This window comes from Cryptomeria japonica, chromosome 3, assembly GCF_030272615.1.
Source record: "Cryptomeria japonica chromosome 3, Sugi_1.0, whole genome shotgun sequence".
NCBI lineage: Eukaryota > Viridiplantae > Streptophyta > Pinopsida > Cupressales > Cupressaceae > Cryptomeria > Cryptomeria japonica.
Genome location: NC_081407.1, coordinates 120554137 through 120626225, shown reverse-complemented (window position 1 = coordinate 120626225; position 72089 = coordinate 120554137). Strand labels below are relative to the sequence as shown.

The 72089-nt window shown below is 37.2% G+C and overlaps 1 protein-coding gene across 1 annotated transcript; it reads right to left on the bottom strand.

Moving 5' to 3' along the window:
* Positions 1-32581: 32581 nt before the first annotated feature.
* On the bottom strand, positions 32582-55648 carry LOC131038767 (cytochrome P450 CYP72A616). Its single transcript, XM_057971310.2, has 5 exons — positions 55120-55648; positions 54667-54893; positions 54150-54391; positions 33534-33912; positions 32582-33302 (listed from the first exon to the last, which is right to left on the bottom strand). The coding sequence occupies exons 1-5, from the start codon at positions 55391-55393 to the stop codon at positions 32877-32879; spliced, it is 1548 nt and encodes a 515-aa protein (XP_057827293.1). The 5' UTR covers positions 55394-55648; the 3' UTR covers positions 32582-32876.
* Positions 55649-72089: the final 16441 nt, after the last annotated feature.

Here is a 72089-nt window from a genome sequence, read left to right as displayed (position 1 = left end):
ACTGATGTCTTTTTCAATACGGATCATAATACATTACCTGACATGGATGCCTATAGAAACATCCCAAATGTTGAGAACATGGACACTACAAACAACAATGATACACACAATGACAATATGGACAACTTTTCAGTACATTCAGCAGATGTGGAAGAATCCATTATGGACCCCTGCTTCAATCGACTGATTGAGGAAATAATGAGGAGAGATAGACAATACTTCTTACAAATGATGGCACAAAGTGGAGCCAAGATACCTCATGATTTTGACATGTCTCAAATAATGGAAAATCAACCTTTGCAACAAACTCACGCCAACATGGATCAAAGGAGGCCTAATAGTGGAGGAAATAGAGGACCACATCTTGTGCCTGAATCACCATCATCTTTGTTTCAAAAACCATAGGTCCCACATACACATGGTCAAGCATATGATACTCACCTTCGCAGACCATTATGGAAGTCTTATGCAGAAAGATATGCTCAATCACATACAAATGCTAAGGATCAACCACCAAAGCAATTGGATATTCAAAGGCATGCTCAAAATTTGGACACAAGGAAACCCCGTGTCAAATTTGGGGGCAACACATTAGAACATGACATGCCTGTAGAGTATGGTATACATGGACAAAATAGATATTTCGTTCCTCAACATGAATCTATACCAAGTGGTCCATATATGCAGCATCACTATAGACCTCCTCCATATGAACATGTGTATGATCAATATCATCCATATATGCAACATGCTCCTCCTCCAATTGGTGCCTCAAGCATGGGGTATGGTCCAAGAAGTCGATCTCCACCTAAGAGCAATTTGGAGCAACAAATCAGGGACTTACAAAAGAAAATGGAGGACATAAATACACCAAAGCCAACATACACAATGAGAGACATATGTCCTTATCCATTCGACAAGAGCATTCCAATGCCTCCATCTCCTACACACTTTGTGATGCCTAAATTTGATAAGTACAGAGGAAAAGGGGATCCTAAGGCACACATAAGACAATTTTTCATAGCTTGCATTGAAGTAGCTTCAAAAGAGACATATTTGATGAGATTATTCCCACAAAGCTTAGGTGATCAAGCTATGGAATGGTTCTCCCAACTCCCTCCTGGTATTAAGTCATGGGGTGACTTAGCAGAGGCATTTATTCAACATTTCTCCTACAATATAGAGACAGACATATCAGTCACTACTTTATGCAACACCAAGCAAAAAGAGGGAGAGTCTTTTGCATCATTTTTACAAAGATGGAGGAATCTAGCTAGCAGATGCTCTTGTGAAATTCCACAAAAACAAATGGTAGAGATGTTCAAACAAAACATTAACAAAGACATTGGCTATGATCTAAGGAAAGCTTGTTTGTCCACCTTCAAGGATGTTATTGAAAAAGGCTTAGCAATAGAAAAGGTCCTAATTGAGCAAGGAGTCATTAAGATATTTAAGGAGAACAAAGATGACTTTAAAGGAAAAGACAAGCCAAGATTTTGGAATAAAAACAAGAACACAGTCAATGATGGTGTTGTTGATGCCAATACAGTGCGACCCAAATTCATCTTTTTGGGATCAAGTTCTACAAACAATCAAGTGAATACTCAAACAACTTCTAGATCACGAAGGAAGTACACTCCATTGGGAGAACCACTTGAGTCAGTCTTCAAAAAGTTAGTGGCAAACAAGGTAATCACAGTTCCAGATTTTCCTCCATATGAACCAAAGGTTAAACCAAATTGGTGGAATGATGATGAGTATTGTGAATTTCATAAGAGCAAGGGTCATAAGACAGGAAATTGTCATCGACTGAAGAACATTGTGCAAGATCTCATTGATAGAGGTGACATTGAGATTGAGGGACACTCATCCAATCAAGAACATGAGATTTTTAAGGAGCCATTCCCAAAACATGACAAGGGAAAAGCGAAAGCCACAGATGATCAAACCAACTATACTAGAGCACCTTACAACTATGATTCAACTATCAATCACATCTCGATGGACAATTATGTCTCTAGTATTATCATCAAGGACAAAACTCCTGAGAATTCTACTCAGAGACCTAAGATTGTCCTAAAAGGTGTGGATCTTCTTCCGAACCTACCTCTGAATGTCATGTTACAACCCGTTGAGGTAAAATCACTTTGCAAGCTGCTCCAGCTAAAAACACCGCTTCTTCATCAACCAAACCTGAGTATGACCTTGTAGAACAGTTAGGGAAGACACCCACGCTCATCTCCATCCTTGAGCTCTTACGTATATCCCCTGCTCATAAAGCTATTCTTGACAAAATCTTGAGAGACACTGTCGTTCCTACTAATTTGAACGTGGACCAGTTTCAAGCCATGGTGGGATAGCTTTCCATTCCACATTCCCTTACCTTCACAAAAGTCGATGATGCCTCCGTAAGTCAGCCACATAATGCACCACTACATGTTGAAGCCTTCATACACAAACATAGAATAAAATGAGTCCTGATAGATGGAGGAGCAGGTCTAAACATTTGTACATTGAGCACTATTAAACAATTGGGATATTCAGATAAAGCTGTGAATTCTACAAACAAAATTACCATCAAGGCATATGATGATGAAGAGCGTTCATCCAAAGGCACAGTCACCTTGCCTCTCAGAGTTGGGCCAGTTACAAAAGATGTGGTTTGTCAAGTCCTAGACCTAGATCTCACATACAACATATTGCTAGGATGTCCTTGGATTCATGAGATGAACGCAGTACCATCTACATATCATCGATGTATCAAGTTTCTACACAATGGAGTTGAAGTGACTGTCAAAGGTGATCCAAATCCATTCATATATTGCAACAATCTGCGACCTAGATCAGAAATAACAATCCCAGTCAATCGAGAAGCTATTCCTTCATCAGCATATGTGGATCTAGAATCCTTGAAAGCTTCTACATCAAAACAAGCAGAGATAAAAGAAAAGTTCAAGATTAAAGATCTGGGCTGTGGTGAGTATATCTTTCATGTTGATCAACTCCCACTATCTCCTAAGGTATTCAGTCAACAAGAATAGTCTACAAGCAACTTCCAATACCAAGGAATTGGGTGTGAACCACCTAGTGTTGTGGCTACTAAGTCTGAATGCAAATCTCCTCTAGTGGTTCAAGCATCTCATGATATCAATAGTCCTAAGAGTGGTTCCAACGAAGAATCTATTGAGCGTATCATCAGCCCTCTTGATAACTCAAATAGCTTTACCATATCATCCACTCATTCCATTTCTACTCCACTCCTAGACTTGGATCAACAAGAATTACAAAAGCCCTCACTTATTGGGGATCAAAAATCAAGATTTGAAAAGAAAAATCTAAAAGTCAATAATAAAGAAAAGTCCTTTAGTCCAAATCAAAATCAAAAGCTACTGGACTCCACAAAAATCAAAGTCAAGGATAAAAATTCTATGAAAGAAAAAGACCAAGAGATGATCTCCCCTAATATCAAAATAACTGGGGGCAAAAGTTCTACAATTTTAAGTCATAAAGCATACTTGTTGATCCTAAGTCTCCATCATGCTATCCTACTTTCACTCCTTTTTGCAATCATAAGCCTTCATAACTCATCCTCATGTTCCACACATCCATCCCCTTCTGGCAATACATCATGGAGCTTTAATGGAACTTCCTTGAGGGACTTTGTTGTCAGGGATGCCCAAACTTCTTTAGGTGACACGCATATGGGCCTGTGTAGTCCACACACTAGTAATTCTATCTCAGTTCCTTCATCAAGGAAGACAGTCACTCAAGCTACACATCATTCAGTCAAGGAAAAATGCAGTTACAATCATAAAGTCAAGCCTTGCACATTTGAGGTAGGTGATTTGGTTCTCAGAGAAAACCCCAAAAATCAACAAGACAGAGAGAAGAAGGGCAAGTTCGAACCAAATTGGCTTGGTCCTTACATCATTACAGCAGTATATGGATTTGGGGCATATCAGCTCTCAACTACAGAAGGTGAACCTTTGGAGGATCCTATCAACAGCATGCACCTTCGCAGGTTCTACACATAGCTCTTTAGAATATCCTAATTCAAAAATACAAAAAAATCAAAAAATTTCAAAAATACAAAAAAAAATTATAAAAACAAAAAAAATCGTTACTTGGTGAAAACCTGGCAAACAGGCGCCTTGTGACATAGAAAACATTGAAAAATCAAAAAAAGTAAAGAAAAATAATTTCGTCCAACGGTGAAAACCACTTCGGTGGCACCCTGGGCAAGTACCATCGTGAAAACTGGGTCACCAGCGCCATGCGTAGAGACATTGCTCCTCCCTCCTTCAGGATTCACTTTCATCCTTTCACTTTGCACACACTCACAACCTATCCATCCATAATAAACTTACCCATTCCCATCATGGCTTGTTATTGATCTACCCAAGATTGGTTAGCCATTCATAATAAACCTCCCTTTTCACCTCCCTTTCCATCCATAATAAATCAGATCCTATATGTGGCTAAGGCAAATCCTACGTTTAGTGATGGGTGTGGAACTAAGAACATCACATGTTTCGAGGAGTACAGTTTCTTCTAGCTTCCTTCAGTATATTCGTGCAAAATCCGCAATAAAAGCAACATTTGCATCGCCAGTCTGCAATAAGGTCTCGTCTTCTTCGCAATAAAATATCAGTTTCATGGATTCAGTCAGTTTCAGATGAGACACAGCAGCAACAATGGGCTTCAACAAAATCAAATCTTTCAACAGACTCAGACAACATATGGTTCCGTGCTATCTATCCTTTTTGTGAAAGTAAACATTGTGACCACAATCAAATAAGACTTATACAAGTGACAAGAGACACTAAACTTGAGGACTACAGTGGATGTTGGTGTCGAGTCTTGGTTTTCTTTTGATTTTATCTTTTGGTGACATGTCTTTTAGCTTTTCTAGGATGTCTTTGACTAGAGATTCTATCTCCAGGATGTCTTTGACTAGAAAGGCGAGGATGGGGTATCGTCGCCTATTTGTATTTGTTGTCTATGGATTGTCTTTTAGTAATGCTATGACTTGTCCAAGGATATGAGGACACTGTGAGTCTAGTGTGAACTGGGGCAATCCATGTTTGTGACTGTCTTATCTCCTTGCAAACGGGTACAATGACTTTCTGGGTCGAACATATGCCTCGATTGTCATAACCTATTTTGCCATAATAAAGCTCAATGATGATAACGCACAAGAAGCTCTTTCACTTTCATATCTTCTATCTTCCATCCCCATTTCTTGATTGACTTTCATCATCCTTCTTGAGTCTGAGTAGCCTGCTATCACATGACTGAGTATAATGACACACCAAAAACATTTGCATTTCATGTAGTTGCACCTGCATTACCACATATAAACATTTCATACATACATATAGATATCACAACTACATCACATCCTGCACACAACACCTGTTAGCACAATTTACATTTGCATTATCATATTCATCTGCATTACATATGTATGGTGGAAAATTGGGCCTATAAAATTTAAAATGTGAAAATATTTCAAAATATACTAGTCCACACACACACACACAGGTCTTCTTGGTGCAAGCTATGGAGTAACGTAGTGTTACTCAGCTTCCCAAGGAGGGTCCCATGGTTCTCTATCTCACAATGTCCCTCAAACCAACGTTTTTGCTCTCAGATTACTAAACAAAATGGTTTAGGGATGGCAAATATGAGAACGAGAGATGCTTTGATAAATTTTAGTATGAAATGGAAGCTAAGCTATGTATGATCTTAGAAATGCAATAAAATAGATGATAAGATGACAAGGTTAGTATGAATACTATCCTAGCATACTATATTTAGTCTATGATTGAACTAAAAATGATAAAGAAAGTAATCTAAACATGCATATTTAGTCTACTTCCTAATTTAAAGAGAGGCTAAATGATGAGCATATATGAAATGAAAGCTTGAATATATTTGAACATAAGTGTGATGCTACAAATTTGAAGGATGATTGTTAAGAATGGAGGAATGAGAGCTCTATTTATAGCACAAACAGGGCAATGGATGGTCAAGATTGAAAGGTTTAATCAAGGGCCAAGTTTGAAAGTTGGGGATCCATGTACACAATTTGCACCAATGACATGGTGACAAATGTCAACATAAGATTGGGTTGAAAAAGGGGTTGGAGACATTGAATGCCTGAGAAGACCTCATGGTTATCTAGAGGCTAAGGGTCAAGTCTAAGTTAGGGTTGCCCATTGAATTAGGAGTTAATCCAAGGATAAACCTTTGTGCAAATGATTAAGAGATAATCATGGTCAAAGCATTAAAGCCCTGATGAGACCCTTGGGTTGGGTAGAGGTTGAGTCAAAACAAATGTTTTAACCATGTAGGAGGGTTTGGGTTAACCATTAATGGTTATTGGAGACTTTGTGGATTAAGTGGTTGAAGGTTGGAGCTTTCAAAGGTTATCCAAGACTTTGAGACTTTTAGTGGTTGAAGGTTGAAAGCCTTTAATGGTTATTGGAGACTTTGAGGTTTGAGAAGTGACTTCCCTTTGTTTAGGGATGTGACAAAGTTTAGAGGAAGGGTTAGGTTAATTAGAAGCGATTAGAAGATTCTAGAAGGGATTAGAAAGGGGTTTAGGATTTTGCAAGTGGACGGGGGGGATAATAGGATTTAATTGATTTAATGATTTAATTCAATTTGGTTGCAATTTGGAGAAATTAAATAAATTTGATTTATTCAATTTAGGATAACTATTTAATTAAATTTGAATTTAATTAAAAGTGGCTAGGGGGATTTAATTGAATAAAATGATTTATTCATTAAATGGTATAGTGAATTTTATTTAAATAAATTGAGTAATTTACTTAATAAAATAGAAGAATGTGAATAATATAATTAAATTGGATTTAATTAAATAGAGAAATGAACATAAAATATTCATTTAGGAATATGGTCATTTTTATACGTCTACAACATACATTCACATTTGCATCATGCATACACATATTAAACATAAAAGAAGAAAAAAAAATATTGCATTGCATCATATACATATTTGCATCCATATCATAAGCATCACATAAGAACATCTCATCACATAGGTACACATGCATATAGCTGCCGCAAAGATAAATCATCTCATATATATATATAAAGTGTCATGATACAATGATGTCAAAAAAATCATATGGCTACAATCACCCGAAGGTGTCTACATCATCATACAAAAATGGTACAATACTGATACATAGGGAACCCTCTAAGGCTATGATGAACTCCCTCCCTCGGAGCCGCCTAGCCTCGATGGAATCTGAGCCCCCAAAGGACCCACCCCAGGATCATCCCTCCTGTCCCCTCTATTTGGTGGTGGTGGAGGACCCATAACCCCACCACTAGATGCCTCTCTCCTCTAGCTCCCTCTCGTAGCTGTCACTGTCCGCGATGTTCTATGGAAGCTCCTCGCCCGCTAATCCACTGGCACTGCACCATAATAGAGATCCCGCCAGTAGGAAATCTCCTCCCCGACCTGGAGAACATAGGCATATCTGGCCCTTGTGTCCTCTGCTGCCTGTCTCCCAGCCCTCAGTGCTATCTCAGCCTCTGTGTAGCACTGAATGGCCTGGTTTTGCTCCCACTCAGTATCTCTGAGCCGCCTCCTGAGCCTCTCCCTCTCCCTCTCCAAGTCCTGGATCTCATCTGCCTATCCCTAGCAGATCTCTCTTAGCTCAATCAGCTCATCCTCCTCTGCATCAGCCCCCTGTGGCTTTGCATGTGGCTCCCCCTGTACTGGTACCTATCCCTATACCTATCCCTGTACTGGTACCTGTCCCTATACTTGTACCTATCCCTGTACCTATCCCTGCACCTGTCTGGGACCCTGTGCTGCTGGCACCTATAGCGGCAATCCACTGCGACCTCTCACCACCTGATCCTACCTCTCCTCTTCTCCCTCCCTCCATGGTGCAACCCTCCTCTCTCCAACTGCCCCTCTCCTCCTCTGTCGGCCTCTGCCCCCATCAGCTCCATCATCATCATCATCATCCCCACCACCATCTCCCTCAAATAACTCTCCTGGATCCGTCAGGCGTGGGAATGGATGCTCGGCCCAGTAGGCTGTATACCCGGCATCCATGCCGGCATCCTCGATCTCTGGCCACATGTCCCAGGGTAGGGGTACCATCTCTACTAGCTGCGTCAAAGCCTGATCATATGATAGCAAGGGTCCAAACTGCGCCTGATCCCTGACTGTCCGCGCATACATGTCTGAGCCCCGTGGTATCCTCTGGATCTTGCCAAACTACCTACAAACCCTGTCCACAAGCTGTCTCTCTAGTACATAAGGCATCCACCCAATCAGGTACCTACTCTGGAAGGTGTAGGGAAGCTCTACTGCATCATCCTCCCACTCCTCACATCCCAGGTATGGCCTCCAAATGACTACATCAATATCATCTATCACCCGTCGCTAGTGCTCTAACCTACCAATCCGTGGCTGCGACGTGATCATATCATACAAGTGCATGAAACTGCATCCGTGACCTCTGCCTCTGAAATGTATAGGTCTCGTCACTAGCAGATGCTCATAAGCCCACACCTGCAAAAATGTCACCCCGCAGCCCAATCCCACTGATCCATGGTATACAAACTGATGCGGCTCATAGTACAGGTGTGCCAGCACACACGGTCCCCAGGCATATCTGGTGTGTTGTGTCACCAGTGTCTCCAATGCTCCTCCCCAGCCCACAGCCAACCCCCGTGTCACTCTATCAGGACATAGGAACCCACTGATCGCTCCTCCTATCACTGCTGACAGCGCCAATCCTGTAGCATTCATAGTGTCCCAAGCCACATGCCCAGCCCTCATCTCCAATCCAGGGTCCTGGAACACTCATCTCAGGGCCTCCCTGTCTCCATCTCGATCATACAGAATCAGCTCCCCATCGATCGGTATCCTCAGAATCCTGTATACATCCTCCAGGGTGACTGTCATCTCCCCCATCGACAAATGAAAAGTACATGTCTCGGAGTGCCACCTCTCCGCCAGTGCAATCAGCAGTCCCATGTTTGCTCAAAACTCAAGCACATACAGAACATGTCTCAATCCCATAGCCTTAATCGCTGCTTGGTCCTTAAGTGTCAACTCAGGTCACAATCTCTGTGTCGATGAAAATCTCTCCCGTGACTCTAGCATCGGCAAATACTCCTGTAGTCAAGCAAATCAATCGTGTCAGTCATAGTGACATTCACTGTTTATCACAAAATGCTACTTTTTATCTAAATGCATATGGCATTCTATCCTAGTGACACTCCCTGTTCATCACAAAGTGTTGCTATCTATCCCAGTGACACTCACTATTCATCACAAAGTGTTGCTTCTATCCTAGTGGTACTCCCTGTTCATCACAAAGTACTACGTGTTTTGCACTCCCTATTCATCACAAAGTGCTGCTCACATTTGCACTCACTGTTCATCACAAAGTGCTGCTCATATTTTGGTACTCCCTGTTCATCACAAAGTACTCTATCTTGGTACTCACTATTCATCACAAAGTGCCTTGATCTATTCTAGTCTTCCCTAGAGGACCTGCTTGAGTGTATCCTCTTAGCAACTTATCCAATCGACAGCGTATGTTCCTCACAAAATTGCCGATTTGGCCTAGAAGACACAAATTCACATTTTTGGACACAAATGCGCTTTCCTAACATAAACGCACATTTATTACATTACCTAGTATGCATTAATGACAACAATAAATGCATCAAAGTACGAGGAGGTTTTGTGGTACTTACTGGCTCTCCTGCCTCTGCTGGCCTCTGGAATCGGCGAACGCGATCGAATCTGTGAACCAAAGCCATCGCTGCTGACTATTACTGCTCTTTTCTCGCTCTGCACTATGCTCTCGTAGATGTGTGGATGACAATGAGGATGTCTTTTGCCTGTGGTCTATCTTATAGACTACCCTAGCTCTCGCCCTCGTTTCTCGAGTCAGTCTTCTTTATCCTGTGACTTTGTCACTTTATCCGGTCAGTCCATTCTATCTCGTCTTTCTTATCAAGAGATTGTCTGCAATCTTTTTAGACATTTTCATCCAATCTCTCGAGGGGGCATATCATTCGCATCTTGGGGCAACTCTGTATCAATTCATCTTATCTTCTTTGAAACAACGCGACAAGCCGCATTGTCTCAAAGAGGGGCCAAATGTAGACACCCAAAATTGTCATGTCTAATTAAATAAATGTTTATTTATTTAATTATCTAAGCCTAATTCTTCTATTAATTAAATAAATCTTTATTTATTTAATTAATTCATTTATCCTCTTCTAGCCTTATTTCTCATTTGAATAAATACATTTATTTATTTAAATTATCCTTTTCCTAAATTAAATAAATATTTATTTATTTAATTGATCTCATTTCTTCTATTAATTAAATAAATCTTTATTTATTTAATTAATTCATTAACCTTTTATACCCATGACTCATGTCATTCATCTCTTAATTCCTACACTACCTACCTCTTTCATTATTTTATTATTTCTTCTACCTACCCTCTAATCATAGCCGACCTCCTTTTTACACCTCTCAATCTTATCCCTCCATTTCATATTGTGTCTTCTATATAAGGAGATGCCTCTTTCATTATCAAACCCTAATGAACTATTTTGATCACTTGACTACACTACGATCCTACTTGCAACCACATTCCATTCTTTGTTGAGCTCTTGTGCACATAAAATCTGAGAGCAAATATATCAAGCAAGATCAATGGAGATAGGAAGAATGGAGATCAAAACCCTATTGGACATGTAATGGTATAATCTTTGTGATTTCATTTTATTTGCATTGTCTTAGGTAATCTTCATATGTTATGGTGGATCTTTGTTGTTGTTAGGCTAGGGTTTGGTGGTTGAATTCATTTAGCCTTTCAATTTTGTTATTATTGTTATCCATTTTCACCATATACAGTGGGTTCGGATGTCCTTTTGGCTCTAGAGGAAGCTAGGAGAAATAGGTCTATCCTTAAAGAAATGAACACGACCTTAATTGTTATTTTACCTAAGAAGGAGGACCCTAAAAATTTTGCAAATTTTTGTCCTATAGCTTTATGTAACACCACTTATAAGATATTTTCCAAAGTAATTGCTATGAGGTTGGCCAAACTTCTACCAAGAATACTTTCCCCTAAGCAAGGAGGGTTTGTTCCATAAAAGGAAACTTCTGAAGGGGCTATAGTTTCTCATGAGGTCTTACATTCGATCTCATCCTAGAAATTCCTTGCCATGATCATTAAGTTAGATATGATGAAAGCTTATGACAGGGTTGAATGGATTGCTTTAAAAGTTGTCCTGTCAAGGTTGGGTTTCTCCTTGGCTTGGATAAAATGCAATATGTCTTGTATTTCCTCGGGAAGATTCTCGGTTCTTGTTAATGGGTCCCCTTGTGGTTTCTTTCACTCTTCTAGGGGTTTAAGGCAAGGGGATCCATTGTCTCCTTTTTTATTTATATTATTAGCTTAAGTTCTGAGTCAGGCAATTGGTTCAGATCGTGAGAATGGTTTATGGAAAGGTATCAAAATTTAGAACTTTGATCAGAGGATTTCTCATTGCCTTTTTGCGGATGACACCCTCTTGTTTGGTTGTGCAACCTTGAAGGAGGCTCAAGCTATAGATCTAGTGATTAGGAATTATGTAGCATTTTCGGGTCAGAAGGTCAACAAGGAAAAATATAAGATCTTCTTCTTAAACACTCACTCCCTGATCCAGGATAAGCTTCAAAAGTTTTGGGGTTTCCAACTTGGGGTTTTCCCTTGCAGCTACCTAGGAATTCCCTTTTTTGCTAAAAAGGATAAGGTTAGTTTTTGGGATAAAGTAGTTGCAGGGGTGTCAAAGAAAATTTTGGCATGGAACCACAAATGGCTCACCATGGCTGGGAAAATTGTGTTGATTAAGTATGTGTTGAATTCGGTGCCAATTTACTTAATCTCAATTCTAAAAGCTCCAAAGGTTGTTATTGTCAATTTAAAGGATACTCTGAGATCTTTTCCTTGGAATAATAATAAGGATGGGAAATCTAGGATCCCCTTGTTAGCTTGGGATAAGGTTTGTCTCCCTAAAGAGCTTGGGGGATCTGGAATTCGTAGTTTGGAAAATCAAAATTTGGCTCTAGGGGCCAAGCTTGTGTGGAAATTGTATGATAATCCAGATTCCCTTTGGGCTAGGATCATGTTCGCAAGTATCTGTATAATGGAACTAGGGAGTCTGTTTTTTAGGCCTCGAGTCTGCCTCAGGGGTCGGCTATTTGGAATTTCATGGGGAAATGTAGAAGTGTCTTGTTGCCTCATCTTTCTTGGGTTGTGCATAATGGTAGGAAAATTAGATTTTGGGATGATGCTTGGAATGGTCATTGTCCTTTGGTTTCTATTAGGGATTCGTCTCCTTTGAAATCAATTCTTCTGGACAAATGGGGGGTCTATTTATTGGATTATTTTAATGTAGTACATAATGGACATATGTTGGTAGCCAAGTGGAAATCGATTGATTTTCTCCCTGTTAGCCCTAGTCTGAAAGCAGATTTTTTTTCTATTCTCAAAGATAGAATTATCATCTTGTCTGAGAAGGAAGATGAGCTGATTTGGATTAAGAATTCATCTGGAAAATACTCAGTTAAAGATGGGTATAATTCTCTTATGTCGGCTAAGGATTTCTCTTCTCGGCCTTACAAATTATTCTGGCATCCAGCATGTCTCCCGAAGGCTGGAGCATTTACTTGGCTTGCTGTTCAAGATAGGGTTCTTACCGGGATGAGGTTGGATAGGATGGGTTTATCTGTTGTTTTCCCTTGTGTTTTGTGCAATCAAAAACTGGAATCGTCCTCTCATCTATTTCTTCATTGTGATTTTGCTTTAGGATGTTGGCAATGGCTTTTTGAGAAACTCGGTCTGTCTTTTGTTATTGGCAAGGACCTTCTCTCCCACTTTAGAGTTTGGCCCTTTTTGTTCTCCTCTTCCTTTTATGCCTGCCTTTGGATCATTTATCCTTTGATTATTATTTGGAACATATGGTTAGAAAGAAATAATAGGATCTTTAAAAAGTCATCCGCTTTGCTTTCTTATATCTTAGTCAAGATAGAGGCTTCTATTTCGGAGGTGGCCTTGTCATACATTCATAAGAATTTAGAAAACCTGACATATTTTTCTCATTGGGATGGCATGATTACAAGGACATGGAAATCTCTGTCTAGCATCCCTTCTCATGGTTCAGTTGCAAGGGGTCTGGCTAATCAGAATAAGAGATTTGCAGCTAGATGGGCTCCTCCTCCTCTGGGTCATTTCAAACTTCATTTTGATGGTGTTTCTAGAGGAAATCTGGGTTGGTTGGGGCTGGTATGGCTATTTTTTGACCATAATGTAGTCCTTATAGTTGCTCAATGTCATGCCCTTGGGTCTCAATCAAACAATTTTGTTGAATGTCAAGCTTTGTCACTAGGGATTGATTTGGCTATTTCCTTTGGGATCAAACACCTTTCGATCCAAGGGGATTCTTTGGTAGTTATTCAAAGTGTTTTGAACTACAAGAGTAATTGTTGGCACTTGAAGTTCATAATTGATCATATTTTGGAGAAATTAGCCTTCTTTGATACTTACGTATTATCTCATTGTTTTCGAGAGTTAAATAAACTGGCAGATTTTCTAGCTAATTTGGCTATTGACTCCACTGCTCATCATAAGAGTGTAGCAGTATGCGACATTCCTCAAGACATCCTCCTCGGGTATATGCCCCATCCCAAAGATTAAGCTACTTATCATGAGATATTATTTTCATTTCTTATTGAAGTATACATATTATCCTCTCCTTTGATCAGTTTGAATTTGTACTTCATGTGCTGATAGGAGGTTTCTATGTTTTTCTATTTGTATATGGTGTATTCTTTCAATTCTGCATCTGGGCTAGATGTTAATGTGTGTATTTCATGAGGTTTGGAGAGGTAAATTTCAAGTGGCAGTTCATCTTAAGCGCTTTTTATCTGATGTGGTTATCCTCTATGCTAAACGGTTAAATGTATGGGCATGGAATTTATGTTACAACATCCGTTTCTTTTACTACTTAAGGTATATATGTCATCCTCCTCTTGGTTCAAATTATTTTCACATCACATGTGTAAATTAGATGGCTTACGTTATTTATTTACATATGGTATGTTTTTAAAATTTTGGGTTGAGCAGAAGGATGGGGTGTATACCCTAGGTGCTATGGGTTAAAACGGTTTTTTTTGTAGATTATGGAAGCATGCATGTTAATCTAATGTTTCAATTGTTTCAAGGAGAGTTTTCCTTAAGATTATGCTTTCGGATATTGATATGACTTTGTGTCTTGTCAGCAATAACGACATTTATAAGATTTATTGGTTGTGGCATGTGTGAGCTGTGCAATCCTTACCTTCAGTCCTTCATTAATTTTTTGCATGATTTTAGTTTCTTAAGTAGTCGGTACATTCTTGAGATATTACTCCTTGTTGTAAATACCATAATGTTGGCCGCCTTGTGTTTGTCCGATCCTAACAAATTTGGCTTATGGGTTACTCATTTTTGTTATTGGTTTCCTTATTTGCAGGAGAGTCGCTTATGGGTTTTAGTGGTAGGCTTTTAATTCATGCGAATGGATTTTCATGCATGCTTGAAATGGATTTTTTGCAGTATCTTTATGGGAATTTTAGGACAGTTTCTCTTTCAAATACATTTCTTTATGTCATTATATTAACAATTTATGTTTCTGGTTGCTTCGGTGACCTTCTTGCTCCAAATGTCTTGCTCTATGCCAATTGGAGTTTACAGAGTGGTTTTAGAAGCCCGTTCATTGGGGGATGAAAATGCAAATGAGGGCAATACCGTTAAACTTGGTAAGGTTTTCAATCTGTTTACTCTTGCGGTGGATTTTGAATTTCGTAGGCTTTTGGGATGTCGGTGGTTATAGGTTGATCGTCAAGTTTCTTATGATGAGCTTCTCTTTCGCTTTGTTACCATTTGCTTTGATGTTTTACTGGATATGGATTTGGTCTGCCTCTTGGTGTCCACGTTTGTCTTTCTGACAGTGTGTAATTGGGATTTGGTTTCTCCTACATTGGCTGGTTATCATTTTGATATGGGTTCTTTCTATTACGAGGGTTTTCTTCCTCGCCATGAGCTTTTGGCTAATGGCTGGTCTGGTCATTTACTTCATCAATTACAAATGGGATTGATATGTGATTCCTTGGATAACACTAGGGCCTATATGGAATTTTTGTTGTATTTGGCCCTGATCAATATGTGGATAAAGCTTGGATTGTTTTCCAGGCATTACATTCATTAATCTCTTTGGCTTTTTTGTGTTATGCTCCTGCTTGCTTGGCGTTCCCTCTAAGGGTGATTCCACCTTCATCCTCTTCTCATGAATCTCCGGAAGCGAGTTCTAGCTCCTGGTTTTTGGATAACTAACAAAGTTCTTTTTTGCAAGCTGGTGTTATGGTTTTGCAGACTTAAAGGCTACACAGCAGTTTTGTAGACTTCTAGGCTACTCGGCTTTCTTTTTTGCTCGGTTGGTTAGCTATAATCCAGACAGAGAATTTTTTCTCATTCATCTACTTTGTGGTTCTTCATGTTCATCTATTCTTCTATTGGGATTATTCTGGTTGAAGTTGTCCTATGGGACTCTTGTACAAATGGTAGATATAGGAGGGTGGGGGGCTTATCAGCATATAAGTTGTAAGGGTAATATATATTTCTGTCAGTTTTAAATGGCTACAACTGGAGGTTTTCTTGCGGGTTCTTTCTTGCCAGTATGCCCTATCTAAACCCGATGTAAACTCTTTTATCATTAATATATAAGTTCAGTGGATATTCCACTTTTAATTAAAAAAAAAATGCAAAATGCAAACACACTAAGATAGGTGCTAACCTAAGTGTGGAATTGTACCACCCAACTAAGGGCATACAATTTACGATGCTACATCCATTAATCAACATTAAATAAAATTGAATTAAAAAATATAAATAAATAAGCAATAAATAATAATAATATTTATAATAAACAATAAATAATAATAATGTTTATAATAAACAATAAATAATAATCAAACTTCAATTAAGCAATAAATCAAATGGTTATTAAATTAAACCAAATAAACATTAATCAAACCAAAAATAAATATTAAATAATTAAATAATAACACATCTCTAACTATGAATAAACATAGACTCATAACAACTTATACCAGAGGGGACGAACACCACACAAGACTCTAACCTCAACTTGCGTCATGGCGCAATCGACAAGGTACACAACTTAGACCTAGAGTGTGTGAGGAAAACTATGTCATTTCCGACAACTTTCCATTGGGATAAAGACATGCTCAGACCTATGAAGACAAGTGGAGTCAATGTCTACTACCTGCAAACCTACATCAACACTAAACACAACCTATATGATACATATACATCATAATAAACAGATAAGTGATAGAGAATCACGATGACATATCATGCTCACATTGAGTGATATGACATTCTCTCTACTCACGAAGCCAAACACACAATATAACATCGAAACATCACATAGAATCATAATCATGAAATGGGGTTAGTACCATCATACTATCATAAGCCACATAATCCACATGAACAATGATCACATATAAATCCATGAATCATATAAATCCATCCATCAAGTTGATTCTATGTACTAACATCCAAAAAAACCATCAACTATGATATATCATATAGTATGTCTAGCATCATCAGTCACATAAATCTCCAAACATGATGAGTCATATCAAATAACATAAATCCACATAGAGTACTAGCATCAATGATGCCATCTAAGATAGCAATAGAGTCATAAATAACCATCTAAGTATCCACCATAGGTCTATATAGGTCTATCAATATGCAAATCAAAATGCAAGTCTAGGAGGGACACTACATGAGTTGGATTGAAGGCTTAGCTTTGTGATGTAAGTGTCACAAGGGTGGAGATATTGGGAAGAACACTTGTCATGGGGAAGAGGGAAATGTGTGCTCACACATGTGTGAGTACATCTTGGGAAGAACATGGGAATGACAAGTGGAAGCAAAAGTGGCAAAGTGGAAGAGGTGTGGGATGGGGGATATGACAAATCCAAATGAAAGGAGATCTGTGTGAGGAAAACTATTGTCATTTTTGACAACTTTCCGTTGGGATAATGACATGCTCAGACCTATGAATCCAGGTGGAGTCGATGTCTAGTACCTGCAAACCTGCATCAACACTAAACACAGCCTATACAATATATATACATCATAATAAATAGGCAAGTGATAGAGAATCACAATGACATATCATGCTCACAATGAGTGATATGACATTGTCTCTACTCACAAAGTCAGTCACACAATATAACATCAAAACATCGCATAGAATCATAATCATCAAATGGGGTTAGTACCCTCATACCATCATAAGCCACATAATCCACATGAACAATTATCACATATAAATCCATTAATCATATAAATCCATCCATCAAGGTGATTCTATGTACTAACATCCACAAAAACCATCAAATGTGATATATCATATAGTATGTCTAGCATCATCAGTCACATAAATCTCCAAACATGATGAGTCATATCAAATAACATAAATCCACATATAGTACTAGCATCAATGATTCCATCTAAGATAGCAATAGAGTCATAAATAATCATCTAAGTATCCACCATAGGTCTATATAGGTGTATCAATATGCAAATCAAAATGCAAATCTAGGAGGGACACTACATGAGTTGGATTGAAGGCTTAGCCTTGTGATGTAAGTGTCACAAGGGTGGAGATATTGGGAAGAACACTTATCATGGGGAAGAGGGAAATGTGTGCTCACACATGTGTAAGCACATCTTGGGAAGAACATGAAAATGACAAGTGGAAGAGGTGTGGGATGGGGGATATGACAAATCCAGATGAAAGGGGAAAGTGTGGGGTGGCTCTATTGGGAAGAGTATTCTCACACGTGTGAGCTCCCATGGTTAAAGAATGACATGGAGGCTTGAAAATGACTTATGCATGCAAGTCATTTAAGAAGGGAGTCACATGTGGACTTTGGTAGGTGTCAAGAATTTAAAAATGAAAGAAATGCTATTGAGGATTATTTAGTCTAAACCATTAATTAATTAGGCATTAATTAATGGGTTTAGTGGGAGGGTTTGTAGGAATCTAGGATATTAGTTAATCAATTAGGAATTAATTAACTAATTTGGATTAGAGGAGTATTAGGCTTATAAGCTAAAGTGGGATTTGATTTATCAAAACAAATCAAACATTTGGGAGGAAAGAGGAACATATTGATAAATTAATGATATTAAATGAGAGCATAATTAATTAATTATTTTGGGAGGATAATGGGGCTAACATAATTAATAAAATTAACCATGTTTCAAAAGATAATCAATTGAGTAAAGTTTAATTAATTTTGGGTGTCTATAGAGCGATTTATGTGTTTATATTTATATTCTTCAATTGGTATCATAGCTCATCCTCATCTTTATTCTATAGCTTTCCTATCAATACTTCTTCAATTATTTTTGCTTCCTTTATTTTGATTTTCAACCCAATGATTGTTTTCTTTGCTTTGTCCAATTTCTAAAAATGTTTCTTAGAGTTTTTCACTTCCTCAAGTAATCTCCTCTTTAGGTTTTTTATATTTGAACAAATTAGTTCTTTTATTACATAGCCATCATCATTTTCATCATATGCTACCATTATAGTATTATCAACTAGTGTCTCTAATGCCATGAATTGGGCTCTTTCACCACTACCTCTAGTATTTTTTTTCTCTTCTTCTTTATCAGATGATCAAGTATCCATCAAACAATAGAGCACAATTCATAGATGAACCTTCTATAGTAATTGTGTGTGTCATCTTAGATGTACCTCAAGTTATCAAGCTTTATCCAAGAAACTTGGCTTTGATACCAATTGAAAGACACATAATGTACTAAGGGGGAGTGGGGGGCAGTGGTTGGAAGGAGGGGGTAAATTAGTATATGCATTTTTTACTCATTCCTCAACATTAATTACTTTAAATAACTTATTCACGTAAACACCATATCTACCCATTTAATGTAAGTCAATGATGCAACACTTAATGTTGGAATCCAAGAACACTGAGAGGGGGGGTGAATCAGTGTTCTGCCAGAATGATTAATTTTAACCTTATTAACACAACAACTTAACAACCGATAAACATGAAAACAAATAACAATAAGTAATAATGCAACCACACAGATGAACACCATAACACAAATATTTATATGTGGAAAACCTCAATGAGGAAAAACCACGGTGGGATTGGAGACCCAAAATATCTATCCACTGATCAGATGAATAAATATTACATATAAGGGGTCTGCACATGCAGGAAGGCTATCAACCTAGAGCGCATTTCTCATCACAAAGGAGCCTTACTGACTACAAAATATCTTCAAACTACAATCCAGAAATAAGAATGAACTACAAGAATAACATCTCTTATGCCTAAGTATATTTCCAATTAAGCTCAATACTAGAGGTCTTAAACCTCTTACACAAACCCAATTCGATCACCTATGATCGACCAAAACCTCTGCATATGATTACAACTTTATTCGCACACAGATAATCCCATAACCCACGACCACGAACTACAAAAGAGATCTTACATCATATTTATACCAACCCGGGACCTAAAAATTTAGGTCGGCCTCCTAAAAGATAATACAATAAATCCATTACATAAACCCACAAACCAATGATAATCCAACTTGACCTAAGACCGAAACAACATTAACCAAATAATAAATCCAACCGGTAATGCATCGGGAGCATCCACCAACACATTACATAAACTAGTCCATAACCTAACATAATAGCATATAATAGGTCTGATGCTAAATGCAACACTACCGATCAATTGGAACACAAACAAGATAACCATCAACATCCCAAGAACCTTCTAGAAGCTGCACCAACACCACTTATTGAATCCATCAAAATATCTTCAACGAAGCTCTGTCGGTAAAACCCTTACCGATAACCAAAAGGCTTACTAGAACATATGATAGCTTTTGGATCATCAAATCCTGAACCAACTAAATGTGACACGCATCTAAATGACATGAATGACCAAACCAAACCATTTCCACCAATCTGGACATACCAGAGAATACCAGAGATGATCTCCAAATCAGCATCACAATCTAACCACTCTACCACAACCCTATAGACAACCAAACAATCTAGTGTTGACATCAATGACAAACATCAATGCAACACATAATCAATTCCTCCAAATTGCCAACAATCTCCCCCTTTGGCATTGATGGCAACACTAGATGTGAAAAACATCCAAGTGCCAAGAAGTGCCAAACAAGTCTCCCCTAATGGAAGACATCCAAACATTCAAGTGCCAAGAAGTGCCAAACAAGTCTCCCCTAATGGAAGACGTCCAACAATCTCCCACAAATGATATATCAATGAATTTCTCAATCAATTATCTCTGTACCAATTAATCGTTCATAGACCTGAACCAAACTCCTCCAGTGGGATACAACCAATCTAAAATTATGTTCCTCCCCCTTTGACATCAATTCCAGAAATCTGACATAAACATCAAAGAAAAACCATAGATCCTCTAAACCACACATCTGACTACTCCCCCTGAGTAGTAGCACTGACTCATCAATCCAGAATGAATAATAGTTCTGATAATGCTTGTCAATCAACATCACTTAAGTCTCAACCGGAGGGCAGAGACCCCCAATATGTCTCTAAAGTGCTCAAATGATTCCTTGGGAAAAGGTTTAGTGAAGATATCTGCACTCTGCTCTTTAGTGTTCACATAAACCAATCTGACTTCATTTGCTTCCAACTTTTCCTTGAAAAAGTTAAAATAAAATATCGGATTCTTTGATATGTCAATAGTAGCAGATTTATCACAGTGAATAACTATCGGTTCATTACAATCTACCCTTATATCTTTCAACATTTGTTTCATCCATAAAACTTGTGTACAACTAGTAGCAGCAACAACATACGTAGCTTCAACAGTAGATAAAGAATTACATGACTGTTTCTGGCTGATCCATGAAACAAGTTTCTTCCAAGAAAGAAAACTCCGTCAGATGTGATTTTCCAGTTACCTATATCTACAGTCCAATTTGCATCTAAATATGCATATAGTGTAAAGTCATCATAAACCATAAACCATACCTAGAAATCTTAGCTACCAAAGCAAGGATTCAACATAATCAATTCCTTCCTTCTGAGAATATCCTTTGTAGACCAATCTAGCCTTGTTCCCCACAATTTGTCCATCTTCATTCAATTTATTCCTAAAATCCCATTTAGTTCTAATAACATTCTTATTTTTAGGCCAGGGTACTAAAGTCCAAGTGTTGTTCTTTTCTATCTGATACAATTCATCTTCCATAGCTTTCATCCAACATTCATCCTTACATGCTTCATCTACTGATGCCAATTCAATTAGAGAAATTAAACATACCTCTTCAGCTACCAACCTTCTCCTTGTCCAATTATCTGATCTTCTGAATGATTCAACCTTACATCCCTAGGAGTCTTCTGGCTTTCTATTTCTCTGCTCTGATCTTCAATTGTTGTTGAATATTTTGATCCTGTCGGGGTAACTGGTTCAACATTTTGTTCCGGTACAGGTGTTACTAGATCAGTTATGATCATTTCCACTTTCGGTTCTCTCTCATAAGTTCTAATTTGACCTATGTACTGCTCATTCACCTTGACATTAGCACTCTCCACAATTTTCTGCAATCTTTTGTTATAACATCTATATTCTTTGCTTTCATTTGAATAACCAAGAAATATCCCTTCATCATATCTAAGATCAAACTTTCCAATTCACTACCAAAGATTCTGAAATACTTCACTGTAGGTGTATGACCAAACCATAACTCATAAAATGACTTATTGGTAAACCAAACCAGATCCAAGATCCAACAAATCTTCGCCGCTTAACCTTCAAACTGACTTCTCCAAAGTCTGCAATAGGTTTTCAGACCACTACCAGGGGCAATGCAAGATCTGACATCAATTTGTCTCCCCAAGGCTAATTCCTTAGTTATCGAATGAGATTCATGTTGCCAATGCAGGAACATTCGGCTCTATCGATTGAGTAACTGGGATATATGCTTCAGCTAGTTGATCCTCAAATTTCATAACCCATTTCTTTTCATGCTCCTTCTGAATATCATCAACCTTCTGCTTTCCCTTCTCATTAGATTTATCATTTCCTGCCAGTAGGTTCTTGCTTCTGCAAAATTTAGCAACATGTCCTACTTTGTTGCATCCATAGCAATTGACATTGTTCTTCTGAATTGCCTTGTTGTAACCTTGATCATTCTTTGAACTACATTGATTAGCCATATGTCCAAACTTTCCACATGCATGACATTTCACATTCATTCTACAATCTATTGTCTTATGACCATACTTTTTGTAATTGAAACACTGACCGCTACCTGAATTATTATTCTGATTGACTCTATTTCTGCATTGACTTGCCATATGACCGAACTTATTGCAAACAAAGCATCTACCATTAAATTTATGTGCATTGGGTTGCCTTATCGCTGACCTCTGATTTCAGTTGTCTGGTGTATTCTCCTGATTGTTCTTTTGACCAGATGTATCATCCTGATTTGCAGTAGCAGAGATTTCTCCATGTTCAAATCCAAGACCTCTAGTGTCTCCATTGTCCCTTTGATTCTTCAATAATTCATCAATCTTTGCAGAACTGACCTTGAACTTATTTTTGTATTCATTTGCAGCATCCAAATCACCTCTTAAGACTGTCACCATTCTTTCCAACTCTTGCTCATTATTTTGAGATTGCACCAATTTAGTTCTCAATACATCATTCTCATGCACCAACCTAATGCATTCATCAAATCTGTCTTTCAGAGATTTAGCAAGATTTTCTTCATTCTTCTTTCGGTCTTCAATCTCCTTGGACATCTTCATAGTTAGGGCTTGCATTTCATTCTTCATGACACCATTTTCTTGACTCAACTTCTGACATAGTTCCTTTAAAACATTCTTTTCTCCATCATTCTAATTTTGTAATTGGTCACAAAGTTCTTTCCTTTTGGCTTGGGAAGATGACAACCTCTCTTGCAAAGTAAAAATGAATTCCTTCGCAAATCTCAGCTCATCTTGCAGCTTCATTTTCCTCAATCTTTCAACATCAAAGTCTTCAAGAGCCACTTGAAGTTCCTTCCTCAAACTCATCTCCATAGATTCCAGATACATGATCTTCCTCAAGCTGTTATACTTATTCCGAGGCACAAAGCTCTGATACCAATTGTTGGAATCCAAGAACATTGAGAGAGGGGGGGGTGAATCAGTGTTCTGCCAGAATGATTAATTTTAACCTTATTAACACAACAACTTAAAAGCTGGTAAACATAAAAGCATATAACAATAAGTAATAATGCAACCACATAGATGAACACCATAACATAAAGATTTATACGTGGATAACCTCAATGAGGAAAAACATCAGTGGGATTGGAGACCCACAATATCTATCCACCGATCAAATGAATAAATATTATATATAGGGGGCTTGCACATGCAGGAAGGCCAACAACCTAGAGTGCACTGCTCATCACAAAGGAGCCTCGCTGACTACAAAAGATCTTCGGACTATAATCCAAAAATAAGAATGAACTTCAAGAATAGCATCTCCTATGCTTGAGTGCAGTTTTGGTTAAGCTCAATATCGGAGGTGTTAAACCTCTTACACAAACCCAATTCGATCACGTATGATTGACCAAAACCTCTGCATATGATTACAACTTTATTCGCACACAGATAATCTCATAACCCACGACCACAATCTACAAAAGAGATCTTACATCATATTTATACCAACCCGAGACCTAAACAATTAGGTCAAACACCTAAAAGATAATACAATAAATCCATTACATAAACCCGCAAAACAATGATAATCTAAGTCGGCCTAAGACTGAAACAACATTAACCAAACAATAAATCCAACCGGTAACACATCAAGAGCATCGACCAACACGTTACATAAACCAGTCCATAACCTAACATAATAACATAGAATAGGTCCAATGCTAAATGCAACACCACCAATCAATTGGAACATGAACAAGACAACCATCAGCATCCCGAGAACCTTCTAGAAGCCGCAACAACACCACTTATTGAATCCATCAAAAGATCTTCAACGAAGCTCTGCCGGTAAAACCCTTACCAATAAGCAAAAGGCATACTAGAACATATGATAGCTTCTGGATCATCAAATCCCAAACCAACTGAATGTGACACGCATCTAAATGACATGAATGACCGAACCAAACCATTTCCACCAATCTGGACATACTAGAGAATACCGAAGATGATCTCTAGATCAACATCACAATCCAACCACTCTATCGAAACCTGGTAGATAGCCAAATAAGCTAGCGTTGATATCAATGAAAAACACCAATGCAACACATAATCAATTCCTCCAAATTTCCAACACTTAAAACATATAAATGAACACACATACACACAAGGAACACTAGATATACATTGAAAACTCAAGATGGGAAAAAACATGGTGAGAATGGATACTCGGATCTACTGACTAAATCTAGCCTTACAAATAAAAGATCATTTGCATATGTTTGAGGCACCAACCTACTAGAGACACCAATCCCCTTGAAGTATAGTGAGCACCAACATACTAGAAACACCAATCTTAATTGCCTAGGTTTGAGTAGCAACTCGGGAGCTAGGACCTCAATCTCAACATTATGAAAGATATTCAATTTGGACCTTCAAAGTACAACTTGCCTCTAATCCAATCAGCTTCAACATTCACTCTTCATCATCTTATGATGTTTTTATATTGACACACTTGAATTTGGAACTCCTTTGATTCATTCTTCTGCTTGCATGTTATGAACTTGTATCCTCAGAAGTACATTACTACTTTTTCAATACACAAACTAGTGATTGTAGGACACTCATATATATGAGTTCCAACTACAATTACAAAAATAGGTTGACCACATACATCTAGTTACATAATTTACAAGTCAACCATACAATTTATTTCAACAAACATATAGTAGGCTAGGTCCTAATTAGCCCATACACAACCCAATGCAAATAATCTCATCACACACTTCACATAGTAGCTTAACCATGGCCAAAACGTTATCATCATGTAATCAGCGATAGATGCACACACTTCAATCCATCCATAGGTCAACCACATCAAGCGTGAAATAGGTTTGCCCAAAAAAATTACACATGTATCGACACAAAGAAACTTGTTATGTGGATCAAGTTGAGGATCAAACTGATCATAGAGAGAATCCACCCTTAATTTCTGCAGCCCACACTCAAATCAACTGTTACAACATTTTGAAGCAGGAATTGGGTTTGCTTCCCACATAGTAGCAAACTGGTGAAACAAATATTGTCTTCCGTGTTAGTTTTATATTTAAACTTGAAATTTTTTAAACTTTTGTGTTAAAACCATCAATTTGAGAAACTCCTAAATATCCCCAATCATCTTCAAATGTTGAATCTCTTATCTTCTTGAAGCAAAATATCCATTGTTTCAATCAAAACCCTAGAAAATTGTAATGTATCTTCCGAAGAATTGAAAAAAAACAATTGATACGAGTTCCTAGTACAATATTGGACAATATGGATAAGTTACTGGTTAGAAAACCTCACACTTTGGGGAATATTAAACTTCAATCGTTTTCCTAACCATTAATAGAAACAATTAAATCAACAATTTTATTGAAACTCGTAGCACAATCAGTGAAAGCTTTAAGAAACCCCTCTCAAAAAATTGTATAAAATCTTGGCGAATATATAATTTTTTTTTTTTAAATACTGGCGAATCTTTCCTTTTTTAATGAAAAATATTAATTTTATTGGCGAATTTTTTATATCAACTTTTTTTGGTAGAAAATATTGGCGAATATTGAAAAATAATAAGAGTATGCATTAATTACTATTCAAAGTCCTTTCATTTAATTTTTTTTTTTTAATAGAAAAGTAGAGGCATGAAGGTGGAAACCATTAATGAGTTTAAGGGGTAAGCTCTACTTTATTTAGTTTCTACCTTAAATTTAAAAAATTACTTTTAGACCATTGATTTTCATTGAGGTCAACAATTCAAAAGAAATTTCAACTCCCATGAGCATTAAAACTTGTAGGTACAATTTACCTCATGAAATACAATGAAAGTTAATAGATTATATTTTAAATCAATTCTGGCAACTAAAGATTGTTGATATAACCCTAAAGTAACTAATAATTATGATATATTATTGGCAAATTAATTTAGATTTCTATAATAAATTATAAAATGTTGGGGATTCTGATCCAATCATGTATCAAATATTGTAGGGAATCTTTGAGTTAATAAATTAATAAAATAAATTTTCTAATGATTTAAATGACACTAAAATTAAAAATTAAAAAAACCTTAGAAGTTGAACTTATTAGCCAAATTTTGATTTCCAAATTTCAAAAAATAGACAATTGAAAAATATAATAAAAATTTCACTTAGCACAATGGATTAGTTGACATGGGCATCGAAGACTTCCACAGGTTTCTACAGGCCAAGAAGATTAACTCAAATCCAAAAATCTTTGTACTTATTCTCTTTGCCTTCACGGAGAGAAGGTTTCAGGATATGGGTATGCGTCAAAGCGTATCAGAACAGAGATTTTTCTCAGAAATTATATCTGGAAATGCTCCTGTTGACATTCATGCGAAATGCGGAAGTCACCTCGACGAATGAAATGAAATAAAAGCACTCTCGAACGCACTCTAACATCATGCCTGGTGGACATGCATACAAATTCTGGAAGCATGGACAAATTAGCACATGCAAGGTTTGATAGAATGCATTTAAGATATGTCATCTCGTGGAATTCAAACTTCAAATCGTCAAGCAGACTGTGGCTGTGTGAACGTCTTTTATTGATGCCTGTAGGTCATATATGAGTATGGGCTAAGTGCCTCGCAGTAAATATACAAGCAGACTGTGGAATCACTAACAAAGCACGAAAACAATTTGACATAACGCCGCAAAGAGCTGTCATCTCAACGAAGCATGTGAATTGTTTTTTAAAGAGTGATATCATTCTATTGAATGCGCTGATTGCGCAGTCTGCAGAAAAAGGATGTGTTGAAATAGCTTCAGAAATTTCGCAAATGCATAGACAACGCATGGGAACTGTTTACCAGAATGTCTCAAAGGGATTTCATCTCCTGGAATTTGATAATTGCAGGATAAAAACGAAATTATTGAAACCACAGGTGTAAAGCTAAAAATCCATTATCTTTGCCAGTATCCATCACGCCTATGATGAATATGAGAGCATGGACAAAGCGTCTGATTTGTTTGACAGAATGTCTCCAGTTGCAGAGAGATGTCACTCTTCTATGGCCGTGGTGAAATGATGACTCGACGTAAAAAGTTTGAAGTCAGGACAACTCTACATGAGAACCATAGAAGAAGCACAGATGTTGTCAAGAGCATTGCAATTGAGGAAACTGTGAATTGTCAATTGCACAAGCAAAAGTTGGAAGGAACTTGAAGCACAAGGTTAAAGGAAACCTGCCAAGTGTATAGAGGGGTATGAAAAGAAAATTGAAGACCTTACCAGAAAACGAAAATCAAATAAAAATGAATTGCAGTGCCAACGATGCTGCGAGCATGGACACCGAGAATAAGTCTTTATATATTCTTAACAATGGCAGATACATGAAGAAATAGATAAGTCATTCCAAGGAAATCAGCTTGAAGTGAAGTGGGGGATACATTCCAACAAGGATGGAAATTGTCAAGGATTACAGTCTTGGGATTTTCTTCTATACCACAATATTTGACATATACAAAGTTTTAAGTCAATATTGCCATTACAAAATAAGCCAAACTTTTACTCAATGCTTTGGAAGACTACGCCTTCATGGAAGGAAAGGATGTCTAAATTGATGCAGTTGAACACTGTGTGCTTGAAGAAATGTTGTTGGTGATTAGCTATTGGGTGTGTACCTAAGCTTGCAAGAAAAGGTTTTCTCTCCTCAACCAACTTCCTTAGGGTTAGCATGCTTGGAGTCACTTATCACATCATGTGTTTGCTGTGTATTCATCCCTAAATTGAAAAATCGGACATCTAAGACTAGAAAACATAAGAAAAACATCAAAATTCACTAATCAAAATTCGGCAAAACAAACACTCTTTATCTCTGCTTTGTTATTTGTTGTACCAGTCAAGTTCTCTGTCGTATGAGCTAATCATTTATCGTATGGGATTTATCTTTTGTCGTATGGCTTAGTAAGGTTTGTCGTACGAGTAATCCGTTTTATCGTATGGTTCAAAAAGTATTGTCATACGAGCCTCTGCTGTTTCACATGAAAATGTCAGTTTGTCGTATAGGCTTGTATCTTTTGTCATTTGGGGCTATATGATCTTTCGTATGAGTCTCTGTTTTTATCAGTCCAGAGCTGTCGATTTGCACGACTTTTTCAGCTGTTATTCTTGTTTGATCAATTTGCAGTAATCATAAACACCTGTTATCTGTTATTCTGTGCTTAAATTGTCTTCTTGGTTAGCTTGGTCAAGTTATCATCCGTCAAAATCAGACTTTAGAACATAAACACCTTAAGATTTTCAAGTGCTTACTCTCAACAAGTTCAAGATCTAAACATCTCAAAGTGCATTATCACCTTCTTTAGTAAATCGATCACTCAAACATAGTTTCTCATCACGATCTATCATCCTTTATCACGAAACTGAAACGCTTGGTTAGGATAATCTTGTCCCACATCGTAGGATATATCCTTCCTACTAGACTTGGTTCTTCAAATCATCATCATTGCACTCCAAAACCGAAGATCGAAAAACTTGCAAACCTTTAAACACTTGAACCATATTTTCATGTCATATCACGCTATCACATTTACATTGACAGTTGATCACTTATCAAAACAACTTTTGGACAATTGAACCCCTGAAACGAAAACAGAAACATTTGAAATAGCTGAAAATCATATCAACATGACATACCAAAACAAAATACAAGAAGAAGACATGACAAACCAACATATCAGAGCAATCAAACAAGTTCAAAATCAAAATCCAACTATGTCAAAACCTAACAAGGATTCAAATACATCTCAAAAGAAAGGTGGCTCTTTTATGCAACTCTTAAAGATATCCCTAAAAGATTTGGCTTAGGAAGATCAAAATCGTACACCTATGTCTAGCAATGGCTCATCCCCCCATAAACAAATTGACTCTCCAAAGGCATCTATTCCTACATCTCTTGAAAGATTGCAAGAATCTTCCATAGCATCATCACCAAAGAATACATCCAAAGATGAAGTTCCCCAAGGGATATCCATAATTGCCATCAAACCTATTTCAGAGGATCCTATTCAAAGCTCATCTCCTTCATATCCAAGCATTAATTCATTGCAGCATCCCCATAACGCTTCCTTGCAAATTGAAGTCCTCATTCATAGAATGCTTGTTAAACGAGTCCTAATAGATGGGGGAGTTGGCTTGAACATTTTCTCTTTGAGTCTTGTCCATGCTCTAGGATATTCAGAAAATGCAGTTGATCCCAGGAAAAAGATAAAAATCAAAGAATATGGTGAAGAAGAACATTACTCTAAAGGAATTGTGGTATTACCCCTCAGAGTGGGACCTTTGCAAAAAGACACAGCATGCCAAGTTCTAGACGTGGACCTACCATACAACATACTCTTGGGGAGACCATGGATACAGGACATACAAGCTATTACATCAACATGTCATCAATGCTTAAAAGTTCCATACAATGGATAGGAAATCACAATATCAGCATACTCAAATCCATTGCAGTGTTGTAATAATTTGAAATCAGCTCAAGAGGTCATTGTTTCACATAACAAAGAGGCAGCATCTTCAAGCACACAATCCAAGGAACAATCATTTACATCAATTCTATCAAGCATGGAGAAACAAATGCAGCTAAGAGATCAAGGGACCGGAGAATATTTGCTATCATGGACAAACAAACAAGAGCAACTTGAAAGGGAACGAGAAGAAACATATATAGATGTCAATGTAGTTCATGGGTATGCAGGACAAACATTAGGAACTAACCTACTTGAATCAAAATCACATTCGGTTGACATGGACTTAACTGAGGACGATCATGATTTTCTTATGTGAGGTCATTTTGACAAGAGTATCATTCTAGACATGGAAATACATATCGAAAGCTCTGATATCTCTATCATGACCCATAATATCTTGGAAATCAATAAGTTGACATGGGCATCGAAGACTTCCACATGTTTCTACAGGCCAAGAATATTAACTCAAATCCAAATATCTAAGTTGACATGGGCATCGAAGACTTCCACAGGTTTCTACAGGCCAAGAAGATTAACTCAAATCCAAAAATCTTTGTACTTATTCTCTTTGCCTTCACGGAGAGAAGGTTTCAGGATATGGGTATGCGTCAAAGAGTATCAGAACAAAGATTTTTCTCAAAAATTATATCTGGAAATGCTCCCATTGACATTCATGCGAAATGTGGAAGTCACCATTCAAACTGTAGGTCATTATGCTTAATCATTAGAAGATACAAACCTCATGCAATTTGTTAGAACAAGCTTATTGCCTAGGTAACAATTTCAAATACTTTGGAACAAACTTTTAGAATACTTCTATCAACTTGAAGAAATGTATCATGATAACACACACATGTTTTGACCAGTTTCATAGTCATATCAATCAATGGAGTTGTATAAGACTATCACAACTCAAAATGCTTTGACGTGACAATGACAGTAACACAATTGACTATCCAGATACATCAAAGGTAGACTGTATCAATCATCTCAATGAAAACTTCCCCGACACACTTTGACATCAATGACAAATTATGTTCAATAGATTGTACATGTGTTGAGTTTCAAAAGTAATGTTTTCCCTTATGTTAAAAAAAAAAAAAAAACCTAGTGTGAATCAAGAATCAAGTGAGGAGTTATAGTCAACATTCACAAAATCACCGGTCTTTACTCATGTCCCACATAGGGCAGTCTTAGTTATTTCTACTATCAACCTTGATGTCATTCCAATTAGAAATTGGTTTATCTAAGAATCAATAGCCTAATTTCCTCCCCTTTTAGTTTGGTTCACGGATCTTATTTCCTTTAAAAGATTTTGAGTTCAAGTTGTCTTTTAGATGAAAATAAGAAAGATTTGTTTGTTTATCACAATCTATGACAATGGTTTTAGGCACATGTTCAAGCTTATCAAAGGCAAGAAGGGTCTCTTTAACTTCAAGATTTTGAGAGTTACAAGATATAAGAAGAGGAAACTAAGTAGAAACAATAAACTTACTTGACACCAAACAAATATGGTGGATATTAGTAATGAATATAGGTACATCTATGAACTCCCCTAAAGCAAAAAACATTGTGATGTATTCAATCTTGCTTCTCATTGAAAAAGTTAGCACCCTACAATTTACTATGGCTTTCTCGATCTTGCATTATTTCATCGTTCCCTTATTTGCTACCAGCATTTCCTCATTTCCATCTCAATCGTCTAAAATATAGTGGTATATTGGCTTTGGCTTCATTAGGAGGAAGAGGTTGGGCTTTACCTTTCCTATGAGCCATGGTTAAACCATCGACATTAGAAGGACCAACAATAAACCTTTGTAAATTGTTGTTTGCCCTTTTTGTCCTCTTGTGGTAATTTTTGAGAAGAATCGTATGAAATTTAAGTTGAGAGAAATCATAAAATAGTTGTTCATAATGATAACATTCTATAGATTTGAAAGAGATGACTTCATAATGAATGATTTAATGCCAAACTAAATTTCCCACTTGAATATTAAGAACTTTGGACAAGCCCACCACCAAACATTTCACTCCTCAATCCCAATCGATCCAACAACAACCACCACCCATGGTTCTTAGCTCACAAATTCCCTATCCCCATTGAATTGATAGGGCAATGGGGTAATCTAGTTATCATAGATTTAGACATAACTAAAACTTTTTTCTATTTGGTAATCTATGACGAAACCAAATTAGAATTCAATGAATCACCCAAAATTTTCAAGCATCATTTTTTATAAAATTAATAGGAAGACAAATAAACTAATCTCAATCAAAGTAAGTTCAAAGTTGTGTCACACTTATACCAACTTATCAATAAGAAAAAACCAAACTTTAAAAAAATAAAAAATTAACACATACAAGACTATATAACAACATGCACAACCTACACTAAGACATGCATGAACCCGATTTGCTGCTGTTACTTTTAAACACCTATCAATAACTTTGTTAAGCATTGATACATAAATGCCAAACTAGATTACATCATTAATCATACTATTGCCACCCTTAAATTTCAACTAAGAAAAACACAATCCACTTTTTCATTTGAGTGCATGAGTTAAAAAAAATGCTACATCATTGATCATAGTATTGTCACCCTTAAATTTTAACTAAGAAAAATACAATCCACTTTTTCATCGGAGTGCACGAGTTTTAAAAAAATGCTCCTCTTTGCAACCAATTGAAAAATACAATCCACTTATTGCTTTGCTACAATTTAAAAAACTTAACTTTAATATGAATTCCCAACTCTTTCAATTTGAATATAAAAAATTCAAATTAATATTTTATGGTGAAAATGGCCAATTGACAAGGTTGCCATTGGCCTGTGTGTGATAACCAATTTTTTGAAAACTAATCATACAACATTAACATTTCATAATGTCAAATATTTATTCACAGCTCTTCATTATTTTTAATTTAAATCATGTGGAGAATGACCTGAGCTCCATATTGGGGTTTAAGCATGAGCGAATGTACTGGTGCATGGATGTAATTAGGTGAAATCAAAAAGGAAAACCGTTGCAAAATCATGGCCAGTACCACTTTGGCCTCTAATAGTGCAAAGTTTTGACCAATGCAAATCTTGGGGCCTAATGAAAATGGCATGAATGCATTTGGATGCTTGGCAGCTTTTGAAATTCCTTCTCTGAACCGCTCTGGGTTGAATTCGTCTGCGTTGTCTCCCCATAAAGATGGGTCATGGTGCATTGTGAGGATCGGAATATGAAGTTCCGTACCTGCAGGAATTGAGATTCTGCCAAGCTTTACTGGCTTATCCGTTTGTCGGAGTAGTGCTATCCCTGGTGGATAAAGTCTCAATGATTCGTTGAAAATCATCCCCATCTGCAATAGTAAGGGTACGCCATATATTAATCTTCAAATCAAAGTTTATCTTAAAAGTTTTTTGAGGAATGCAGTAGATTTGTGGGAAACACAAACTAACCTTAAATCCTCCTCTGCTATATATCCCAGCATTTCAAATAGGGTAAATAGAATATTATGGAAACTAAACATGTTATAGACCATTAGGGAAACAAATGAAATCTGAGTAGGGTTAATGGTATTTATTCTTACAATCTTTAGGCCATTCACAGTGTCTGCATTTGGGAAATCGTTTTTTCCGCACATTTCTAAGACCTCCTTACGTGCGAGTTCTTGCCAGTCTTGATGCATTCCCAACAAGATCATGGTCCATGTCAAGAGGATTGATGTAGTTTCATGTCCAGCTGTATAGAAAGTTATGCATTCAGCAATTATTTCATCTGTTGTCATGTGCACTTTTTCTCCTTGTTCCTTGTTGGCATTCATCATTAGTCCAAGTAAATCAGCACCGTAGTCCGCTGACTTTCCTATCCGAACAGCCCTCTCCCTGCTTTCAATCACCTGTCTTGCACATTTATTGATCTCTTTTGTCAACCACCTTTGTTGCATGTTCTTTTTTGTAGGAAGAAACCTGTTACAATAAATTGTTCCTACAATAAATCAATCCTCACTGAATTTATATAGGAGAGTTGAAATTAGATAAATATTCTCCATGGGAATTCAAATATTAAAAGTTAGAGATATCAATAGTTTTACACCATTTTCTATGGTTCACCTAGGAATATATCTGTATTGCTTACAGCATTACAAATGGGGATTAGACAGTAAAAATGGCTTGTGAAATAGTTTCTAGAAATTGGAATAACGGTACTTTAGAAAATTCCCTATGCTAAACCAACGATTTTATCTAGAAAGATGGATCCTATTTCTTGTGCATTGACTACAGAGTGGTAAATCAGATCACCGTCAAGAACGAGTTTATGAGTTGGATGCAACCTGTTGGTTCTAGTTTTGTACGATTTTCTATAAAGCACCAATATTAACAATGTGTAATTAGCTGCACTACAAATAGATAAGAACATAAATATAGGATATAATTTATTGAAATATAATGTTTTGACTTCTTTATATATGTGGATCGCATGAAAATCTAAATGTTAATGTTAATAGCTGCAGGAGATTTCATTATACCTGCAATGATGTAAAATCTCCTTGCTCTTGCTTTCCCGTCGGTGGTGGAGAATGTAACGATATTCAATGTGATGGTGTATTTGGCTCTTGTTGGTGGCAGAATATGTAACGACATTCAATGTAACTGTCGCTTTGGATTTTGCACATATGAAGTGTTGGCCCTTTGTCTTCCTATATCTTAGAGATGTTTCAAGCCTTGCCTTTAAAAAGGCGCGTTGTTTTTTGTGTTGATGTATGAAGTTCACAAGAGAGAGTCTATTATATGTGATCACTTAAGCTGAGAGTTTTGTATCTTCTTCTTCTGCTATTCTGTATATTTTGTAGAAGCTTTCAGTTCTGATATATTATCAGCTTCTACCATTGATTGTTAAGTGTTAACAATCTTGCTTGAGAGCATTGTATTCAAATTTTGTTACTTCAATAAAGGTTGATTTTTGGTGTGGCTGGGTTTTCCCAAGATAAAATTATGTGTATCTTGTTCTTGTAAGATTTTCTAAGTTTTAGATTGTTGTATCTTACCTTTCTTATTCTAACATTAACATGGTATCAAAACAAGTGAAAGATCCCTGATGGATCTTTTAAGCTAACAGGCTGTAATTTTTTTATTATTTGTTTTAAAAGAAATTCTTCCTGTTTATTAAATGATCTTTCAGAGAGAGACAGAAGTTGCAGAAAGGTTGTGTCTTTTGTTTTTGTTTGTATTTTTCCAAATATAGGTAAACAATGAATAACAACAGCAGCAAATATGAAATAGGCTGGAAAATAATGTGCAATAATATAATATTCAGCCAACCCAGAATAGCTACAAATTGTACCAGGCAAAATACATAAATGATATGCCAGCAAAGTATCTACCAACCAAAATAATGTTGTCGGCTGCAAGAAAGACCATCCACGCACAAAAAAAAAAGAGATGGCTGATGAATACCAATCAGCAACCCACATGCCAGCTGGAAGGAGGTCGTACAGCTGCTGCAGTCACGTTCAGGCAGCCAAGGAACTCCCACGTGCCAAGCAATATACAAAACGTCCAAAGCCAAAGCTCTTCCAATGCTGAACTTGCACTCCAATCAAAGTCTGAAACCAAATGAAGCTGCTGAAACCTTCTATTGGGGTTTGCGTCCCAATATCTAAGCCCTGGGGTTTGCATCCCAGTTCTCCAGAAATCGCTCCTCAGAGCAAATTCACAAATGCCAAGTTTGAAGATGTAAAAAGATAATAAAAAATGAGCCAACATCTCCTTTTATCTCCCTCTCAAAGCTACTCAAACCCTAAAGGGAGAATATGCTTTTACCTTTATTAAATAATGGCATATTCTTAATTAAAAAGGCCTTTATGTATAGGAAAAACACCCCTTTCGTCAAATAACAAAACTCAAGGTGCCAGAAGGTCTCCGGATGATGAAAGTAAGTTATAATAATTCAAGACCTTTCCAACGAGCTATAACACATATGCCTGCCTGACCAGAAGAAGCCAAAATCCCCTTATTACTCCAATTAGCTATATAAATAGCTTTATTTAATTAATAAGACGCTAACTTAGAAAATATTAAAAATATATCCCAAATAGCCGTATAATGCTCATCTGACTCCACAAGTCTGAAACGGAGCCTGCCACCTGTCTGTGACTGTTGTCAGAAATCATGGATCCTCGAGCAATCTTGTCCCTAAAATCTAGGGATGCTCCTAGAAGCTAGGAAACATACCCAAATCTCCTGAAACTGAACCCAAGGAATAGTCTCATGGTAACCCAACCCTGGGTACTGTCAAATCCTCCTAAATAGTAGGAATAGCCTCCACAAAAGAAGGAAATGCCTCCTAAAATTAAGGAACTACTCCAAACTGGTCCACTACTGCCAGAATACCAAATCCCAAACACTGAATATCCTCACTGAGTCTATATCCACCACTGTGAGCCTACAAGACCCCAAAATAAGTTGACTCACATGTCTCTGTTAGACAGAGCTAAAGAGGGGACATGACAGTCCTCCCCTCTCGGAGATGCTTGCCCACAAGCAACTGCAAAGCTGGATGCTGCAAAATAGACTCACCCTCCCAAGTGGCATCCTCTATGGGAAGACCTCTCCAGCGTACCAAATACTCCCGAATCACCCGGTTTCTCAGTCGTCGTTCCCTCACCTCAAGAATCTCCTCAGGAACCAGAGTCAATTTACCTTCCTCATCCATGGGAGGCAAATCGAGTGATGCTGTAATATGTTGTCCCAGGGCCTTCTTCAAGCATGACACGTGAAACACATTATGAATTTTACTGCCAGGTGGTAACTCAACCTTAGAAGCAACCTCTCCAATTCGCCTGAATACTCTATATGGTCTGTAAAAACGAGGTTTGAGATTTTTAGCTCCCCATAAGCTATTGTTATAACTTGGACAAGCATCATGAATGAGGTTGTAAATGTTATTATACCAATGCCAACCAAGGATATCGATCCCGATCTCAATGTCCATCAAGTAGTCATATCTCTTCACACTCCCATGCAACTCAAGAGCTGATGTAGACCATGATAAATCTGCAAGTGCATGGGAAATCACAGTAGGACAGCCACTAACTACCGGAGAGTCAAGGAAGATTGAATCACCAACCAACAAACACATAGCTGCCATATCACATGAAATTTGTGACACATCCAAAGAAGAATTGTAGATGCCCTTATTACCAAACAAAATTGTTTCTTGGGTGGCTGTTCCACTACGAATGATATCCATAAAGTCACTGTGCTCATCCATGATTGCATATCCTTCAAATTTGTGATCATCATGAAAATCCAATGATGCAATATGTGACTCCTCTAAAATTGGTTTGCAATCAACATACTTACTTTGCTTATGCTCAATCTCTAAGTCTTCTTTTCTTGGAAGAAAGCGTGATCGAAGATATGCAACTCTTTGTTGTCTTGCCTGATTTAAACGTTTGTGATGCTCCTTGATTTGTTGTAAGTGCTGCCTTGTCTGGACAAAAAACAACTTAACTTGCCGTGCTCTTTCTAGACCCCCTTCATTCAACCTTCCAGACTGTTCTATCTGAGCTGCTCCAAAGCACATAAAATCAATCCCATGGTGAGATGCATCATCAAGCTTATCGCACAACATGAATTCACCTTGTGTAACACCCATGGTAGAATCTCTAGCACTCATCTCTTCATGCTTAGAATTTGCATTAACTTGAAAAAGAAAAGGTATTTTACTGCTGTTATAAAAATCAGAATGACTGTCATGTATTTGTGTCATGTCATCAACTCTTACGAGTACCTCTTTATTGAAAATAACACAAGCATTTTGAGTGCTATCACTTATAGAATATCCTTCATTTGTTATTCCATGTATCATGGTGGCAAACTCTCGAGAATGAGAATGTACACAACTGTTGTCTCTAATCTGAATTTTGGGCTCCTCCTTAATACTTTCTTTCAAATCATCAAACATCACCAACTCTTGACTTGTCCCATGTCTATCTTCCCAAAATTGAATGCCAACATTAGATGACTCAATAACATTGTCTTCTACATGAGTATGGGCTGCTAGCTCACTGTTATTACCTTTCCTTGTGTTTCCTTTGAAGTCTTCAACACTGAATTGTACCTGCACACTCTTGGCTGCCACATCTTCAACAATAACCATTAGCTTCCTGGGCTCTTTGTTCACTGCTGATATGCCTATTGTCGGTGTGTTATTGATTTTTCTTGTCTCAACTGAAGTACTGCTGTCAACATCAACTACAAACTCAACATAAGATAAGTCTTGCTCCTCATTATGTATGGAGTAGTGTACGTCACAAACTTCTTCAGACTGATTTAATACTGTTGTTTTGATATAAACAAATCCAGTCCTCTTGGAAGAGACATCATCAAAATAACCATGCTTAACCAATGTATCATGTATACCAACATTTGCAAATTCAGTTTCACTACTTGCTCCATGAATGGGAGCTGCAAATTCATGTAATTGAAAGAGGATGATGCTGCTGTCCTTAATCATAGGCTTAGGAATGATTGTAGCCTTTCTTCCATTACCTTGGAAAACTTCAATGCAAGAGTACACTTGCATACACTTGGCAGTCCAATCAAGTAACATATCAAGACTTGAGATTAGGACATCCTTACACTCAAGCAAAGTGTCAACATCATAAAGGTGAGATATCAACATACAATCTGATTTGTGTTCTTCTGTAACTGCTATTATAAAATCAGATTGTGGGCAAATAGAAGTTCCCACCACAACCTCATGCTTATTTATCCTTTCATAAATGTCAACCATGCTATAGTTGTCTTCATTATCCTTCTTGGATTTGTGCCCATATGAAGTCAAAATATTTATGTCCCAATTTAGGAAATCAGAATTATGTTCAAACCTTCCCAAGGTGTCTTCATTGCCATTCCTTGTATTGTTCTTGAGGGTAGGGTCTCCTTTCATGAATGTTGACCTATGAAGTGTACCCTGCTGCAAGTAACATGGATTTATAGCTTCCATAGCTGCCTTTAATCTAATCCATACCTTCACCTCCATGATTGCTATGCTTTTCCTTACCAATTGTCTCCAAGGTGTAGTATGCAAAACAAACCAAACATTATCAAAATGCAAGATCTTCTTAGTAGACAATCTCTTGACTCCATAATAAGCTCTTTAAGATAAAATGCCTCATGTGACCTTAATAACTGTCCTTTCATTGTAGATGATGCATGATTAGCCAATTTGAAATGAAATATGTGCCATTCCACACAAATGGATACGTCACTTGTGGCTAGTCCATCAAGTGTGCAAATATCAGCATTAATGTTTTGAGTCTTCAAGGGGCTCTCTAAAAGAGGGAAGTCATAGACTTCATAAGGCAAACTAGACCAAACTGAATTTCTTGAATCATACCTCCTTTCTTCTTCACACAATGTAACATGCTCTTCTTGTGGGCCTACCTCAAGAATCTTTTCCCTTGTAAGCTCTTCATCTACACATTTTTCCCTTGGAAGAAATAACGATCTAATGTATGACTATCTTTGTCTTCTTGCATTATCAAGCTGATTGCATCTTTCCTTGAACTCTTGCAAGTTCTGTCTTGCTTGGGTAGCAAGCATCTTTGCTTGCATAGCTCTATCTAACCAATCTCCATTCAACCTTTGGCAATGCTCTATATCTGCTGTCCCAAAGTACACAAAATCTGATTTATGATGGGTTGTTTCATTCATGCTAACCTCTGATTTTTCTTCATGTATGGAATTGGTCTCAACAATAGAGTCAACTAATTCACTAGAGAATGCATCTGTTTCATGTAACTCAACATTCATTCCTTCAGAGTTGTTTCTACTGTCATACTCTCCAACGGAATCCACCTGTAAGACACCTTGCAAGGATGTAGAAGTCTCATATGAATTATTCCCTAATGCTGAGATTTTATTTTCACCAATCAAATCTGCCTGGCTACCAAAGTCATCAACTAATTTTCTGCCAATCTCATTTGCAGACATCATTTCCTTTGCTCCTCCACTGCTTCCTTGGTTCTCAAATGATTCATGTTGCCTCCTTGGTTGATGACGTGGACTCGAAAGCATCAAGTCCTCTTCATCGGGTATTCCCATGAATTGTGTGAAGGAAAAATAGTCACATATCTTTTTCGGAAGGGAACAATACTTGTCATAGTTGTTCATAACTGTATCATTCAATGTCTTTGCAGGAGACCTCCTCTTTGTACTAGTCGATGAAGTTGTACCCTTAGAGTGTCTGGAACTCCCTGAAGGCGTTTGTTCAAATTTTTTCCCTGTTTGTTTATTCTTAGACAACCCTGTCATGATGACCAATTTGGTCTGCAACCAAGCTTCAATATAAAATCAAACTACTGATCTTCACCCAACAGGCTGGCAAGATCAAGGCTCTGATACCACTGAAAGATCCCTGATGGATCTTTTAAGCTGACAGGCTGTAATTTTTTTATTATTTGTTTTAAAATAAATTCTTCCTATTTATTAAATGATCTTTCAGAGAGAGACAAAAGTTGCAGAAAGCTTGTGTCTTTTGTTTTTGTTTGTATTTTTCCAGATATAGGTAAACAATGAATAACAACAGCAGCAAATATGAAATAGGCTGGAAAATAATGTGCAATAATATAATATTCAGCCAACCCAGAATAGCTACAAATCGTACCAGGCAAAATACATAAATGATATGCCAGCAAAGTATCTACCAACCAAAATAATGTTGCCGGCTGCAAGAAAGACCATCCATGCACAAAAAAAAAGAGATGGCTGATGAATACCAATCAGCAACCCACATGCCAGCTGGAAGGAGGTCGTACAGCAGCTGCAGTCACGTCCAGGCAGCCAAGGAACTCCCACGTGCCAAGCAATATACCCAACATCCAAAGCCAAAGCTCTTCCAATGCTGAACTTGCACTCCAATCAAAGTCTGAAACCAAATGAAGCTGCTGAAACCTTCTATTGGGGTTTGCGTCCCAATATCTAAGCCCTGGGGTTTGCGTCCCAGTTCTCCAGAAATCGCTCCTCAGAGCAAATTCACAAATGCCAAGTTTGAAGATGTAAAAAGATAATAAAAAATGAGCCAACATCTCCTTTTATCTCCCTCTCAAAGCTACTCGAACCCTAAAGGGAGAATATGCTTTTACCTTTATTAAATAATGGCATATTCTTAATTAAAAAGGCCTTTATGTATAGGAAAAACACCCCTTTCGTCAAATAACAAAACTCAAGGTGCCAGAAGGTCTCCGGATGATGAAAATAAGTTATAATAATTCAAGACCTTTCCAACGAGCTATAACACATATGCCTGCCTGACCAGAAGAAGCCAAAATCCCCTTATTACTCCAATTAGCTATATAAATAGCTTTATTTAATTAATAAGACGCTAACTTAGAAAATATTAAAAATATATCCCAAATAGCCGTATAATGCTCATCTGATTCCACAAGTCTGAAACGGAGCCTGCCACCTGTTTGTGACTGTTGTCGGAAATCATGGATGCTCGAGCAATCTTGTCCCTAAAATCTAGGGATGCTCCTAGAAGCTAGGAAACATACCCAAATCTCCTGAAACTGAACCCAAGGAATAGTCTCATGGTAACCCAACCCTGGGTACTGTCAAATCCTCCTAAATAGTAGGAATAGCCTCCACAAAAGAAGGAAATGCCTCCTAAAATTAAGGAACTGCTCCAAACTGGTCCACTACTGCCAGAATACCAAATCCCAAACACTGAATATCCTCACTGAGTCTCTATCCACCACTGTCAACCTACAAGACCCCAAAATAAGCTGACTCACATGTCTCTGCTAGACAGAGCTAAAGAGGGGACATGACAACAAGCCTGAGGCCGTCTCCTTCAAAGGAGGCCTCAGGATTCTGGGAGGGTTGCTTGTTTATTGTTTGGTGTTATTCAAAAACTATTTTTTTTTAAGACTACACCTTTCTCTAAGCTGCAACTTCATTTCTTCCTATTTCGGATTTCTTGAGCGGCCCTGCAAAACTTGATGATATCTCTGCAATGTGACTGATCTGGGTATCACATCGTGTGAGGTCCACTTTATTGTTTTGGAATGATAAGATCACAACTTCTCTATGTCGTTGCTCTTATCTGGCATCTACATCCTATCAGCTTGTATTTGTTGTGATCATTTATCACATTGTTGTCATCGCTATAATCTGCCATCTCTGTTTTGTTCAAAGGAGAGAACACTCAATATGTGGTGTATTTGAGCAGACCTTAATGCATACCAAAAGATTTCTGATAGAAAGAATAGTGTTGGAGGAGACTTATGAGAAGATAAGACTCAGCTACAGGACTAACTCACTGGGACCAACAATAAAGAGATAAGTTTCTTTTATGTTTGAATGATGTTCATGAATTTTTATAACATTGGAATAGTGAATCATTATTTATATTTGTGCTTGTTATTATAGGTGGAGGCTACACATGTTCTAGGTACATAGCATGTGTTTGTGAACTTCCAACTGAATGCTATATCTGAGCATCATCTGAGCTATCATTATGTTTCATACCGTTGGAAGTGTTGGTCACTCTACTGATGTGAGATTTGGAATTGGGGTATGCTCCAACATACTTCTTGACCGCTACAACACTGAAGATATTAAAATTGAGACAAGAGGGCTTTCCCAGTGAGAAGGAGCTATGCTTCAACATACTTCTTGACCACTACAACACTGAAGATATTAAAATTGAGACAAGAGGGCTCTCCCAGTGAGGAGCCTGACTTTTCAGCTTCAGAGAGAGCCTGACATTTCAGCTTCAGAGAGAGCCACATCATCATGAAGATTTTGTTAATGCATTCTTCTCTGCGAGAGAAGTTTGGGGTGCAAGCCCTTGTAATGCATTTTTCTCTGCGACGAAGAAATTTGAGGTGAAATCCCTTGTTGCTCTTTCCACTCGTGGGAGTAGCCATAGTGGATGTCATGTCGAGAGACTCCATGACAACATCATGTTGAGTGACTCCATGATGAGAGCTTGTGTTTATTTCACACATGGGAGTAGCCATGGTGAACATCATGTTGAGTGAATCCATAATGCTATCACATTGAGTGAATTCGTGATAAAGTTTTGTTTTTTACACATATGGATGTAGCCATTGTGCTTGTCATGTTGAGAGACTCCATGACTTGAAAATTTGTAAATGATATCTCCTTTGCTAAGAGGGAGTGTTAATGTTAATAGCTGTAGGAGATTTCATTATACCTGCGATGATGTGAAATCTCCTTGATGTTCCTTTCCTATCGGTGGTGGAGAATGTAACGACATTCAATGTGATGGTGTATTCGGCTCCTGTTGGTGGCAGAATATGTAACGACATTCAATGTAACTATCGTTTTGGGTTTTGCACGTATGAAGTGTTGGCCCTTCGTCATCCTCTATCGTAGAGATGTTTCAAGCCTTGCCTTTAAAAAGGCGTGTTGTTGTTTGTGTTGATGTATGAAGTTCACAAGAGAGAGTCCATTATATGTGATCACTTAAGTTGAGAGTTTTGTATCTTCTTCTTCTGCTATTCTGTATATTTTGTAGAAGCTTTCAGTTCTGATATATTATCAGCTTCTACCATTGATTGTTAAGTGTTAACAATCTTACTTGAGAGCATTGTATTCAAATTTTGTTCCTTCAATAAAGGATGATTTTTGGTGTGGCTGGGTTTTTCACCCTCAGGTGGAGGGTTTTTCTAGGATAAAATTATGTGTATCTTGTTCTTGTAAGATTTTCTAAGTTTCAGATTGTTGCGTCTTACCTTTCTTATTCTAACATTAACACTAAATACAACTAGACTCTCATGCTAATAGAACAAAAAGAATTCAAAGTCATTTTCATTTCATGCAACAACAAAACGTCCAGTTTCAAGTCCTTCAGACAATTCTTTAGAATATTCTTCTTGTGAGGGTTGTTGATTTATTTTATGTTCCAAGATGTGATTTTCATTTTTCCCCTTTTCTAAAGCATGACAACTCTAGGGTCTTTTGTTTCCCAATGGCTACTTCTCTTCCTATTTCTTTCATTCTTGTTTCTAGGTTTAGGGTCTACTCCAACATTTCTAAGTTCTCTAGAGTTCTACGCTCCTTTACCTTTCCCCAACTAAGAGGTTGAGGGTGAAGCCACAAAGGACTCTGCATTCATTGTTGCTTTATCCCTATTTTGGAGGAGGGAGGGAGGAATCCTTCAATGTTGATCCTTCTCTCTAAAGGGGAAGGTCTTCACCTAGGAAGGCTAAACGAATCACTATAGCCTTAGAAAGGCAACCTTAAACAGAAGGGGCCAACATAAATTCTTCCCAAGAATCTTCCTCATAGTTACATCAAGGGCAGTTTCTCCCTCTAGGTTGTTCACCCTCTCATGAAAGACATCCACTTTAGCTAGGATAGAGGTTACCCCGATTCTAGCTTTCTGCTCACCTTGTTTTTCTTTGTGTTTCCTCGTTGTTTCCTTACTTTTCTCTTACTTAAAGTAAATGTCCTCTTTTTGAACAATTTTGATAAAACAAGGCTAAGTTCTCATAGAAAAAGTTTTGTGACCAATGTCCAAGCTTAGATTCCAGCACTATGGAATTAGGAAGGATTTTATTGACTTTAACCTTCACATAAGATTGTGTAAAAACCATTTTGCTTCTATTTTTATTGACATTATAATAGTCAAAAGTACCTAAAAAAGTTGGCAATAACTACAAAGATCTCCTCATCCTAGTAATCTAGAGGAAGTTCTGGTAGGAAGATATAGGTTGGGGCTAAGGTAGAAAGGTTAGCATTTGAGTCAAAACCAAACTTCCATTTGTAAAGCGAGAGGTTGGACTTCTTGAAGAACCAAGGGCCACTTACAAGGACCTCAATGCAATCTTCCTTCAAAGAGAATGAAAACAAGTAAAGTTCTTTGGGAAGGGAACTCACCTCAACGTTTCCTTTGGCTCACCATTTTTAGCATGTCTATTTATGAAGTAACTTGATATTGGGGTGTCTCAAAACAAATTTCTCAACTAGCACATATTCATTTTGAAGACAAACCTATCAATGGTTTTCTCCTCAATCTTGAGGGAGAGACCTTCCTCAAATGCCTCTTTCCCCCTTTAGAAAAGAGGATTTAAAAAGATCTGATTAGCGAATTGCATCTCGATCTTCAATAAGGCTCAGCTTTTTCCAAACAAAGCCCCTAAACAAGGCAAGGGAAGTCCCATGCGGAGGCCATTATCCATAGTGGTATTTTCCTACTTGAATCCTATAGAACTCATTTCAAATTGCATTCAATGGTAAATGTTATGGTTCTAATATTTCAAAGAATTAATCGTCACTCTTGATGACTAAATTAAAAATGTTATAACCTAATTGGCTTAGCTTTTGTTGATGTCATGTCTAACTATATGTGTGTTATCCCTTTTTACTAGATACTAATGCTCTCATGGTGAAATTTTTGTGATTAAACTTTGTGATATGTGATTCTAATGTCAACCAACTCTACTTCTATATCCTTAAAGGTTGAGTTGCAATTAAAAGAATTAATTGGTTGTAAGTATCTTACCAATATTCATGTTACGACAATGACTCTTAGTCAATCACTATGATTTTAAGTGATCGCTGATCATTCTTTCCTGCCTCCTAGACATTCTATAGAAAATCACATGTAGAAGGCTAGTTGATCAATTGGATCCTATTGGACGGGTATCGATTACTATATGCTAGGGATTGAATTCTTTGAGCTACCATGCTACTAAGGTAGATAATGATAATAATAATAATATATATCTATACATAACAAATGATGAAAAAATAGAAACAAATTAAAAAGAAAAGAAAAAAAGAGGAAAAGAGGAGCCTAGGGAGCTTAGCAAACCAAAGTCTAGAAAATTGGGAAAATTTAAGAGATTATACACTTCTTGTAGAGAAGAAGACCAACCATTCAGCAAGGGTATGGAACTAGGAGAGGAGGAGGAGGCTATGATGCCATTAATGAGGCATGGTGTTCCCCATTTCCATCCAATGCTTCACGTTGGCAAGGGTAGAAAAATGTCATGTGGTAGGGAGCTTTTGCCTTAATGTGAACTTGATAAAAGGGGGATTTTGGGAAGGAGTTTACTGGGACGAGCAAAAAAGGAGGCAAGAAATTGGAGTCACAATATGTGAACAATAGGTTAGAGGTAAGCAGGAGCATAGTACTGCGATTTGTAAGCTTCACACAAGCAAATTTATAACTTGGAGGTTTAGGGGTGCCATTTATTTTCTATTAATGGGATTAATTTAATTTTTCTTTATTAAGCTACGAGTAGCTGCACACCCTAGCTGGGTTTGAAACATATGGGTCTAGGGTGGTTATTATAGGTTCCTTTTGCTTTCATGCTTGTTACTTTTTATGAATTTTTAACCCATGTTCAACCTCTAAAGGAACCATTTATTGTGTGTGTATGTTGATATAAACTTCCCCTAAAATTTGTCGTTGATGTAATCAATTCATAATACTTTAGAGCTTGGCATCGTGCAAGCCATTTGCATATATGTGATGAAGAATAATATTATTTTCTGAGAAATAGACTCAGTTTGGTTATACATGTCATTATTGAGATTGTTGGCTACATGGACTTGGGAAACATTAACTACATATTAAGTATGTCTATCATATGGTTGATATTATAATGAAATTAAAAGAGAAATTAGAAAAGAACATATTCCTACAGTACAAACCTTACATGTAAACTAATATATATTAATAGCTAAGATAAACACACAAACAAGGAAATGCAATCTACTTGCTTTAGAAAAACCAAAGTCAAAGGAAAGGTTTCACCTGGCTGCTAACAATTTTCAACTTAAGCAAGTGATTCCTGCGTTATCTTGGTGTTACATTTGTTTCATAAATCCTTTGTAAGTTTTTGCAGAATTTCGCTGCAATTTCAACTTGAAAAGAACTTGCTGAAAAGAGGAAATCAGCCTATTATTCATAGTTTATTGACAGTTCTATTACACGCAACACCAACAATATTATTACTTTACTTAAAACAATTTTCATGCCTTTTGTACATGGAATATGATTGAGCTAAACTTCTTCACAATTAGAGTAAGCCAAAGATAATTGGCATGCACTAGTAGAAATTCAAGCACACAAACATGAAGCTAACTTTATAGAAAAAGAATTTTTAGAAGCTCTCTCTAAAACTAACAATTCTTCATAACATAACTCATCAATAAAGCTATAGATTTTAAACATAACTCGTCATAATCAGGCATATACAACAGACAGTAAAATACGGTAAGGAAGAAAAAAATGTACAATGGTAAAATAGGTGGAGGATGTAAATGAAAAGATTAGTTTAACAAAATGCAAATGATATTACCATGATGCACCAGGAAATCAGCCTCTTATTCATAGTTTATTGATATTACCATGATGCACCAAGAAGTTCTAGTAAATGCAACACAAATAATATTTTACTTTATTTAAAACAATTTTCATACCTTTTGTACATGGAATATAATTGACCACAACTTCTTCACAATTAGAGTAAGCCAAAGATAATTAAGCACACAAATATGAAGCTAACTTTATAGCAAAAGAACTTTTAGAAGCTCTCTCTAAAACTAAAAATTCTTCATAAGATAAGTCATCAATAAAGCTATAGGTTTTAAACATAACTCGTCATAATCAGGCATATACAAGAGTCATTAAAATGTACATTGGTAAAATAGGTGGAGGATGTAAATGAAAAGATTAGTTAAGGCACATGAACTTTTTAACAAATGTTTCACGAAACTTAGTCTCTTGAAATCTATGGATGTTTTCCCTGAGTTGCAGCCTACCCACATGTTGCCAACAATTAATAAAAGACGGGATAAACTGAGGTTAAAAGCATTTGATATTGTAAAATTGCCTCTTTTTTGTGTAGCATTATATAAGTTACTTCATTTTTTACTAAGGTGTAAATAGGGCATGATGACTAAAATACTCCAAATATATCTCGTCTGTCAATAGTCAGTCTAGAATTCTCGTAAGGATAGAGCCCTAATCTTGATTATGGAATGGAAATGCAATATGTAGTGTTGACAATCAAGAATTAGCTGAATAATAGAATTAGGACCAGCTCCTGAAATCCCGCTAGAACATGGAAACAAACTCAACATAATATTCCCATTAAATGGGATGCCATCAGTTATAAGGGTTGGTTTCCCCTACATCCTTTCCTGTAATGTTGAAATTAAAGTAAATTTAATAATTATTATCTTGGATAGCCTCCCTTCAAGCTATTCAAGGATTATTCCTACTAAGAATGAGGTTGGAAAGTCCTTTAATTGACCTCTAGAAAATTGGGCTTATGAGGAGTTAAGGATTTATATGTAACCCACTTGGAGGATTAATTTGTGAATTCAGAGGGTAGATACTTCCTTTAAGAGTGATAAGTTGGGCTTGGATATTGAATGGCACTTCGATAGGAAGGCAGGTATTAAAATTCAGATGTTAGTAGGATTGTCAGAGATGTTCAAATACTTCATCCTAAGAATAACAACCACAACTTATTTTTAATCACCCCTGGTCTAATGAGCCTAAGCATTTACTAGTTGTCACTTATTTTGTTACATCCCTCACGTGAAAGTTTTAGAATGTAGTCATGAGCCCTAGATGGCGGAAAATCTGAAACTTTATTAAGGTACTTCTTGTGTCGTTTTCACACATTGCCCCATTGCAAATGGGGACCCCCCTTTTTTTTCTCTTTTTAGGGTAGTGTTTTGAGTCGCCAATCTTTGCAAGTCTAGAGTTAGGGGTTTTTAAAGAGTTTTTCTAAAGTCCTTAGGTCAATTGGACCAATCATGATCAAATGGGCCTTTTGACATCACAAAAGTGCTAAGGCAAGGCAAAGGACGAAAAACGCATCTGCTTAAGGTCAATTCTGACAACTTCTTATTTTTGTGGAATTCTACTTTTTTGCTTTTTGCTTTTTCATTTTTGGCACTTTGGGACCAATCGATTTTGGAAAATTGACCCGAGATCAAGTCATTCAGGTCATAACAATGACTTTCTTGTTTTCAAAACGAATAGTTTGTATCTTCAAGGTAAAAAAAATCAAGAAAATTCTCTAGACAAGGCGTTGATCCAGAAGTTCCAAAATGAACGTGCTAGGAATCCATGGTGAGGAGTAAGCAAATTTACTAAGTGTTCAAGAAAAAACGAAAAGGATTTCCAATGGCAAAGTGAAAAGAATTTCCAATGGCAAAGCAAACATGAAAAATTTCTTGGCAACGTATGAACTCCTCCATCTCAAGGTGGAGAAAATGTCTTGAAACATGGCAAAGTCCGCTCTAGCCTCGAAGAAAATATCTTGAGACATGACAAAGTCTTCTTGTCGCTTGGAGAAAATGTCTTTAAAGTTTGAAACATTGCAAAGTCTGCTCTAGCCTTGAAGAAAATGTCTCAAGACAAGGCAAAATCCGCCTTCCACATGAAGAAAACATCCCGAGCCAAGGCAAACTCCGCCCATCAAGGAAAGAAAATGTCTTGAAACATGTTGAAATCCACCATCTCAAGGTGAGAAAATGTCTCGAGACATCGTAAAGTCCACCCATCTCTTGTGAAAAATGTCTTGAGACAAGGCAAAAGTCTCCTTCCACATGAAGAAAATGTCTTGAGCCAAGGCAAAATCCTCCCATCAAGGAAAGAAAATGTTTGAGACAAGGCAAAATCCGCCTTCCACATGAAGAAAACGTCCTGAGCCGAGGCAAACTCCACCCATCAAGGAAAGAAAATGTCTTGAGACAAGGCAAAATTCACCTTCCACATGAAGAAAACGTCCTAAGCCAAGGAAAACTCCACCCATCAAGGAAAGAAAATGTCTTGAGACAAGGAAAAATCCTCCTTCCACACGAAGAAAACATCCTGAGCTAAGGCAAACTCCGCCCATCAAGGAAAGAAAATGTCTCAAGACAAGGCAAAATTTGCCTTCCACATGAAGAAAACATCTTCAGCCAAGGGAAACTCTGCCCATCAAGGAAAGAAAATGTCTTGAGACAAGACAAAATCCGCCTTCCACATGAAGAAAACATCTTGAGCCAAGGCAAAGTCCACCCATCTCTTGTGAAAAATGTCTTGGACCAAGGCAAAGTCCGTCCAAGCCTTATGTAAAATGTCTTGGCAACACATGAACTCCACCTAGGAAAGGTTGGAAAGTTTCTTGGCAACACATGAACTCCACCCAAGGATGACATAAACTTCCTCAATCACATGCGCAGTCTGCCCAAGGAATGGGTAAAGAAAGTAGTTAAGTGTTGGCATTTTTTAAGGGAAAAGTCAGAATTTTGGCTAAGTATAAAGAGATGAGAAAAATTCTTAAGTTAAGATAAAGTTCACCTTGGAAAATGTGAAAGTTCCATTTCCTACTACCAGGTCCACCCTATCAAGTGGCATTTTTTCCTTACCCTAGTGTGAAGTCCGCCTAAAGCATGGTAAAAATTCCTTATCAACACATGAAGTCCGTCTTGGGACATTATAAAGTTCCTTATCCACACATGAAGTCCGCCCTAGGTGGATAAATGAGAAGTTTGGCTAAGGGTGAAAGAAAATGTGGAAAGTAAAGAGAAATTTGCCCAAGTTGAGAAGAAAAAATTTGGAAAACAAAGGTTGAAATCAAAAGGGAATTCGCCTAGGTAAAGAAAGGAAAGTGAAAATACTAAAGCAAAATCAAAGGCAAAGGATAAAATTTGCCCAACTATTGAAAGGAAAATGGAAACATGATTAAAACAAAAAGTTGGATCATTTCAAAGCCAATTTCCAAGACATCTTCTGGGATCATTTCAAAGCCAATTTCTACGCTTGAGGTCAAAGTTGGAGTGATTTAATAAAGATTTTCCAAACTTACAAAATAGATTTCACTTCAAATAATCTTGCATTTTTAATGCTTTTTAGGGGCAAATGCTTCAATTTCTAAAATTTTCATTAATTAAAATTAACCTTTGAAAATTTCTTCAAACATTGCACTCCAAGATGGGAACAAACATCCAAGGCGCCCTTTTTTTTAACTTAAGAAATTTTTCATGATTTCCAAGAGATAGATGTCAGCTTAGGAAGGGATTTCAAGGAAAATTCAAATGAAGTTCGTCAACAAGGAAGCACAAGCAGAATCTAAAATCACTTCAAAGTGGAAGAGGGTTAGTGACACCAACCTTGGTCAAGTTAACTTCAAAGACAAATCAAAGAAAGATTGAAGAGAGAAGTAGAAAAGAAAGAAGAATCAAAGAAAGAGAATGAGCAACCGAGAAGTTATCTCCAGCACTTGATCAATCCTATTGCTCAAGGAAATGCAGCGGTTCCCCAACCTTTGGCTCTTCCACAAGAAACAATTGAAGACTTTGAAGAAATGAAGGTCATAGCTAAAGAAACTAAGGAATGGATGGCATACATCAATAATGAAGTTTCCACGTTCATGGAAGAATTGATATTGGCATATGAGCAAACTTCTTCCTTACAATCTAGAATTTGGGACATGGCAGAAATGTGGGAGGATCTTCAGAATATTCAAGATAAAGTAATCTCATGCTTGAAGGTGTTGAAAGGAATTCCCAAACAAGAATTAATAGATGGACAAGTAATTGCAGCTGGAGATATCTATGACTTCAACACATGGTATTGGGTATTGATAGACAGAAATGAAGTTTCAGAAAAAGTAAAGATTGATAGTGTCAAAATTGAAGAGCTGATTAAAGAAATTCAAAATAAGATTTTCCTTGTGGCTGTTGATGTGCTTGGAAAGGAAGCAATTCGAGAAAATGAAATGAACATGGAAAATTTGAAGGTCAAAGCTCAAGAGAATTTCTTCACTTTCACAGGACCAATCCTTAAGTAAAATTTGACTAAGGCATCCACCTTCTTTTCCATCAAGGATGCCTTTTAGAAACAGGATCTAGATTGGGAGAATGATTTTGCCACCTTTGCTGATGACTTGGACGTGATCGAATTCAAGATAAACATGCTGCCACATGTCACAATGGAAAAGGTTAATCCTCGTGTCTAGGTTCATTGATATGCTGCCATAGAAAAGGGATAAGGATGCATTCTTCTAGAAGAAAGCTTCTTGCGACACGTGTCTTTCTTTTATTTGCTCTTGTTGAATAACTATTGTAAACCCTATTTAAGGTATTTGTGTTTTGATCTCGGTCGTTGATCTTTGTTTGATCTAGGTCTTTCTTTCATTTTCAAAAACTCTATATAAACCCCTCTTCTCTCATTTGTATGAGAGATTGGTGAAATTGTTGCTTAAGACTATTATGATAATAAAGTTCATTTGCATTGCTTTGAATCTCTATGTTATCTCATAGTTGCATGGTTTCATATTTTCTTCAACATAGAATAGAATTTGATTTACAAAGTTGTTAAATGAATGCAAGATTTGATAGTATTGGTTGGTGAAATAATTGCTCATACTTTTGATGAACAGATGATTTTTGTTCATTGTGCAAAGTTAGTCTGAGTATATTTTGTGGATGTTTAACTTCTACCTTCGGATAAGTATTATTCATTTTGATGGTACTATTCATGGTATGAAAATTTTAAGCACAACCCTTGAAGATTGCACCCACTTTGTTTAGTTGTTTAAGTTGGCGAACCAACCCGTGGTTTAGTTTCACCCAATCACTACCGTCTCTTAAATTCCTAGGAATAGTATAGAATTCCTGAATCCTTTTCCTTTTTACCTTTTTGAAATCCAAAATCGAAAATCCAAAATAAAAGAGTTTCACAGCTGAAAGTTTTCATTGTGAATGAAATTCCCAAGTTCCCCTTGGATTACCAGCATACATCACCAAACAAGCTATATCCAACATTAAAGTCACTAATTTGTAATAAAAGCATTGGAATCACCATATAATCTTCTTTGCAATCTTTAACATACGCAGTGATTTTATTCAAGAAAGGATAGAGTGTCTTTTGGGCATCTTTATTCTGTGTCCGGTGTGTCATAAAACACGCACCAACAGTACTTAGCTAGTAGATGACTACAAGTCTAAAACAAATCTAATACAAGAGCAGTTTATTTGACCATCACCAGTGTAGTGTAGGTGATGGATGCCAGAAGCTATTCATTGTATCTTTATTATGATTTGGGATCGGTTTATCTGGTTGTTACTACATACTATTTAGGTAATAGTTGCTGATAGATAATAGTTGTATTAAGGGTTTACTATTTAGCCAGTTATCACCAGTAACACGAAGGTGACGGATGCTAGGGGCTGCCCATGGTATGAAGGGGTTGGTTGGCTTTCACTACTGCCATAGAATTGGTAAATGATAGGAGCTACTCCAAACCAGGATGGACCAACTCTTCACTAGTGGCATAGAGGTAATAGATGTTTGGATCCGTTGTCTCAATTGATTCAATGGTTTTGTGGGAATCCCATTTGCAGCCAATGGTATCTTACGGTATGCTTACCATTCCCCCTTTTTAATGGTGGAGGCAATCAATATGAGAGGCTTGCTACCCATTACACCTGCTAGTGATTTAGGAATGAGGATGGAACCATGGTGTAGTATGGGATACACCGCAGTCCCCTTTCTAGTTGCCAGGTTGCACACATGACTCTATGCCTGAGTGTGAGGGTGGCCATGCTATTTCAAAGAGACTGAATTTCTTCCCCCCCTCCCCCTTGTCTCGGACCTTGGCATTGTAATTTCTCTCATGGATAGACTAGCTAAGTCTGCTTGGTTGGAGTGGACAGGGTTCCTTATCCACATGGTTAGGATTGCTTGTTCCCTTGCATCAGGAACTAGAACCTAGGCAGTCCCATTGCAGATTTGTGCTAACTCAAGTTTGTACACCATCAGGCACTCCTTATTTATGATCATTACATAACAGATTGTATTTTGCTAACTCAAAGAAAGGTTAATCATTCTAACCATTGGACGCATAGATAATTGAATCGGGGCTGGTATATTTCTGATTCATGAGATGCTCTTAAGGAGCGCCCTATTGTAGGAATAGTGCTGGTATATTTCTGGTTTACAATATAAGAGTGAATTCATAAAAAGAAGAAACTACTTGAAACCATTTCTATAAACAGAGTAACACTTCTTAAAGCCAAAGTGAACTTTTATGAGAAACTATGTATGATGGAAAAATGCAAAGGAAGATGCTCACATGTTTTAGCATCCCAATAAAACATTTCTAGGCAAGTCCTAATAACAAATTACTTGTATGGCTAAAATTAGTTACCTGGAACCCGGAATATTAAAACTGCGAGATTTTTCAAATATGAGGAGCAGTCGCTGGGACAGTAAATGGAACATGTATTTCCCCTCTGCATAACTGCTTCCAAATGCTGTGTGTGAAATAATATCTGATGTAAGACAAGAAAATTCTTTCAAGACATTAATTTCATTGGCACCTGAAGATACCAATTTCCTCCATTCTTCAATCATATTGGTCGCACACTCTGCAATTTGAGGAATCATGCCCTGACATAGAAGATGTATCATGAAAATAATGGGCCATTAATAAATACAGAACTGCCTCATCTGTGTAAGAGTCAAAGAAGCATAAATGTGGAACACTGGTGTAATTGAAGATAATATTACATAGATTCTATGGCGTAAGGGAAAATAAACCTTAAAGCATGTTGTAATGTTGTGAAAATACCAAATACCCTGCCAGAAGTGACTCTACTGTGCACAAGATTTACAATGAAGTATCTATTCAAGCTTTCAGAATTGTGGAATTTGAGAGATTTTACCTTCAAGACATCCATATGAAAAGAAGGATTAATGATTTTTTTATGCTGTGCCCATTTTTCACCCTCTAACTCTACAAGTCCCCGATGTTTCAATGGAGGAGGCCCATTAGGGTTATTTGAAACTCTTTTGTGATTCCCAAACTTGTTTGATAGTATCTCTCTCACAAGCGGAGGATCAGGAACATAAAGCCTGGGCTTATTCCCAAACCAATAAACATACACCTGCCCTGCATCACACATAAATACACGTACTTCATTAATTGAGTGACATAGATCCTCCTCTTCTTACTACTACTCAGCATAGTGCAATATACATGTTATAGGATTACATCACTGTATGATGAGTGGTGACCATGACAAAATCCATAGATATAAATTTCATGGAGAAATACTGCTTGACTAACTCTTTTGAGCTCATTTAAAAGTTTTCAGATGGAGAGAGTAGACATGTACCATAGGTTTTACTCCATTGATGAAAAGCTGGAAGAACTCGAGGAACTATGTTGTGTCCTAACAGTGACTTTGTATTAGAGCTCTCCTGTCTAGCCATTTTAACAATATCAGGAGCATTCCCATAGATAAACTTGTAGGAAGGGCCTTGAATCCCTTGAGCTTCAAAGAACTTTTTGAAATGTAGTGGTTTCAACCATATGGCCTTTACAACTTCCAGTAGAATAATTGCTATACCAGCTGAAACCACAGTTACAGCCCAGAAAAGAAATCCCATATTCTAAACCAACAGATAATTTTTTAATCCTAAGAAAAACAAATTGAAACCAGCACTGAGTTGTTAGCTCAGATTGAATTACTTGTGTTTGGAGGCACTATGTTTGTCTACATTTTATAGATGTAGAATTGGATATTTAAACGTGTGCTATACCAATGTGGAGATCGTTCTCAAGAGCAATTGAAAATCTGTATTTTCCATTAATATATCTGACTTTGAAAAGGGACAAAATTATTGTAGCAGACGAAATCAATAACCGCGATCTTGTGGGTTTTATAAAAAAAATAATTTTGAAGGCAGATTTCAAAATCTGAAATTTTTCCTTAAAATCAACATTATTTTAGTTGTTGCTTTTTGCCAACTGCATTAATTTATAATTAATAATTAATAAAATAATTGAGAATGTAAAGATATATTTTTCAATGATGATTTAGTTGAAAAATTTAGGAGAACCTTGGCCACCATATTTGATTTAAATATAACACGTGTTTTCTTTTATTGCAACATTGAATATTATTTATCAACTAAATTACTAAGCAAATAAATCAAAAGTCATATCGGATTGCACATTAAAGGAAATAATAGCAAAAATATTATCGCAGAAAAGAAATGGAATTAACTAAATAAATAATAAATATATGAGATGTCCATGGTAATGCCAATTCACGAAATAAAAGAGTATATTTTCAAAATATTTATTTGAAAATTTACTGTAATTAATGACTAAAAAATTATTAAATCTCCAGCAGTTCCATCTTCATAAAGTGACGAATACACATTGCCATCGGATTTTTCATATAGGTCTAAAATGTACCATGAGTTTTAAAGAAATAAATTGTTTTTTTGTTTTTTTTTAGATCAATTTTTTTGTGTTTATTATGGCTTGACCAACTTTAGCCCAACAATTGATGATGGTGCTCGATTTTTTGCGACAGACCCTCATGGTGCCTCTGAACAAGCGCCCTCGCAAATTTGTTTCGAAAGTGTTTCACGAGGTATGTCCTCGCCTAATGTTGTGCTTCCTATTCAAGATTTTGATAATGCCTGTGAGTGGCTTGAAAAATGCACTTTAATAGGCTATTTTGTGGGTAGGATCCCTCCTGAAAGCAAGCTTCGTGGTTGGGTTGTCAAAGCCTGGTCTCCTCATGGAGACCGACTTGATGGCGTCCAAAGTCTCACCAAGGGCTTATTTTTGTTTCACTTTTCGAACCCTTCCCATGTTGAGGCTATCCTCTCTCATGGACCATGGACCGTTCGGTTTTCCCTTTTGGTTTTTCAGCGCTGGTCGCGAGACTTTTCTGTCTCATATGACAAAAAGTTGTGAGTCCCAATCTGGGTTGAGTTCCTTGGTCTTCCTTTGCCTTGTTGGCCTTTCATGCAAACTATTACTCAATCTATTGGCAAAGTTGTTTGCCTTGAGCTAGACCATTTTTTTAATGCTCGCCCTCAAAAGAGGGTCTACGTTGAGGTCGACCTTTCACGCGACCTGAAAGAAATTGTTGATATTCAAGTGGGAGGCAATACCTTCACCTAGAAGGTGCTTTATTTGAACCTTCCCAACACTTGTTATCGGTGCCAATCGACGGAACACAAAATCAGGGATTGTCCCTTAGCTATTCTGAAAATAAAATCCCTTGTTAAGGAGACTGACTCTCGACCTGTGGAGGGAGCTAAGAAGGATGAATGGACGACTATAGTTCGCAAAGACAAAAACTCTGTGGCTTCGGCCCAAAAGCCACCTGTCGGTTCAAGTTCCCAGTCGACGATGGAGCCTCCTATGCAAACATCATCTGCTCAGGCGGTCTTTGCGTCATCCACTTCAATTTCAAACCCTGACTAGCAGGGGAAGGATTCTTCTGCGGGTGTTGCTCGTCCCCCTTGGGTTCGCACTCCTCAGGCTGCTTCTACGATTTATGCTCCACACTCTCTGCATCGTTCTCGTAGCCCTTTTGGGCATGCTAAGATTATAGATGGTGGTTCAAAAAAATGACGAGTTATTTATGGTGGGGACTCTCATCCCGGTCTTAGTTCATATTTTTTGCACAATAGCTTCTCCTCTCTTGGGGACGAGGATGATATGCAATTTTTTTCATGAATTGCATCTCATGGAATGTTCAAGGTCTCACAGACCTCACCAGAAAGTATTTTGTTCGAGATGTTCGTCAACGTGTTGTAGGTCTGGATGTTCTCTACCTTCAGGAAGTTAAAATTGTTGGTTCCATGCTCACTGTTGCATGTCGTGTTATTTGGCTAGATAGCCTTGTTTTTGCCTCCCAGCATGAAGTTGGTCGAGGTGGAGTTGCTACTCTCATTTCACCTGGTTGGCTCTCTACAATTATTTCTCACGGTTTTGATCCCATGCAACGCGTTGTATGGGTTTTGTTGTCAATTAATAATCATTCCATTGGGATTGTTAATGTTTATGCTCCCAATGATGCGGTTGATAGATCACACCTATGGCGTTGGATTGTTGACAATCTGCCACCTACAACTTGGGTCATGTGTGGGGACTTCAATATGGTTGAGGTGGCGACCGATAAGGACATAATTTTGCCTTTTTGATGGACAACTGGCGAGAGGGAAGCCTGGTACCATATGTGTAATAAGTTGGGTCTTTTAGACCCCAACACAAACTATTGCCGCCGCCTTGGTGGGGTCTAGCACACTTGGCCTAATTTCAAAGCTAGCTCTGACAAAATATTTAAAAGGCTTGATCGTGCTATGATAACTGTACAATCTTTTTTTTCTTTTTCTGAAGATCAAGATCTACCCATCACTCCTCTTGTTAATGTGATGTTGTCTGATCACTTCCCCATAAAGTTTAGCATTGAATGGCCCACATTCAAAGGGTTTGGAATTTAGAGCCAAGGCCTCATCATCACACTGGTTGGATTGCATGGTGGAATGACGACATTACCCACTCTGTGAGGTTTCTTTGCATTTATGGTAGACAACTTACCATGTACCGCAAGCGGTCGTATGACGCGACCACCAAAGATCTACGTGCTGCCACAAAAGCTCTAGCCTTGAATCCTTTTGATTCTAACCTGCAACTTCGATTAGCCCAGCTCCGTCATCAGAAATAAATTGTAAATAGCTATTCTGCCAGAGGAACTCAAATCAAAGCTAGGTTACATTGTCTCAAGGTGGGCGATAGGGCCTCCAAAGAATTTTTCTTGTCTTTGCACGCTTGTCATAACTCTGTAGGGATTAAGAAAATCAAATATAGGCATGTTGTTCTCACCAAGCTGCCTGATATTCTGCAAGCTTTTGTCCGTCATTATGAGAAGGTATTCACAGCGTAGGGAGACTCTTCGACCAGAGCCCAAGCTTTGCAAGATTGCTTAGCAGTTGTTCCCAAACGGCTCTCTGAATCTCAACAGACCTTTTGTGATCACTTATTGACCATTGATGATCTCAAGGAAGCCATTTTTTCTATGGCGGATGATAAAGCCAGCCCTTTGGCCTTATGTTGGTCCTGACCTTCATAAGGTCTACCTTGAAGCTTTTCATTCCCAGTCCCTAGGAGCGATGTTCAACCGGGGTGACATCAAATTTATCCCTAAAGCTGGGGACCCGGAGGACATTTGCAATTGGAGGCCTATTACCTTGCTCAATGTCTCATATAAGATCATTGCCAAAGCCTTGGCTCTCAAGATTCATCATCTCTTGCCTCTTATTGTTCATTCAGAGTAGACTCGATTTATCAAGTCTAGGTTAATTATGGATTAGATTATTGTTGTTTGGGAAGGGGTGGACTGGGCCAGATGCTCCAAGCAGCAGGCAATCTTTCTTAATATTGACTTTGCTAAAGCGTATGATCACATTGAGTGGCCATTTATTTTGGCTATGCTCAAAGCTCTTGGCTTCGGCCCCAGATTCATTTAGTCTGTCCAGATGTTATTCAGGGATGCCTCGGCCTATATCACCATTAATGGCCGATAGTTTGAGGCTTTTGGCCTTTTCAGATCCATTTGTCAGGGATGTCCTCTAGCTCCTGCTTTATATTTTCTTGTGGCGGAAGGGTTTTGATACTTACTTGCTAATGCTATCTCTGTTGGGCATGTTCGTGGTATCTCCCTGCCTAAGTCACCTTCTCAACTTGTCAATGGCCATTTTGTGGATGACTCCTTCCTCACTCTCATAGAGGAAGAAGACAACATGCAGGCCGCTCTTCAATGTCTGGACACCTTTTGCTTGGCTTCTGGTTCAGCCATTCAATGGCACAAGACACAATTTTATAGGCAGTCTTTTCTTCCCGCCCCACCTTGGATTCCTCAATATGACTGGAAATGGCTTCATCATGGCAAAATTTTTCACTTTCTGGGCATTCTTTTTGCCTTTCAAACTTTGCCTGTGGATCTTTGGAGTGTTGTTTTAGCCAGGATTGAGAAAAAATTGGCCTATTGGATTACCAAGCCTCTCTCTCTGGCTGGTAAATTCCAAATTTGTTTGAAGGTTTTGGCTGCCACCCATGTCTATTACTCTTCATGTTGGGCTTCTTCTAAGGCCTCTTACATGAAGTTGGAAAGACTTCTGTGGGCTTTTCTTTGGGCCTCTGGGTCTGACCATCAAGGATTCCACAGAGTCGCTTGGGAGTATTGTTGTCTTCCCAAGGAGTCTGGAGGGCTCGACCTTATTTCTTAGGTTTTAATAGTAACATTTACATCTTTTTATTTTTTATTTTGTTTTCTATAAATTTATTAGAAATTTTTTATTTTTAATTAAATAAAAATAAATAAATGATTTAATTTTATATAAAGAACTCTTTAAATTATTATTTTATTTCTATTTTTATAATGTAAATTTATTTTAAAAATAATGGTATAGTTATATTTATTTTAATATTCTCTCTCTCTCTCTCTCTCTCTCTCTCTCTCTCTCTCTCTCTCTCTCTCTCTCTCTCTCTCTCTCTCTCTCTCTCTCTCTCTCTCTCTCTCGCACGCACGCACATGCACACCCACACACACACACATGCACGTGCATGTGTGCACACATACACGCATGCACTTGCGCGTGAACACACACTATGTTTCTCACTCCCCATTTCTATCTCTATATATCTCTCACACACAAACTCTTTGTTTTTCCTTCCCTATCTCTATCTATATCTATGTCTCTCACCCTTTCTCCCTCTTTCTCTTTCTTCAAATACCCTTTCCCTCTCTATTTATATCTCATTATCTAGATATCTCTCTATTATTCACTCCATCTCTCCTCTAAATATCTTTCTCTACCCTCTCTCTATGGATATATCTACCTCTCTCTATTTCTCTATATATATCACCTCCTATATCTCTACCTTTCTATCTCTCAATCTCCTCCTCTCTCATTATCTCCCTCTCTCTATCTCTATTTCTCATATCCCTCTTTCTCTTCCTTCTCGGCATCTTTCCCTCTACATATTTATCTCTCTCATCCCTTCAATCAACACTATTGGCAGAAACTTGACGCATCGTATCCCTTGTTGGTTATTGGTTTTATATTTGATTTTGAAAAGAATAAAAAATTAGAAAAAAATATTTATCATAGATGTGAATATTTACGTAATCTTGATGGTTTTATATTTGATATGTGTGAAGAAGAGGATGTTTTGTTATGATTTGCAACTTTCTTCTTATTCTATGATCACTTTCTTTCCTCTATCTCCCTCTCTATGAGATTGGTTATATTTTTCGTTTGGTTGCTCTTTATCTACTTGGCTATGGTTGTATTTTGGTTCATTGTTATGGCCAGAAGTACCTTAGTGTATGCCTTGTTTTGTCTTCTATTTTTTTTGGTTAATTACAACCATAAATCTATTGGTACCTTCATGGTTTTTTTCTCAATCTCAATCCTTGTCAGATTATATCTTCTCACTCATTTTGTTGTTTGACTTTAGTATATATTTGGTCTTGCTTGTTTAAGGATCTAAGACATTTGTAATCCCTATTTACTTTTTGTTTCACCCCTTTTTCCTTTATGGTTATTTTGTAATGGTTTCATGCCCTTTCTCAAGCTTCTCTAATCCAAATAATACCATAGGAAACAAGGAAATGAGAACAATACAAATATAGGACCAATTTATCATCAATCGTCATACTAACATATAGATGTAGAGTTATTCTAACATCATAATGATATTTTAGGCCAAGTGCATGTCTAGAATCTCTATTAATAGAAGTAAATAAATAGAAAAAAGAACACACAATGTAGCATTTTTATATACCAAAACCATGAGAAAATCCAATCAGCAAAAAATTGTTGCAAAACTAAGGACCTAATATCTAATTAACTATTATAAAATACTCCAAAAGATATCTTTAATATTTCATTTGATAATATTAATAAATTATCATAACTATTTGTTCCCTAAGTTGGATATTCCGTTTTGGATCCATTATTTCCATTCAAATAAGCTCTATGATGCATCATAACATAGATAATGAGCTGGTATGCAAGTCAAAAATAATTTAATTCTCATTTTGAATTCTCTTATGTAAATGGTTATAATTTTTATAAGATATCTTTTACATTTAATGATCCCATAAGATTATCATTCACATATGTATAAGATCATTTGCTCTTTAAGCTTCTTACATGCATTATATACAGTAATTACACATAGTATTATTGGTTATGACAAAATGGGAATACTCTTTCTATGTGCAAAACAATAATAAATAATAAAAATAATAGAATACAATTTTTTTGAATTTTTGTAATTATATTTCAAGAAAAATGGGAAAATGTGATCAACATGGATGAATAGTTAGGAACCAACAAAACCTTTAAATCTCCACATAACCTAAAGTTTTCCATTCTTAGTAGTCTTGTCAAAGTAGCTAATGTATTCACCAATGTGTCAATCATTTTGAGAATAACCATCCCATATTCCACCATGTCAGAAAGAAAATGATACTACACATCAATGTGCTTTGTCTACAAGTCAAAATTTGACAAATTTTCTAACTATCACATCCAGCATGAACTACTAAAAAATTCAACCTATCATTTGTACATAACCTCTAAAGGAACATGGCTTCCTTAGAGGCATGGATATATAACATGTATTAAAACTTTGTAGTTGATATAGAACCCATATAATGTTGAAAGACTATAATATAAAGTTTAAATGCTTACATCCTCTTCTTCACTTGTCAATGTGTGGAGGCGGGAAAAGCGAGATTGGGTGACTAGAACCTAATCCCACTTTTACCAACACATTGGGAATACGAAAGAGCCTAGAGAGATAGATTACTTTGGCTACTTCTTGTGAGAAAGAGAGAGCCATGGATTACCTCTTAGGGTTTCTATTCCTCTTGTTGCAAATGATGAGAAAAATTAGGGTTTGATTGATCAATTAGACTAGGGGATGAAGAATGAAGCATAAATGAACTTGAAATTGCACAAACTTGCAGATCTGAAACTGAGATATTGAAAGCATGAAAGGGGGAGGATTTTGGATGTGTACCTGAAGTTGGAAAATGGACCAAACTGACCAGGACCAGGGTGTCACTCCACTGTCCTTGAGAATTTGATAGAAAGCTGCAATTGAGACACTACAAATTAAAGGTCCTGAACTTGCACACTGTCGAAAATCACTGAATTTGAGGGGGACCATGGCACCACACCACTATCCTAGGAAAGACCAGGGCACCATGCCCCCGTCCTTAACAATTTTTTGCAAATTTGAGACTTATGGGTGGTTCCAATGCCTTTTCCTGATCTGAAACTACTTCTATGTACATGTTCCTGCACCTGCAACTGAAAAGTGAAGGTTTGGGTGGCTATATTTGGTTTTTCCTTAGTCAAACCCCCTGTGTTGGTGATTTCCACCTCCATAAATAGCCAATAAAGTACTTAAAATGTGTGTGCTAGAACCTTCTATGTATGCAAGATCCTAAAATGAAAGAAACTAAAGCTACCCTAGGCATGAGAGTAAACCCTAAATGTAAATGTGAATGTAAATTAAAATGCTTCAAAACAAATATGCTAAATGATTTAAAGCATGAATGTAAATGTGCAAATTGATGTAAAGAAGCTCATACAAAGACATGAAAATAACATGAAATCATACCAATCCCCAAGGGAGAGATATTGCCACTAGATCTCCTATTACTCTTCAATATATTCAAGGCTCCTAACTAATGATGAATGCTTGATGAAATGTTGTTGATTTTTGTTGAAGACTCTTGATTTTTGTTGAAGACTCCACATAGGCTTCTCTTTCATTACATAGAAGGCTCCTCGTAATCACTTGTTCTCTGATCTTGAATTTTCTTCCATCTCTTCAAATGAAGAAAGAGACCTCTTATGTATGAAACCATAGATCTTAATTTTGACTTAATTTTTTCTTTAGACCGACCTAGGAATTGAATTTCCCGCCAATATTTTGGGACTAAGCATTATAATATCATAGAATTATGCTCCCGAAATTTCGGGAAAAAAGTCGAGGACCATGCGCACTTTTGCCACAGTCCAACCAACTTTTCACCAAATTTTCAAGGTTGTTGGATATGATGATATTAGAGTGAATCCCAAAGTTACAGTTGATTTCGAGGTGTTTTGATATGTGAAATCGGGCTTTAAAGGTCTAAATAGGACATAATTAGGATTTATGATTAAATGATTTATTGAAGGAATAAAATAAAAAGGGGCACATTTAGGGTAAAGGGCCCAACTTTATAATATGGGGAGTGATGAAATATGACTTTAGATTTAATTAAATTAATTAATTAAATGCTTAAAGGGAAATAATAATGCAAGATGCCAACACACTAAGGCGGGTGCTAAAATAAGTGTGAAATTATACCACCCTAGCAAGGGTGTACAATTTACGACACTACATTTATCCCCCACTTTAGCAGTCATATGACACTATGTGCATATGCAAGCTAAAGTAAAGAAAAGTAAACATTCATGAAAAATGATATATCCACAAGTTGTCAGATGAAGCCCCCAGTGGCATCTGCAGTACATAGTTAGGTACCGCACCCTCCAAAAACACATGTTAGATAAAATCACAAATTCAACTAAATGCTTACTAAGGAATGTGATGAAAATTTGAGGGTATCTATATGCCCCCTGGTTTCGGCTTGCTAACTTTAGTGAGTTGAAACAGGGTATCATGTTTACCACATCGAATTGTGAAAGAAAATTGCTGACAAATTCTCACAAGAAGATTTGATACAAGATCAAAACTAATGGAGAATCATTTGGTAAGAAAGAGGACTAAACCTCAATTCCAACACAACAAAGAGTGTGCAGATTTGGGAGCTCTATAACACAAGATGAAAGATTTAAATGGAACAAATGAAAAAGATATAATCCAAAAATGAAACTTCATAAAGGAAATTGGAAAAGAATGGAGGATTGAAATGACATCAAAGAGAGATTATTTATAGTAACACTTTTTCTAAAAGAAGGCAAGAGATCCTCATCAAGGACATGCAAGTTCACAAAATAGAAGGGTTTATTAGAAAAGATACTACTCAATGAAGAAAAGAAATTGATGAATGATCAAAGACTTCCAACACCAAGGAGGAGGTCCCAATTAAGGATATGTACTTAAGATCCCTATGAGAGAAGGAATTCAAATATGAATACACTTCTACAATCAATAAGAAATTCTTATAGAAGACACTACCTCACAAAGGGGAGATTTCAATCTTAAGAAGGAGAGATGTTTGAAACCACTCTTGCCCCTCATATATAGGGAGAATAGATGGGATATAAATAGGCTATTATGTTGCTTCCAAAATTATGATTGCACATGAAATTGTACCATCATGAATGACAATGGGCCCCCAGTAAGTGAGCTACCAATGTTACATAATGATGAGCAACATAATAGCCATTAATGTTATTTAAAGACATGATAGATTGAATGAGGTATTTGAATATGACATGTTAAATGATCTACTATAAGTGAGATTAAAAACATGCATAAGATGATGAATGTTAAAAAGTCTTTAGAAAGATAGAAGTTTATAGGAGAAGAATAGGCCACTAAGTCATACTTCTCTTGCACACAAGAAATATTAGGAGAGGGATAAGTATAATTCATTAGAGCCTTATTCCTAGAAGAAGGTATTTTAGAATGAGTAGAAGATAAAGTCTCATAAGTGGGATTAGAAATCTCTTGAGGAGTTTCATAAAGATATTTGTTCATCACCAAGATTTCCTTATGAGGGGGATGAGTGTTGAAAGAAGTAGAAGATTATTTAATTGAGGTGACGTTATCATCACTACTAAATATAGCATTTACATTGAAAAATGGTCTTTTAGATGCTTTAGTGGGCTTAGAAGGATTATATCGAAGTCCAAATGAAGCTTCATGTGTATTATGTTCTAAAGGAACTTTAATTCCATGTTCATTTGCGCCACAACCATTGCCATCGTAGCCACTCTTAGCTAAAATGTGAAAACCAGGACCATAAAGGGATGCCAAATCAAAAAGAGATTGTTGCGCCTCATAGGTCTCAGTGCTATATGAATTAGGGGAAGGATTTGAAGAATTATTTGAATTAGAAGCAGCCACAAAGTGGTTACTTAGTTGCTTAGACAAGGTGGGTTTCTCTTTGGGTTCCTCTTTAGATTTCTCCTTCACAATCTTAGCTTCTTTCCAAGATACTCTATACTCTCCTATAGAAGTAGGGTTAAAGTCTAGAGATCCCCAATCATCATCTGAGAGCACTCCTTCAGGAGAAAAGATATCCTTGGGAGGAGATTCCAATTGAGTAAAAGAATCAGGTTTGCTAGAAGGAACAACATCATTAAAGGAAATAGATGTATTTGAAGAAGTAGCAGGATTAGGAGAAGAATGGGAAGTAGTTGAACAAGAAGATCCAAATTTTAATGGTGCTTGAAGTTTTGTATCAGCTAATAAGGTGTATGTCATATTGTTATAAATGCACTTGACTTTCCTATGTAAAGTTGAGGGGACAACTTGCATTCCATGAATCCAAGGTCTCCCTAATAGAAGGTTATATGTCAAATTACCAAGCATAACATGAATAGGTGTAGGTAAAATAAAAGGACCCACCTTAACAGGCAAGGTTATCATACCTAGACATTGTTTAGCAACACTATCAAAGCCTCGAATAGACATGGAAATAGGCTCGATGAGAGAACACTTTAATCTTATCCAATAAGTCTAAAACACAAACATTAAGGCCAGATCCATAGTCCACAAGGGTTCGTTTTATAGCACTATCATGGATAATAACCACAATCATAAGAGGATCATATTGATTTTGGATTTCAGGAGAAGGCAACTCATCTTGTGTGAATACACTTTGATCTTTAGGTTTATTCGTAGGATCAATTAAAGCAGTCATGTTATTAGGTATCATTGCAGGTGAGACATCTAATTTTTTCAAAGCATCTTGTAACATCACATGATAAGAAGGTGAAGTTTGAACCAAATCCCAACTAGAAATCTTGGCAGGAGTAGCTTTAAGTTGTTCAATGAGATCACACTCCTTACTAAGGGTTGATATACAAGGTGATTGTGGAAGAATAGATTGAGAGGGAGGAAGTGAAGTTGGGATAACTGGAGGAGGACTAGGTTGCCTATTGTTTCTTGTGTTGTAGGTATGAGCAACCACATGATAACTCTCTCCAGTGATTTTCTTAGCATACTCATAAGGGCTCTTAGTAGGATAACCTCCTTGCACAGTAATAATAGGTTTCTTAGGAGTGTAAACAAAATCATTAGCATAACCACCTTGAACCACTAAGATAGGCTTACATTGAGAAATTTGAGAAGAACAAGCACCTTGAACTGTGAAGAGGGGTTTATTAGGTGTTTCATTCACATGTATCAAATTTATTGAAGATGGTTTAGGAATATCAAAAGTGTCTTTAGAAGAAGAATGAACAAGATTGTTGGAAGAATTGTTGATAGTCTCTTCTTGCACTAAAATATTATCATGGATAAGACCAATTTTAGGAGGGAGACTAGAAGTAGGCATTGTTTTTTTATGAGGAGAATTATTAGTAGGAAACGTCATATCATCCTCTATCACCAAAGGATCTACATGGGGAATAAACTCTCTAGGAGAAGGATCAACATTATGCTTTAAAGTCTCACCTTTGAGAGGGAGATCTTTGAAAGAGATGTCACCAATCTTACCATGAACTAGGCTATCCTTGTTGGTATTTTGGTATGGTTTTGTCATTGATGTCAACACCTACTAAACACTTATCAACTCTGGCACTTTGGAGAATCAGCAACATTCACCGGCAAGCAAATGACTTATGAACAGTCACTAGTATCCGGTACACTGGCAGGATATAATGATCACCGACACTTGGAATGATATGGAAAACACATGGTTATATCGAAGACATCGTTTGGACACTTTGTCTTTAAGGTTTGTTAATTGGCATATTTGTATTTGCATATTTGTTGTTACCGACAAATAGGTCCAGGTTACATCGACAGGTTTATCTTTTCCAGATCAACATGGCACGCTATGGAGATGACTTATTATTGTTGTAAATGCATTAAGCCGACATGTTGAATCAAGTATTGCATCGAGTATTAATTTATTTGTAAAATGATTTTATTGTATTATCCTTTAGAGCCGACCTACTAAAATTGGTCTTAGGTAATGGTATAAATGAAAGATCTTATTTGTAAGATCATATGTGGAATGAGAAAAAAAATTGTGTGAAGGTATATGCGAGAATAAGCAGAGCTATACACACAGACATCATTTGAAGGTTGAAGGAGGGTTTTTGTGAAGACAATCAAAACTACATCGGTACTGAATCCAACATATGAAGATGCTATTTTGAGCAGTACATTTTATTGGATTTAACCATCCAATTGTAGTCAGTGTGACTCCCATTTGTGATTGAGCAATGAGCTCTAGGCGCTTGGCCTTTCTGCATGTGCAGACCCCATTTGTATACACTTACTATCTGCAGTAGTATCATCTGATTGTGGGTAAGGTTTTCCATCGTGGTTTTTCCCCTTACAGGGTTTCCACGTACAAATTTTGGTGTTATGTGTTGTGGATGACTTTATCTTTTTGTTTCATGCATTAATCCTTACCGGTATTCCAATTAACTGTTAAAAATGTCTACTGACATATTAGACTGATTTACCGGTATTAAGCATTAAGCTGGTTAAGTTGTTTTTGGTTTGAATTTATCAGACAATTGATTCACCCCCCCCCCCCCCTCTCAGTTGTCTCCAGGACCTAACAATTGGTATCAGAGCATAGTCCTCTTTTTGTAAAAGTTTAACAACTTGAGGAGATCTAATGTCTACTAACTATTTCAGGAAGGATAGTCCTAAACTTGATGGAACCAACTATGGAATATGGAAAATCAGGATGGAGACACATCTAAATTTTATTGGAAAGGACATCTGGGAAATTACAAAGAATGGCTACACTACTCCTACTCCCGCTCAGCCTAATCCACCTACCTTGGCTAAAGATGAAGAAAATGATTGTAAGGCAAGAGAAGCACTTTTGAGCGCATTATCAGATCAACAAATCATCGGACTATCAGATAGGTCTACTGCTAAAGCTATTTGGGATCATTTGGAAACACTGAATGAAGGAGACTCCACAGTCAAAATTGCAAAACTTGAAAGTGTAGCATCCTAAAATTGCGACACTTGCAATTTCGACCGCATTTGGGTCTTCACGATGGCGACGCAACACTGAACCTGAATGGAGACCCTGAAACTTGCTCATGACATCAAAAACTGCATTTTTCCAGCACCCTGCTTGATCCCTCCTTGCACCCTGCTGTCCCGGGAGGTGGGACCAGAGCGCCCAGCGCCCTGGTCCTTCAGGTCGCCCAGGACCATGGCGCCCAGCGCCCTGGTCCCTGGCCCTATTTTGGGCCCGGTCTCCTATGGGACTTCAGGTCTTTTTGTTTGCAATTTGGAAAATAACATTTCCTGGTCGGCCTAAGGTCGGGAGAATCAGTCTTTTAACCCTAATTGGCAAGTATATAAACTACTTTTCCTCTCTCATTTTGGAAGAGGGAAAAAGGGGTGGAAAACAATATTCAAACATTCAAGCATTCAAGCATTCAAGCATTCCTTCAAGCAATTGATCATTCTAAGTCTCCATTCAAGGCTAGGTGTTACATTCAAGACAAGGATTCAACCATTGAAGAGGAGATCACATACTACAACATACAACATACAACATACAACAACATCTATACCTTCGCATATAAGGATACAAACATCCTTACAAAAAGGTATTAGTACTTGTTTTACATTACATTTACAACATTTCTCATTTCTTGGTTAATTCCAAAACCGGGGTTTGACCTAAAGGCAAACCCCTAATCCCTAACCCCCCAATCGTCTTCGCTTTTCTGTGTGTAGGTTGCAAGTACGCGGCTGAAATTGAAGATCTGGAATCCTTGTGCAGAGACGAACAGATCCCCCTTCGTTTCGCGGATTTTTCGGAGGACCGTGTGCACGCCGGGCGCCATCGTCCCGTCAACTTTTGCTCAAATTTGCAGGACAGTGCCGTCTCGACATTTTACTGCTAATTCCAGGTCCGCAGCTTCATATCATATCCCTATCTCTATTTATAAGCGAATATTTCCCACTTTACATGCATTCCTAGTTCAATCTTTCTATCTACATTCTTTACAAAAGAGGGTATCCTTGCTATCACAACCCTTGAAACTCATTTAGAATCCAATCTTGCATTGCGTGGGATTGGATCTTGTGGGTTTCAACCCCTCTTTTGAATGTAAAGTCTCCCCTAAGTGAAAACCATCAACCCTAGTGACTCTCCCTTCTCTCTCCTTGGAGTTGGGGAGGGGAGAACGACTAGGGTTCGATTTTTCCACTTTACATTTTGGTGAACCCGACGTGAACATCCTCATTCTGATTATTCATGGTTAGATCTGAAAATTTTGTTTCCCTAATTACATTTCCATGTTTGGTCTTTTGCAAATTTTAGTGGCTAATTGCATAAAAACCCTAAAATTTTCTTTTTAGTAATTAAACTTGTGAAATGTTTAATTGTTAATGCTTGTTTCAGATCTACCCTTCTATTGCAAATTGTCAATTCATATTTGTGCTTTAATTCTGAAAATTAAGTGGTTAAGTGTCAAAACCCTAATTTTTGAAACCCTCTTGATTCAACCTTTGTCCGACAATTTCACTGATCAAAACATCTCCAAATCGGCTGTAACTTTGGATTCCGCAATAAAATCACAATATCTTTCATCCCTGAAAATTTGGAAAAAAGTTGCGAGGACTGTGTGCACCCCGAGCGCCATCGTCCTCGACATTTTTTCCGAAATTTCGGGAGCTAGATCTTACTGTATTTTTCTGCTAAAATCTAGAATTTTGGCTGATTTTATCAATTTTAACACTTTCAAAATTACAGTCAAAGTTGGTCTAGCGATTGCTTGGATTGAGGCTTCTAATCATTCAAAAATTGTTGAAATTGAAATTTGTGTCAAAATTGTGTTTCTTACAGTCCTAAATCTAAAAAGTGTGTTATCATTCATTCGAAATTTCAGTGATTCATTCAAATTTTTGCAATTTGTGACTTTTGAAATTAAGTGCTTAATTACAACAACTTTGATTTCCACTTTCAAATTTGAATTTTGCATGAAATCGAGTCAACTTTTAAATTTCAAAACTTGCATTGCTTTTGGTATTCCCTTTAAAATCATAAAATTCAAAATTTCAGTTTCCCTCTCATTTTCAAAATTCAAATTTTGCATTTTTCGACAATCTTGGTAGGGTTCAATTTTGAGATTGCAACTTTAATTTGGCCTATCTACAGATCGTAAAATCACTCAATTTTTTCAGGTTAGCTGTAAAATCATCATAACTTTCATCCCTGCAAATTTCGAAAAAAGTTGCGAGGATCGTGTGCACCCCGAGCGCCACGGTCACGGACATTTTTTCTGAAATTTCGGGAGATTGTCCTGATTGTATTTTACAGCTTAAATCTAGGAGATTGGCTGATTTTATTGAAATTTGCTACCTCTAAAATTCAAAATCTTCTCTCTTTCTTTAGTGCATGAGTTTTACAACAATAAGCCCTACTTACACTATTCCCGTTAGACGAAGCCTTAGAATTAAGTCCTTCCAAGGTTTAATTACCGAGGAGATGGAACCTAATTTGAATGGCCTTTTTAACGAGGACATGGGTAATTCCTCTAATCCTCTTAATGATGAAGAAGCTCTCCATGAGGTTTCTGTAGAACAACTTTCAAAATTGGATAACCAATTTGACGATTTTCGACAATGGATGTCTCAAGAATACCCTGATAGTCAAGCTCTTCCTTTAATTGAGGGCCTAAAACGTATGCTTCAAAGTGATAAGAATGGAATTGATATTTTGCGTGGTATTGCACACATTGTGGATTCAAATGTGATGCCTATGAAGAGTTGTGCTGAAACCTTAGGTTATACACAACCTCCTACTCAAGTCAATCATTCTATTCCTTTGACAACTCCTATTGCTAGTATACCTACTTTTACATCAAACATAATGACTACTTCAATACAAGACATTCCGCTTATGATCACCAGTCATGGGGGCAATCCCTCTTCTTCAATCAACCCTCTTCCTTCATTCAATCCAACTTCTTCATTCATTCCTTCAGTGAGTGTTCCTCTTATATCTCCACAAATGAACATGACGCAAGGGGGCAATTCATTTAACCATTCCATTCCTCCTTGTAGTGTTCCTCCTGTCCAATC

Excerpts from the sequence above, each read along its gene's own strand:
- LOC131038767 (XM_057971310.2), bottom strand. The coding sequence starts at position 55,393 with ATGGGATTTCTTTTCTGGGCTGTAACTGTGGTTTCAGCTGGTATAGCA. Across the intron at positions 54,894-55,119 it reads TCAATGGAGTAAAACCTATG|GGCAGGTGTATGTTTATTGG; the intron begins GTACATGTCTAC and ends TGTGTGATGCAG. Across the intron at positions 33,913-54,149 it reads TTTAATATTCCGGGTTCCAG|GTTTCTTCCTACAAAAAAGA; the intron begins GTAACTAATTTT and ends TTATTGTAACAG.